Below are 59,251 nucleotides of genomic sequence, written 5' to 3'. Positions count from 1 at the left end.
GGTCCATCCCCTTTTGGAGTTTATGTTAGCAGTCATATTAAAGATTCTAGTTTTTGGAAGCAGAACAGCCCAAACAAAAAAAATATTACTTATTAAGACATTCTTTGCTGCCCCATGCCTACAGGACAGTTATCCAGGCCCTCCTAGTGCAACTATCAGGGATTTATAGTACTGGGGTCAGTTAGATGTGAATAGCAAATCTGCCGCATTTTAAGAAAATATATCTTGGGGATTTCTTTTAAGCAGAAGTTGTTTGGATCAGCCTACTGTCATATCAAATTACTGCTCAGAATAGATTGCCTTGGTTTTATTCTACTTTGTTCTGCAGAATAGCAATTTTACCCTGACTCTAGTCCTGTCAGACTTCATTAGTATGAGAGGTGGATGGCAGACTGTGGCACTAAGGAACACATGGACCAGGATGTGGCAACATTTTATGTCTTTCTGGTCATTCCTACTGGCAAGGCCACATGCCTTGTGATAGGCAAAATTCCAGGTAAGATATAAATCTGAATGTTTTTGTCTCCAGAACAATAGCCACATTTCAGACTGGATGACAGTATTTTGCCTCCATCTCCATGTCCTTTCAGCAGCTTGATATACACAGAGTTCTCCCTTTCAATCCTAGACAGCCGCAAAAGTTGACTCGTGCTTTTACATATTTGATGTGTTCTGATCTGTAACTGGCTGCATTTTAGTGTAAGGATTGACATAGCTGGAGTATGTAAACTACTTCAGATGAAAAAGATCATTTCTTATATCATTAAACTATTCATTCTTGTATTAAGGACTCACAGGAAATAACCAGCCTTCTCCAGTCACAGATGGGATAGAATGTTGTTGTTTTGGTATCTTATGGTCTAAAATGAGAGGCAGTTAATTTCTCCAATCAGTAAGCTATTTCTTTCCAGTAAAAAAGAAGTTCCAATCTGTGACCAGGAAAAAGCATTTTTCTGAAAGGGCTTTTTAATGTTCATAGCAGAAGAAGGATTTTTGAGGGACTTTTTTCTTTTTTTTCAGTAAGTTGACAGGTTTTCCACCTGTGAAAAATATGAGTCATAGCTCATGAAGGCATGAGCATTTTTTTCTTCTTATGTTACTGCTGTACAAGTTTTCGTTATGTCTCCCAAAGAGCTTTGGCTTCTGCTTGCAGATTGACAGCTCTGGCAATAGACTCTCTTTGTAAAAGCAGCAGCTGTAAAAGGAGGCTCTTCCTGATTTACCCAGCCCTCTCTGATGCTCCTCTAGTTGCAAGATGTCCATGAGTAAGTCCCTACAACCCAGACATTCACTAGAAATTCCACAGTGAAGTGTCAATGCATCGTCTGTGGTGTTTTGAGTGAGGTTCCTGTCCATACTGACACTTATACAATGGAGACGACTGTCTACAAGCTGCCAGAGAGTATACTAGACCTCTTGTTCATACCTTAATATTTTCATTGTGGATGCCAGAGTTAGAGATAGCCTGGAACCGCGTGGCCTTACAGCTGATTTCTGTGGTCAGTTGCTGGATGATTTTCTGCACCTCCTCCACTGCTTTGGAAACCAGAAAATGTCGCTGCTCCACCTGTCGGTTCCAAGAAAGACACTTCAGGGTACAGATAACTGCCGTCCTTGTCTCCAGCATAACACAGACAATTGACTTAAAAAGCATCCCGAAACATTTGTGCCTGTGCTACGCTGGAAATAAGATTGATCATTCCCTGTATGTTACAACCAACTTACCATGGAGCAGAACTCTTGCTTGTGAACACCAGAGGGCCAATACTCAAGGCTGCTGAGCATTAATTGATACTTCTATGACAATACCATAGGAGTTCATTTCATGGATAAATTTGCTATCAACCAGCTACAGACTCATTCTTTACCCATTTTGATGCAGAATACCCAGCTATTCTCCTGCATGGACTTGCCATTCTTAGAGCCAGGATAGGTTTCATTTGGAGAGCTGAAAAGACTTCAAGAATTACAGATACCCTGTGCATTAGCATTTAAATGCCTACATCATATGTTGAAAGTATCCATACTATCTTCATATCTGAAGTACAGATGAGAATCCATTCCCAGATGGTGAGAAGGTGTCTTTCCACAGGTAGTCCCACTGGGTACTAGGTAAAGGACTTGATGGATAGTCCTTCAATTGAAGCAGTAGTAGCATAATTACTTATTAAGAAGTATTTCAGTGGAAGGTCTGAATCTTGGAAGGTCTGAGATGAAGTATGGACAACTCAGGAAAAATACAGATGAACCTGAAGCTTCACATACTACTAAAAATGAATAGAGCATATGAGGATGGTCAAAATCTGAACAAGAAGATTCAATAGGAGGAACAAGGAGGAACCATGTTAGTAAAGGACATTTAAATATTTCACAAAGATCCTTACACATTTACCAAAGTAAGGAAGAGATTCAGCTACTGTTAATTATGTTCATCAAAATGTTTCTTATGACATATTAATCCAGAATTACCTATGCAGGCTGAGCTACAAAGACCATTTACTGTGCTTTTTTGCATACTAATGCTTTATCTCATTTGGTCGATGTTTTTGCTTTAATTTCTTCTTCGGTTTTGTTGTTTGTTGGTTTTTTTTCCTTTTTTTCCTCATCATATTCTACTAAATCTCATTGTTTGGAGGCAAGAACAAAATTCAGAAATAGATGAGAGGTCTGAAAAGACCAGGTCAGAAAATGAAAACCCACCTTAAGCTAGAACTAAAACCTTAGTTAGACTATTTGCAGGCATGAAACAAGATTGTTTAGATCATTAAAAGCTTGGTTAAAGTGAATGATCAAGCACAATTGCCACAGTCAAACATAACTGCTACAGTCTTTTGTTATTATCAAAGACCAAAGCAAAAGGAAGCAAAAGCATAAGGAAGGCATATTTTACAAAGAGGGTGGTGAGACACTGGAACAGGTTGCCCAGAGGAATTGCAGATGCCCCATCTCTGGGAGTGTTCAAAGTCAGATTGGATAGGGGTTTGAGCAATCTGACCTAGTGAAAGATGTCCCTGCCCACGGCAGAGAGGTTGGACTGGATGATCCTTAAAGGTCCCTTCCAACCCAAGCCATTCTGTGATTCTGTTCTAAAACTCCTGTGTCCTGCTTGCTTAGCATCTGCTTCAGCATTGAGGCAACTCTCTTCTCCCTTTTAGAAAACACCACTGACAAGCATGTCATTAGAAGTTCATTTAGACACCTTTATGGCAAATGCTGAACTGTCAGACAAAACACTCAAGTGTGTTGAAATGTGTCCGCAAGCCCTGGGAGGTAACAAATAACTGCACTTCTTCACAACCATGGACCATGCAATGGACTAAAAGGAACTAGTGCTTGTCTAAGATCAATTAACCAATGAAGAGCAACTGACTAACATTGAACTGGATGATAAGCAGTTTGAGTATCTCCCCCCTAGCCAACAAAGGTGATGGTATTTTTACTAAGCCTGAATAGTTTTTGCAAGTGGAAAACACATCAGACAACGGTATCATATTCCCTTTGGTGAACTCTCATCTACCATTTACATCCTGATTCTTTGCTGTTAACAGCACATAGTCCCTTATGTTTATATAATACTCTTTACTTTCCCTAGTAATTCACTCTCCTTCTCATTCCAATCCATCCTTGTTCTCTGAGATCAGTTTTAGCTGATGCACATGTACCTCCTTTTTTTTTTAAGAAAATTTATACTGAAAAAAATTAGCCTACATTCATTTTCACCTCCTCATCTCAGCTTTCACTTATGGCACTTCTCCAGCTGTAGCTATAGCTATTTTCTCTGCCACTTTTTTGATCATCCAGAAGAACTCCTTAAAGCAGTCCAATGAGCTTGACTTGCTCAACAAAACAAGCAAATGGTATGAGTGGTAGAGAAAGTTGTCCACCTGTAAGAGCTTTCAAGACACAAACCCCAGATTTTTTCCTGTTGAAAGTATACAATCACTGCAGGTCAGTTCAAACGGTGGTCTAAGAGTGCCCCTGTATGCATTGCTTATGCTGTGCTCTCTCTAAGGAGCACCTGCTAGAAACACTTTCTGCCATCTCCAATATCCTGGGAGAATCCATCCAACCCAGCCTGGCCTCATTTAATTGTGTCTTCATCACCTACTGGCTGGGCTACAGCTGTTGTCATGAAATCTTGAGGAAAGTATAGACTCTCAAAAAATGTATTAAGGGAGATACCACTAATCACCTCTTTCTGCATGTGCTCCTCATCACTGGGGCAGGGATAAAAAAGCAGAAGGCATGTGACAGGTAGTACTAACTGTTGCTAACCACAATTAGCTCCCTAATCATGATACTGGAAGATACAACCTTCCTATAGAAAGGAAGGCATAAAATCATAAGACAGAACATGAAAGAGTGAATTCACCTTCTGAAGAGAAAAGACATTTATCTAAGACATCTTTAGCACCAGCACCAACATGCTGGGAGAAGAGACAGAATAAGGTCTTTGTTGGACAGCCACTTCGAACCTCCTACTGGCACTCCCCTTACCAGCTCTTAACTTCAGAAATCATGACAGAACAAATGAATAAAACCAGAACAAAAAGGTCAATTAAGGCGTTATTATGGAGGAAGAAAGGAGGACTGGGATTTACTGGGGATTGTTAAGAACATTTGGATTTGTTCTTATTTACCCATTCACATCCACTCCACATGCACTTGAGTTTTCCCTTTGCTGAGTGGCGTAAGGAAGAAATCTTTGGTATCACAGAGGTTCATTGCACCAGGTGGTTTACCTGTTTTCAAAAACAATCAGCATTTGACAAGCAGAACTGGGGCTGCCTGAAGGTTCGGCAGCCTCACTTGGACCATAGACTCAGGAGCAGACAGAAACTAGGAATGCAGCCATGGAAGGCTGCTAGAAAACAGACTTTCAGTAGAACCTAAAATATTGGCAACTATAAGCCTCACTTAACTATGCTCAGCTTCTGTTCCTTGTACTTACGGCAGTCATATGAGCATCTTCCTGTGCCTGACTTCCCTCTGTTCCCTCCTTTGTAGCTCTGCTTTATAAATCTTCAGAGAAGTGTTCACTGTTATAGCTCACTGAACAGATTCTCATGGGATGATTTTCCAGTGCACAACACTGAAAATGAAAGTTCTCACAGAAATACACCTACTTGTCACCAAAACATTTCCATAGAGAAAACAAACCTTTCTTACCATCCCCTTCATGGTACTAGGATATTTCATCCTTCACAGAAAAGAAAGCTTTACAGTTTCCCATTTTGAAATTATTTTTCAGTTTGTTGGCTTGCATTTTGTTGGGGAAAGCAGACTATAAAATAGGAATTAGCTAAGTACTGTGATGAAACACGTCAGCTTTAAAACAAGTTATGGCTCACTTGGACTTACTTTTATTAAGCAGTATTGTTTCACTGACGATTTCATTCTGTTTTACTTCGTCTCATAATGGGGAAAAAAATTGCGTGCTGGAATATCTCATAAAATAGAAAATGTGGATCCAGCCTGCCTGTGTTAATTGGGCATGTTACTTTAATCATGGCATATGGAGAAGTATCCTTAGCTGAGGTGACAGACCAATGGGTGAATTCTAACACTATCTGTCTCTCTAGTTCCTACATGCATCTTTAATACAGGCAAATCCTGGTGTGGTTTTGGTCTTGTTTCTGTCAAGCCAAGACCACTGGAGAAGGAGAGAGGCAAAGAACCTTTCCTTAGATGAAATGTTGGCAATTACAGCTAGTCTCACATCTGCAATTCCAGGTCGGGAACAAAAATTCAGGACATCTGAAGAAGAGGAGAACATGTACTTTGAAAAATTAGGCTACCAGCTGAGATCCCTGATAACATTCTGCAACAGAAACCTAGAAATCTCATTAGAAATACAGTTCTCATGAAACTTCACCCAGTCTTGTCTCAGAAATGAAGACAGCAGGCAAGCAACTAACTGTCAGGTTTGGCAGCCTTCAGAATCAACACCTAGTGTGGGAGACAGAAAATCTGGACAGATAAAGCCTTACCTTGCTCTTGATGTAGATTTCTACATCTTCATCTGTGAATGGTTTCATGGCAAGATGCTCTTCTCTGCTCTCTAAAGTGTGAATTCACTCTTCGCTCGTTCACCTGCCTCTGAAAGTAGAGGGACACTCAGAGAAAGCTGCTCAGAGCTTTCTTGCCCTGTGAAGCTCAGGTCACCTAATTCATTTGTGGATGAAGAAGCAAGGAAGTATGCCTTTTTGGGAGGTTTGTTTGGTTTTTTTCCAAAGTCTGAGTTACAATGGTGACATCGAGCTGCTTTGGAAAACAAGCTCCAATTATTATTTTCTAAGTTCAATCATTATTATTCATCTTATTGCTTTTAAATGGTGGGTCTTGCATGCAGGCACACACAAAAATATCCCAGCTACTGTGCTGCCCTGTCTCAGGGCAGATCTGGACCTGCCTTTCAGATTGCGCTGCAGATTCAGCGTGCTCACACACAGCATTATTATCTCGTGAGCCACAAGTACCTCCTTGCCTTGCTAGCCCTCCACTAAACCATTTGTTAAACACTCTCAGCTATCCCTTGTTGACTTCAATCCATCCACTTGTCTGATACTGCATGGGTATTTTCACACTCAGATCATTCATTTGGGTTGCAGTCTGCAGATTCTGCTCCCCTCTCCTCCCCTCATATCTCTTCTCTCTCTGGCTGTATTGACAGTAAATATCCCGCAGCCTGTCCCCTCCTATAGCTTGCTTTGCTTTCTTTACAGTAAACAGGCAGAAAGCTGTCTCTCGTTTTCTGCCAACAGCTCAGCTAACAACCCCATATGGATAATTCAGAGGGGAAAAAATTGATCAGGCCTCATTGATCCAGTGAGGGTTGGTGGCTTTTAGAAAAAAAGGGTATACCAGCACATGGAAGGGAGTGACATAGTGTAGAGATGAGATCTCATGCTGTTAAGTGTCCCTTATTAAGGAAGACATACTCTGCTTTTGCGTAAAATCATTATTTCCTCCTGGAAATTGAACTTTGACATTCCTTGACTGATTTATTACCTCTTCAGCAGCTGGCAAATGGCAGCACTTGGGTAGGCACTGGGTGCTACCTCAGGGCAGGCACTGTCATCGCTAGTTATCCTTTATCATGTTCCTTATAACATTAATAAGTACATTAATGGGGTAAGTACATTAATGGAGTACCAATATCTGCAGGACATCTCATTCCTCAGGAGCTCCAAATCAAACCTTTCTCTGTGCCTCCCAGGCATCTGCCTTCATCTTTTTGCTGATGGACTTGAGGACTCCTTCACAAAAACATGTAGGCACTTACTTCCTGAATCAGCTTCCATGGGAGTTGGACACTGAAAAAGATGAGGCCCCCAGTTTTTAGAGAACTGTACCTCATCCTTGCTCACTTTAAGACTTATCTTTCACTTGAGGGACTAGCAGTGTGTATGAGCTCTGCTGGGGAAGCCAGACAAAAGGCAGGATCTGAAAGGTGAGTAGAACAACAGGTTAGGAAGGACTTGCAGGAGCAGGTTGGATGGGATTAAGTCCAGGCAGAGTGTGCAAGGGTGAAGAATGACCCTTTTAAAAGGTCAGATTCAGTTAAAAGTGTGTCCCTAATAGATTAACTCCCTTGTGCTCCCTCAGGCAGCTAGCTGTTCATACAGAAGACAACTTCCTTAACACTCCTTAAATCATACATTAATATCCAGAACCTCAGATATGTATTAGGAACCAAGGGGATTAAGGATCTCATTTTCTAGTACCTATAAGGTCTTTCCTCGTGACAGCTGTCCCAGAGTCACGGGTGCTGGCAGTCAGATTAAGAAGTTTTGGTAATCTTTCTTGTATACAATAACACACCTTATGTTTATAACCCTTCTCTATTGGGAAGCACTTCCCCAAGAGGGTATGTATGTCCCCAGTTCCTCCTCAAAGTGAGGGAAGGTGGCATAAAGTCCTGGACAAGGACTGTCTTTTTGTTTTATGTTCAAGCATATTTAAGTTCAAGTCCACGAATCTAGACAACAGTTCCTACATGCTCCTGCCATCTGAATCAAAGAAGTAATTCTCCCTTATCATCACTGTGAAGGAGGTACAAGGGGAGATGGCAGAGGAAAAAGCAACAAGAAATCCAGTATCAAAAGTAACATCAATCAAAGGCTTTTCTCAACCCTGAGAACTCTTTGCTCCAGCTGTAAGAATTTGCTGCTTCATAATGTCCTGGGACTTCAGTGAATCCGAAGAAAGAAAGAGAAGAACAGATACAGGACCTGGATGCAGGAGATCATAGCAGATGGACAACTTGCATTGAGTTAGTTGCACAGAGCACAGGGGGAAAGTAGAGGCAAACGCCCATGAGTGAGCAGGGAATCTGACTGTGGGAAAAACCTACATCAGAAGGGAAGAATACAGGGAAAGGGGAGTGCAGGGAGAGGAACATCTGGAGAGATAAAAGAGGACATAGAGCTAAAGTGGGAAGAATCCAGACTCCTCCAGTGAGATCTGCTGGGCTGATGTGGTGCTGTAGCAGCAAAACCTTCCTCTGACTTCAGCCAATAGTGATGTTTTTTGCAGCTCACCTCATTCAGCTATATTACATCCCCCCATTTGTTTTATTTCAGTGCCTACCACATAGCACCTTGTAATGGGATTCATTTTGTGGTTAATTTCTTTTGTACCTGTGTCTTCATTTCTTATCAGTGTTCTTCTAAGAGGATTTAGAGATTTCCTAGTACCTGCAAAAATACTGAATCTATGATGGATCAACTTCATCCATGCCTTTGGCAATATCCACAACCAAATAGGATTGTGGATCTGTGAAATCCACATGAAAGCATTCTGTGAATATATACCTTGAATGGTATTAGTTTGGCTCTTGTATCTTCTGAAGCTGCCAATTACCATTGCCTTCCATGCTTACCTGGCTTTCCTTTCTTCACTCTTCAGTTTCATAAATATGACAAATCAAAAATCATCTGAACTGTGAACTGTACAACAATTTAAAAAATCACCAACATCATGTGAGTAAGAGCAGGAGTATTAACTGTATGAGGAAGTCCAATATTGTGGCATTTTCTGTTTGGCAACTATTTAGAAAAACTACTCATTCAAAACAGTAAGCCTTTACTAAATCACACAAATGAGGCAGTCCCATGTACCACTTATGACTCACAGATGATCTGCAATGGCAACAAATAAGCCCAGTTGAAGATGCTGCCTTCCAGATGAAATAAAACCCTTAATTTGCAGTTGCAAATGATGACCCATCACTTCTTGCTCTAGTTACCAGAGGCATTAAGTCTGTTGGACTAGCTGAAGCATGTACTTGGGTCAAGAGAGACTACCAAAACAAATCATCCCGGTAGATTTAATAATCTCTGACAGTTCTCTTGCCTTCTTAAACTGTTGCCCCATTTCTCGCTATTAGTGGCTTAAGTGACTGTACAAAATGAGTAATTGTAGCTTGAATCCCCTATAACATTTAGGCTTCAACAGTCTTTAGCAGTGATGGTTCAGTACTGTTCATAGTCTCCATTCAGAGGATATGAGCATAACATAATCAGGCTTTTTTTAGGGCACAAGCTCTATGAATTTATTCAAGTTGTTTTCATTTTATCTTTTAACAAGTAGGTACGGGCAAAGGGGATGCTTCAATGACAAAAGCCTGGGATGGACTACAGGGAAAAGAAAGTGCTGCTAATTCGCTGTGACAGCATCAGAATCATATATGGATGCCAAATTGAAATGCTTCTCCACTCATTCCCACCCCTCACCGATCAATACTTGGCAGGCTCAAAAATGCTCCAAATGCTTATGCTGCTTGTTCTCACTGCCGCACATTCTCACATTAGCCTTGGGCCTGCACTTCATATCAAGTAAGTTAGAGGTTTATATCATTTCCAAACTAAGCATAGCATTGGATCAGGTCCAGCGGTTTATCAAGCCTGGTATCTTTTTTCCCATTCGTGGCCAGACCGGACATGTCACAAAAAGCAGACAGCTTTTGCTAGAAACGAGTTCTCTCAGCCTGGGAAGAGTTTTGAAATGCAAAATTATTTACAACCTAAATCTTTTCAGGCTGCAGTGTAGCATTTCCAAAGAAAGTGATCACTCAGGGATCACTAGCTGGGGATGCAGGCAATTCTGAAAACTGCTGAGATTATGATGCTGCTACCCACCATTGACCAGCGTCAACTCACAAATTCACAAGAATCCAGTCAGTTTTGCAGCTGTTATTAAGGAGCAAGTCACTGGGTAGCAAACATAAATCATATAGCAGGGCTTCTGATATTGCCAAGATCACTGGCACCCAGTGTAGTGAGCTGTTCAGAGAGTCTGGAAATTTCGAAGTTCATAATGGTCAGCTCAGAGGATGCAGGAATCTGGGAATCCCAGCTGCATCAGCTCTGAGGCTCCCAGGAGACTTGACTGAGATTTTGGGCAGGAAAACTGGCATTATGAGTTCTAAATCCACGTATTGTTCTCTGGAAGTTCACCAAAACAGTAAAAGTTCAGTGCATCATGTTTTAAATGTAAAATATTTCATTAGACCATTTCAAAGCATCTGTAAAGAGTATTTTTCCTCTATCACTATGTTTTATCTATCACTAAACTACAACCACTGACCTATTGCTTCAATCAGGATGTCTCACCATCTTGAAAAACTACTTGTGGCCAACATTCATAAAACCAGGAGCCTTCCAGCACTTTTCTTTATATGCCTAAGTAAATGGTCGCCTGAACGCCAAAAAGGAAATACTCAATACCAAGAAGTTCTCACTGATTTAAACATGTGGTTAGAAGAATGGCATCTGGAGAAAACATGATGCTTGGCAGAGCACAGTGCAAGTGGAAAAACATTTAGCACTGGAAGTCTTGGCAGGTGAGAAAAAGCTACCTCATTTTTTATCTCAGTATAGCTTTGCTTGGCTCTTGGTAGACTGATTATTTTCAGCTGTCAAGAAAAGGACTTTAAATCTAGAGGCATGATAACGCTGGGACAGACAGACCAAAGCCAACACTTACAAGAGCCAAAACAAGGAGGAAGCTTGCAGTGATGCTTTGTCTATACGGGGCTGAACCAGATTGGAGCACAGCATTTCCAGGAGCTGGTATTCTTCCTGGTGCTGCCCTCCAGGCCACAAACAATGTTGTTTTATTTTTACACTTTCCTGTTGTGTCCAAATTGTCCCAATTCAGAGTTTATTGCTTGAGTCTCTGGCAGTTTGAAGCAAATGGAATAAATCACCAGCACTAAGTGAGAACAGCCACCCCAGCACAAACTCACTTGGGAGAGAGAAGACTCAGACTGGCATCCCTGTTTATGCGCTTCATCCCGTGACTGGCCAGTTAAAAATGTACAAGCGTTCACTGGAGGCAGAACTAGAAACTAGATCTCATATCTCACAGGCCAATGACAGCTACACACCCATAAGATATATTGCTTTCTCTTTATGAAAATACAATTATTGCAGAGCAAACAGGTCAGGTTCAGCAAGCAGCTGAGAGGGACCTCCAGACCCGAAGAGCCTGGTCTTTGGGAGCTACTTCTGAGTGCTGGGAGATAATATTTATTTAGGAGGGTACTAAAGGAAGAATTTGCCAGTGTACCTGTAGGTGTCGCTTGAGGAAAGTACAGGGAAAGGGCCAGGCAACTGTTTTGGGTGAAAAGAAAGGAGGGGAGGAGAGAATCATTAAGAGGCTCTATAGTGCGAGGGCCCTGAGGGAAACAGTCACCATGAGGAGGAATTACAATACAGACAAGAATGAAAGCACCAGCAGAAGCAAGAAAAGGGATGCTCTTTATTAGAAGTATGATATACGTACCACAAAGCAGATCAAGAGATTCAGCAGACAAACCATAGTGAGAACCAGCCTTGTCTGAGAGGGAATCTCAACAGAGGCTTCAATCAAGTCTTTTCAGAGAACTTCTAGACAGATCAGATCACGACCTGCATTGCTACACACTCCAGCTTCAATCATTGGAAAATCAGCTAACAGCCTCCAGCTCAAGCTGTGTCTGGCAAATACATATGCTATTCGGCACTTCTAAAAACTTGTCATCATCAAGAGCAGGCAGCAAGAGAAAGGAGGAGGAATGCAACTGCATTCTTCAAGCAAACACTTCCTCCTCTATCTTAGACTATAAAACTATACAGCTTCAAGCTAATCCCTGTAATCAGCTGCCCAGCCCTTTCCCCTTTATTGGCTGTTTTGTGCAGTCAAAGCCAAATTGCCAAAGGGAGAGAGTAAATCGTTTGCACTGCATCTGCTCCAGGCAGTGACAGGACACAGGGTAGATATTTAGGGCTAGAACTAGTTAAATGCGGATTCAGGGCACTGAAAGCAGGAGTTGGGGAGGAAAAGCAATCCCCGAATAAAAGCACTGGGAATGTGCAGAACAAGGAGCTTGGCCGGGCAGGTGCACCTCCATGCTGAGTTTGGGTCAGAAGAGAAAACCAAGCAGAGAAGCATTCATAGGAGCGCAGGGTCATTCAGTCCAGTTCCTGCTATCAGGGACAACAGAGGTGTCATCTTCTGCTCCATTCCCTGCTCCCTAACAGACAAAAGCTGGCAGAGGAAAAAGACCAAAGGTGGCCACAGCTGTAATTCAAAATTTTAGAGAAGATCATGGACCCTTAATTCAAACAACCCAATATCGCTGAGACTCCACTGTCCAAGCATTGCTTTCTCCTACCCTTGTCTATACTGTTTCTGAAAGCCATGCCATCCCAAAAGCTCATCTTTCCTATGTACCATGCAAGGATCAAACATTAAAAATTAAAATTTCCTAGGAATTCTCAGTTTCTTTATGGTATCTTCACACCAACTTAAACAGAGATGTGCTCTGTCCAGCATCATTATAAACACTAATCGAACATAACCTGTGACCTGGCAAAATCACACTGGCTCCATTTTATAGGTAGAAATGGGGGTAGAGGAGTCAAGAAAGTAACAAACTTTGGTGAGAAAAAGTGACTTACCCAGAGTTGGTGCCAATTTTAGCTGTGGTACTCAAAGGTTCTGTCCTAATCACTATATTGGTAGTATATACACTGGCAGGACTTGCAGAGGCTCGAGAGGACTTTTCCCTACTTCTTTTAACGAGGTACAAATCAAACATTTCAAAGAGAGTATCAAACAAACCAGAAAAGAGCTTGACCTTAACAGAACACAGTCTGGACAAGTGCAAGACCCACTGCTATTTAACAACCCATATTAACTCATATTAATAACCCTATTTAATAATCCATATACAACAGGGTAGAAGTTGGTAGCAACTGCAAATGTATCCATGGGTCAGTATATGCAACACAACTGGTGAGGTGCCTTGATGCAGGTTTAAAACTGGAGGAAAAAACCCAAGTATGTGAAGTACAAGTAGCCACTTCCACTGCTACAGAAAAACAAGGGTGAGTGCAGAGCAGGAAACCAGCACCATAAAAAAATTAAAATTAATAGGGTAGTCTCTAGTATTTGGTGCACCCACCATTCAAAATGAGGTATAGGATTTCTACCAAATCCAAATGCTACTAATAGCTTTGAGAGGAGACAAAGCTTTGCAGGAGCTCTTGGAAGCAGCAGCAGTTCATCAAGAGAGGAATTACCCTACGAACGACTTCCTTTATCAGTAGTTTTCACTCGCACCAAGCACCTGCATGCTGCTTATTCTTGTTTCTCTGCTGACATTAGGCACTCCAACAGCTCCATCATGACGTTAGCACAGGCATCACCTGGCACGGCTGGTAAGCAGAGCAGCTGGAAGACAGGTTAGGGATCAGGAGTCTCATACTGCAAGACGCAGCATCTGAGAGCTAACAATCCCAAAAAATTAATAAATAACCCCCATTCACATTATAGCACTCCAGCTTTGGGATTTGGTCCATGGCTAAAACCATGGCTGAATCAAAATAAAGTTGAACTAGATTTTTAATTGTTTCTGAACTTGCAAACTTCCAAGGAATCCCATCACATGGATTAGTCAGCCTTCCCTTCAGTGAGTCCTCATGACATTCCCCACTGCAGTGCTGCCAGACTCCTGCATGGATTATACAAAGCGCAGAGAAACATACAAAATTGCCCACTTATAGCTACAGATCGAATAGCAGGATTGTTATACCTTAGCCACCTTTCAGTAGTATAAGATGGCAAGAATAAGTCACCCACAAACCACTTTTCCAAGTATAATACTATATTACCTGCTGTTTGCAAGTTAAAGCAGTAAGAAGGTGAAGTTTCCCCCCTCCTCCGTGCAGCATGAATTGTTCATTGAAGGTGCTCTTAAGTAATAGATCAGGATTAGAGATTCACCAAGACAGAGAGAATTTGACCACAGGTATTTGTCTGGGCTGTGTGTAACCAACGAGATGTAAGATGGCAGTGCTCAAAAAGGCAGAGCTGAGTCTCGTTCAGAAGCGAGAAAAAGTCTGCTTGGAAAAAGTCTGTGAGTGTAGTAAGGTAACTTTATTTAAATTTTAGTCTGGTGCAGTTTGGAAGAAATGAGTAATTTTGCTAGACAGCTGCTTGGCAGCTGGTAGGCAATGGTTACTACTGCAATCTCAAGACCAGTACTGGCTGTTACTGGCAAGGGACAAGCACATTTCTCAGTACGTCCCTGCTTTCAAGGGATGGCATGCCCATTTCACAGCTTCCAGAGGTGTCTTCCTGTTGTCAGTGTGAAAAAGTACTGACAGCAGAGACATCACAAACAAAACAAAGTTAGAGCTACACTCTCTAAGAATTATTATCAATAATAATTAAAAAATCTCACAGCCATGTGAACCATAGTCCTTCCCACATGTAATTTGTGGCCCCTACTCCCATTTTCAGTCTCTCATCCTGTTTTTCCTGATCTTGGCCCAACAAAGAGTACAATGCAACACCTTGGTAGTCAAACAGGCTCCAGTTACAGCAAGATACAGCCAGTTCCCAGACAGCACAGCACAGGCAAGCAAAGCTGCATTAAAGAACAGCCCAAGTTAACACTGTTTCAAAATAAAGGTGCAAAGAAAGGCACGTCAATGTAAATCAGCCCAGTATGATCTGCCACACCCAGTGGCTGCTCACAGCAGCACTCCTTATCCTCATGTAGATGGTATCAACCAAGCATTCTAGGCCAGTAGTTCCCTCCAGTATGTAGCCAAAACATATTAGAGAGGAGGGAACAAGAAGTTTGAATGGCTACGGGTGAAACTAGGCTGAGCACATCACTAGACACAGCTGAAAAACTGGGCCTTCAATCATCACCTCCATGCCAAAACAGCAGCAAAAGTGAATACTGAAGTAAAATCCCAAGTATCTGAAGTACCTGAAATAAAAGTAAGGCTCACAAGAGTCAGAAATAACAAAAAATGGCCTTTGGTAACTTCATATCAAGGGATGAACAATACAGGTGATTTCAAATGCTGATGTATAAAATCATAGAATGTGTTGGGTTGGAAAGGACCTTTAAAGCTCATCTGGTCCAACCCCCCTGCAGTGAGCAGGGACAATGTTACTAGATCAGGTTGCTCAGAGCCCCATCAAACCTGACCTTGAATATCTCCAGGGATGAGGCCTCCACCACCTCTCTGGGCAACCTGTTCCAGTGATCTACCACCCTCATATTGAAAAACTTTTTCCTAATATCCAACCTAAACCTACCCTTTTCTAGTTTAAAACCATTACACCTTGTCCTATCACTACACACTCTAGTGAACAGCTCTTCCCCAGCTTTCTTATAGGCACCTTTCAGGTATTGGAAGGTTGCTATAAGGTTCCCCTGAAGCCTTCTCTTCTCCAGGCTGAACAACCCCAACTCTCTCAGCCTGTCTTCGTAGGAGAGGTGCTCCATACATTCTATATGTGTATCCATACATTCTGTATGTGTATGCTTCATACATTCTAATTACTCATTCTAAAAAGGCTGCTGATGAAAACACTTGAAGTTCAAAAGACTTCAAGATACCTTGTTTAAAGCTTCAAGAGATTCTAGAAAATGTATAACAGATTAATCAGAAAAGATACTTAAGATGGCTGCATTTTGCTTTTGCATTGAGCAATACAAGGGCACAGGATGATTTTTGCAGTGGTCTGTGCCCAGGCAGTGCAAACAGGGAATCTGGCTGGATTGCTGTTCTTAGCTCTATCTAGAGGAAGAGTGAAACATAGCACAAAGTCTGGAATATTCTGTCACGTAGACCACCAGTCTTCCTCAGTACGTACACTTCAAAATGCTGATAGAGGAAGTGCTTTGGAATCTGGTCAAGGGACTAGCTATTTAAGGAGAACCTTTAAACTACTTATTATTTTTCTGAAGCTTATACAGAGGTATGAAAGCCTTGGTACCAAGCAGTTTAAAATAGAGCACTGAACCAGACTTCCCAGAGTCGCTTTTATTCAGCTTCAGACAGTATTTTCTTTTGTCACTGGGCAGAGGACAGGAAATGCAGTTCAAGCTATTTATCATCTCATTTCCAGGTAATGAATACAAATGTTCAAATTCTGCCCCTCCCCCGTCAAGATATTTAGGCATGTTTTTGTGTGTTTGCATAGCACTTTAAAGAAGGGGCATTAAAAGCCAACCAGGGTTTGTGGGCACTGCCCCAGCACAAATGTCAGTAACACCACCACAGACATTTTGCTATGCTAAACCCCCCAAAGTGTTTCCAGTCTTTCAACATCAATCAGTGCAACTGAAGCCAGTAGTAAATTGATTCTCGCATTCCACTGGTGCCGGTTTTTGTTAGAAATTATTTGTGATAGATATGGTGGAATATATTGATTAGTACTGACAGTCCCAGTTTCCCAGGCGCTTTGTAGCACTGCCATTCCAAAATGACCTGCTTTCCACCTTGTCAATTTTCTTCTGCAGAGTCTGTTATAAAAATCTATTCTATTCTCAGAGCTTCAGCCCCCTCCAGAAATCAAAAGGGTGAGGCAAGTAAAAATCAGTACAATAAAACAGGTTTTCAGTGTTGCAAAAGAGCTTGTTTTTATTGAGAGATTTTGTGTCAGGGGAAGAAAAGGCACAAAGTAAGTTACAAAGACATTATATTAATTTTATCAGTCAGAGGCAGTATCAAAGCTGTTACAAACCACCTAAGAGTTGGCTTACCAACATAGGTTAGCCTCTACAAAAAAATCTTAAAAGAAATAAAAAAGTTTTCCAAATAATCAAAATCATTTAGAAGTGAGAATGTAAAGACCACCAATATTAACTTTTGGCTAAATTCTCCTGGGCTTACCACCATCACCTTCTCTATCTTAGGTATCACTTGAAAATATGTAGTATTACACAGCTCTTTTTAAAACTCATTTACATTTTTAAAATTAAGAACCCAGTATTTACCTTTTGTACCTCCAGAAAAGTATAGTACATACAGGTAAGGCAGTATGCATAGGAAACACATTAAGAAAACAGAGCAGGCAAGTGCAATTTCTCTAAATATTTCAACACCTGTTATGGCCCCTCACCTATGGCAAAGAACATCTTAAAAAGATGGATCCAACGGCTGTTCACAGAACATATGAATGTATCACCATAAAAGGTCTACTGTGGAAAAGCTTATGCTGTCTTTAGTTGTGACTTCTCAGATCAAGTATTATAAAACCAGACTTTTCAGCAGTACAACTCTGAGTTAACAACAGCACATTAATACAGTTAAAGAAGAGAAAGTATTTCTGAAATATATCAGTCTTCATTTTAATGTGGGAAGGCTCATAACACTCAGTATTCAAGTAATCCAAATTACGTATTTAAAAATACACACACCAACTATATACAACTTGATTTTTATTTGAAGCAGTGAATCTATTCCCCCCCTATTCCCACTTTCCTGTAACTCAACCCTCAGCTGGCAAGGACTTTTGATTGTTGCTTCAATTTAAACTGACATGAGGAAACAATACCGAGTCTACATGATATAAAGACTACACAAATATTTATTTTCATGATGAGAAACTCTGAGCAGAGAGCGAGTAGTTTACCCCTTTGGGTGCTCCTCTGGTCAAGTGGAGATCTAAGCTTTGTCTTCTGAAATCAGCAGGGATGCAAACGTAACCAGACAGAACTTGGCTATATATGTCTGATTATATCCTTAGGAGTTTCATTTACTTGACCTAAGACAACAGTAACACATAAAGGGAATACAGTACCAACTACTACTCACAAAAAAATGGTCAGCCCAAACTGTAAGGGCGTGATTTGCAAGAAAACCCTGAGCATAACTGTCAGGGTTTTGGTAGTGAGGGGGCTGCAGGGTGTCTTGTGTGGGAAGAAGTCGGGGGCTGCCCTGTGCTGGTCCCAGCCAGCTCAGCGAGAGGCAGCACAGCAATGACAGAATGGTAGGGGTTAGAAGGGGCCTCTGCATGTCACCTAGTCCAACGCCCCTGCTTAAGGAGGGCCATCTCCTAAAGCAGGCTGCCTAGGACTATGTCCAGACAGCTTATGAACATCTCCATGCATGGAGACTCCACAACTTCTCCACGCAACCTGTGACAGTGCTCAGTCACCCTCACAGTAAACAAGTGCTTCCCCATGTTCAGATGGACCCTCCTGTGTTTCAGTCAGTGTCCACTGCCTCCTGGGCACAGTGGGCACTGACCACTCCAACACCATCAGAGGAGTTTCTGACACTTCTGCAAAGCATGCGTAAGAAAGGACAGTAAATGCCAAGAAAAAGAGATTACAGTGCTATAGCAGTAGAAGGCAAAAAGGATAAAACCATGCCAGTACAAGAGGAGCAGAAAAGAGAGACAGCTGAGCAGGAGAAATGCCAAAGGAAAATCACAGCCTGAGCAGAGGCTGAGAGTAGACTCCCAAGGAGCTGCAACTCTAAAGGGACTGTGGCTGGTGAAGAAACCCACAAGAGAGCAGTTGAGTAAGAAATAAGGGGCAGCGAAAGCACAGCAAGCACAAAACTGATCCCAGACTCCTGTGCTGCCTGGTGGCTTGCTGAAGGGATGAGCACAACACGCAGCCAAGCAACTGGGATGGTGTGGGGAGAGAGAGGAAAGTGTATCCAGAAGAAAGCAGAAGTGTTTTCCAATTTCTTTGGAAATTTCTTTCCAAATTTCGTATTTCTTTCAATAACAGTAACTAAAAGCTCTTTATTGGCAATAAATTAAATTGATTAAAACACCCCAACTCAAAACTTTTGATTGGCCCTGAAAAGTCATGTCCTCAATTTTATTATTATTAACCTCAACTTAGTATAAAATTAAGGGCTTTCTGGTCCTTCTAAAAGCAAACAGTACACACAGGAGAACCCATGTTCTAAGTGTGTAATTATCCTGCTCCTTCAAAAGCTTAAGTCTTTTAACTAAATTTAAAAGGCCTTTAAGGAAAACTTTAAACAGAAGGAAGACTTGTGGTCTTTAAGTAATGGATTCCCACATAAAATAAGAAAGGAAATATCTTATAGTTTCCTAAAAATCAATTAAATACAAAACTGACAAAAAAGCTCAACATTAAAGAGGTAGCTTAAAAAAAAATCAAAGTATTATTAGATTCAGGAAGGAAATGTAGTGCAATAAAAGTACCCATATGAAAAATATACTTCCAATGTCTACATCACTTACTCAAGTTTTAAACAAACAGAACAAAAATTTGGGTTGAACTTTGAGGAGTGACAAGGATCACCTTTTAGAGGCATACTTGAAATCACAGCAACCACAGTAATGTCTTTTATCACAAGTCACTCAGCAATTGTCTGCTCTAACAACTTTCATCAGTGTAACTGATTTTTTTTCCTACAAACTAACATCAGAAATGCCTGTCTCCCAGTCAGGTTTCCATCGTTTAAAAGCATTGAACAAAGATGTGCCACAAACCTCTCATGGGACATCTTTAAGTAAACAGAACTTTGAATATTGGCACACTTTTTGCCTGTCTCCTGCTAGAGCAGGTATTACATGAACACCTCGGATGTGTTGGTGGGAAGCAGTAACATGCAGGCTAAACACCCGTTTCGTCTACAAACCTTCTGTAAATGAGGGCACGGAAGTACTTATTTAAACATACCCCATTCTATAAGCTTGCTGTATACAAGAGGATCCTGACACCTCATGGTCCCGCTTCATTCTGATACACACTGAAGAAAGCAGATTCTTTCTTTTAAACCATTATTCTGGGGGCAGCCAGCTCTTGCGGCACAAACTTTTAGCTACCTGTCTATTTACTGGCAAACAAGTGGCCATGACAGAGCTGACTTGCAGTGAATTTTAGTTGCAATAGGGATTTAAATTCTAGACATTATTATTTAGTGATACCTCTCAAACAGACTGCATTTTACAAAAATCTGCTAGCCCCTGTAAAGCTAAGCTAATAGGCAAGCTGTTATTAGCAATGTTAATTTTTAAGGCTGATGAATGAACTAACAAATTCCAATGTGCAGTTTTTAACCAGGTTTTATCAGTCTTAGAGGAAGCTTTGATATTTGTGACTCAGAAGCAAACAGGCTCTGCAGATTTCTCTGTAATGGCTACATGGTATAAAGTCTGCATGTTTCACAAAACCTACTCTTTTTTCTTAAATCCTTCATTTAATTTCTTTGGTTTCTCAAAAACAAAAGCTACTTAAATGAACTGAGCAATCAGAGACAAGCAAACAAAGGTAAATCTCTTTCTGTCCCATAAAGCTCCTGAGATGCTTGTAAACACCAGTTTTAGGAGGCTGCATGGAAGAATTCCAAATGAACACAGCTAGAGCCAGTTTTGGACCATTGCTTTCAGCAAAAGCTGTCTTTGGCACTTATATAATCCAATTCTATGATGTTACTTTACACATGGTCCCATACCAAGTCGAATGAGGAAATTAAAGAAGACTTTTATAAAACAGGCACTTCAAATTAGAACAGAAAAATCTGCTCCCCATTAGGCAATATAGGAGCTTTTTTCAGAATGACAGAAACAGCAAGTAATACCAAAAATAAGATGAGAGAGTTCAGTAAATTCAGACTGTCAGGGTGAAAGTTTTACCCAGCTCTATTAGACTTAAATAACAGTAGCACCTGGAAAATCTGAAGGCGACCAACAGACTGGACAAGGCATAGACACCATGAAAAAATTCTGTGTAAGTTTGTTCACCTTCCAATTCTACACTTAGATCTATCACAAAGGATTTCTTATGCAGGTTTCTTCTTCCACTTAAAACATCTTGTAGTAAGATACAAGCATTGAGACCCAAAATATAGCTATGCCTTAAGTCTCCTGTTTGGTGAACAGCTGCATACAGACATTGTGACACAGGCATTAAGTGTGTCAGGCCAGACTAATTTTCACCATCAAATTACAGCACTGCTAGCTTTTCCAATGTATTCACTGCAAGGCTCACAACTTCCATGCACAGATGCCCAGATTCAGCTGTGCCAAAGAGCGTGCTCAAAGAAGCTCTAACAGGGTGGGCAAAGGTTTATACAGCACACCATCCTTCAGCTACACCAAAATAATACTAACCAAATCTGGGTTCAGTGATTGTGCAGAAGACTCAGGAACAAGAGTTTTACCTCAAGTGTTTCCATTAACACACTCCAGGAAAAGTAAGTTTGTTCCTCACTTTCTCCCTTTCCTCAGTACAACAAAAACATTCTCTTGAGAACTGCTTTTATATACTTAGGTAAAAGAAGCTGGAAAATGCTCAACTGCATTCCCTGTGGTTCTATACAAAGGATACTCTGCTCATCTCAGTACATCCATACAGCCTGGAAACCCTGTCATAGACTGCACATGGTGAGCAGAGGAGCATGTGGCCGCAATCCTTAAAGCCTGGACTGTAGCAAAGGTGGCAACTAGCTACAAACTGCTCCATGTGGATGAGGTGTCTCTGAAGAGACACGAACATGCTCTTCACTCAGCACCATGACCTGAACACAGAGAGACCTGTGGCCCTCCTTTATCAAAGGGCTTCTAAGTTGTGGTGTGCCAGGGAGTCTCTGAACAAAACTTTCCCAATGCCTAAACGGAGAGCACTAGCTTTATTTTCAAGGGATGTAGTTTAAAAAATAAACTTGTCAAATCACTTCCCTATTCTACTCTCTTCAGCCTATCAAAAATAACCAGGTAGCAAAATCCTTTTAAAAGACGTTAAGTATCACTTCTCAAAAAGCTGTGTGACAAAAATGCATCAAATAATTCTAGTCTTCCTGTCTTTCTAGAAAGGAAGCTGGCAAGTTAAACAATGACCAGCTATACAACGTTCTTCAAAAGAGGGCTTTACAAATTTTAATTGGTGACATGCCATTTCATAGAAAAGCTGAGTTCAAAAGAAAACTGAAGCATGCCACATTTTGTATTAATCAAAAAAAAATGTTTCAACACTAACGTAGTAGTGCTGAACAAAGCTGACATTAAAAAGGAAATGATGAAGCTGGTGCCCCTAATAGGGCATCCTGGAACCAATGCTAGCTCTGAAAGGAGAAGCTTCAAGTCAACACAAGCAGTAAGAAGGGTATTTCCACCCAATGGCTCCTATCTTGTGTTTTCACTTACCCTTGCCCTAAAGTGGTTCTGTTGAATCCTCTATTCTTACAACTCTCTCCAGCTAATTCTCCTCAATGTTGTCTCATGTGACCTGTCACTCTTCTTCATTTATAGCCGTATTCAAGTATCACTTGTGAGCTTCCCAGATAGCAGAATCCCAAACACACCTTGCCTAAGACAGTATTAAGATCTGACTAATCAGCACCACGGGAAAGCCTCTCTCATCTCTAGCATAAACCCACTAAGTCAACTGCCTGAAAAAAATTTACAAGCTGCAAAACCAAAGGAATCCAAGGAATAAATTGTCATCTTGGGGGCAGGTATCTTAGTGCCAGTTAACAGTGCAGGCTGCTTAGCATACTGAGCTACTCTAGCAAAAATGTGGGGTAAGCTTGTCATATTCTCTTAACTACAGCAAGGACACTGGGTATCAGACTTCTAGCATTACAATATGTCAAACTATGATATATCTAGTGCTGTATTAGCCTCTGCTCTCCAGTAGCTTCTCAGGGTAAACCTACTGCCCAAACACTGAGATTTCCTAGTCAGGCCTATGCAGACCACTTACATACAACTTCAAAGTTACAAGTTCTCTCTGACATTCTGACTTGGGCTTTCAAGTAACATCATTGTGAAACCCCTAACAGCAGGCACTGTTCAACTGAAGAACTTCTGCTTAGCAAGAATGTTTCATCTACCTACACAAAATGCTGACCACATAGGCTACAAAACACTGTGCAGCATCTCTCCCCAGTGAATGCTACATATAGCACAAGTATCTATATGATAAAGCATTACACTCTATGGGTAAGAAAAATGTGGTCCTACAGGTTTCTGAACCAGAAGGCCAGTTCTTATTAGAAAAACCTCTCTGAAAAGAAACTTAATGCACCTAACAAATTTGGACTTCAGAACACAAAGAGGGAGAGCAAGCAAATGTAAGCAGTTTGATAATACATTGCTGGCCTCTTCCTAGAGGGATTCTCCCCTGTAAGACTTCTGAACTACCTGGGCCAGGGAGAAGTAATGGGGAATTCCTGTGGTTGACAGCAAAAAAGATGCAGCCCTTTAAAATTCCAAAGGTGTAAACATGGGACAGATTTAAGATTAAAGAACAGCAACTTATATGAACAAAAATGCTGATGTTTACTTCACTTTATTTTTTTTCAACTTTACATATGTATATTTACGATATCAAAGTGCATGAGTTGAGAGGTAAATTTAGTAATAAGTTAAGGGCTGTGACAAAATCCAGCTCAGGTCCTGCAAAGTGCAATCTCTGCCACCTGAACCATTACAGCATCCTATTGTTGTAATGAAAATTATACTGAGGTGTCCCGTGGCATGACCAGGGTTGCCAGCAGAAGATAATGACAGTAAAACCACAGAGGAAGGCTAACAGTTCCTGCCTGCCTCTCAGGTGACTTACTCCATCTACTGTCCAAAGAGGGACAGAGGCAGCAAACAGTAGAACTGTTGGGTCTTGGCAGCATGTTAATACTGCCAGGTTTACCACCGTTTGCTTCTAAGTAAACACATTTTATTTATTTAGAAGCCATCAGCAACAAAAAGTAATTTTTTTAAGATGTCCATAATTCAAAATGTAAATGCAAAACTAAAAAAATTCTTTGAACAAATAGATTCAACTTTCCCAAGTACTTCTGAGTACCTTGTTTGAAACAATTTTCTTGCATTCAGAAGGGCCAAGTAAGACAGAAGGGCTATCCAGCTGGGTTTAAAAGTGTCCTGCCACATCTAGAACATCTGTTCCATCTGGAAAACACAAAGTGAAGACTGCAAGCTGGAATTCTTCTAGTGAAGCTCATAATAGGCAAAAATCACAGTAATACTGACACACTGTCCATAGAGACTGATGTCCCCAACTTTGCTCACAGTCGACACCTGGATCGAGTTCAGGCCAAGCAGGAGTATTGCCTGTGCGAACCTGCCATCTCTGGGCTGCCCTCTGCATCAAGCTGGGTAGCTGCACTTTGCTCAGCGCCACAGTTCCCATAGAACAAAGTTCAAGCAGCGTGCTGCAAACTTCAGATACTGTTTACTTTTACTTCCTTTCAGAGTAAAGAAGCTTCCCAGTTTAACCAGAAAATATTCAGCAGTCAGCTTTTTGATTTTCTTAATCCTTTCTAATGAGCCTGACAGTATGCTTGCTGTCATTGTGTAGTGCTTTCCTAGGAACTCCAAGTAATAAGACCAACAAGCAGTTTACAGAAATCAGTCTTAATAAATAAAAAGCCACAGGTTAGAGGCTGAAGATGACAGTGTAATCAAGAAAACTGAATCCTGAGTAAGGTCTCATCTTCGTAATTAGAACATTTAATGTGCTCATGTTTCATATTTCAGGATTCCATATCCCTCTAATGAAGTGCTTACAGAAAGTTCAGGGTAAACAGGAGAGTGAAATTGTCTTCCTCAACAAGGTCAAGTAACCACATGCTTGAGCAAGCACCTGGTTAAGAAACGACGTCAAGTAACCAAATACTGTCTCAAAGAGGTTTGCCTTTTTTTTTTTTTAAATGAGAGCTTTATCTACACACAAGAATTTTAAATAAATACTAGCAGTTTCCTGGCAATAATTTCCAAAATGTAACAGTAACCCATAGGTTCCTCTTACCACTTCAGAGTTAAGTTTCCTACAGAAATAAAGATGCAGATAGGTCCACAAAAATGAACTATATATTCTAACACACACCTCACACACAGAGTACATGATAAACACCTCATCTATGTCCCACCCATTAAATTATATCCTTTGCAGAATTAGTTCATTGCAGAGCGAAGTCATTGAGCTTCAAAATTTATGGCAAAGTGAGGACAAGGTAGGCAAAGCTATAAACAGCAGTGTTGACATGAGGGAAACGTGGCAAATGTATGCGTAAGACAGCCCAAGAAAATGCTTGGTGGATGAAAAGAAGAGGAAAAAAAAAAAGAGTAATGCCCTTTATATCTGCAGGTTTTATGGCTGCTCTTTTCTGTAGTCCTTCATTCCAGCCTTATATTATCACTAAGTTAATGCACAGCTCATTATTACCAGTTGCACACTAATGCTATACAGGTGTCTGTGTGCAGAGAGAAAAACCTTATGTTCATAGTTGTCTCTCCCTTGTTCAATATGCAGAAGCCATTTTAACACCAATGGGAACAAATTTCTGAAATTGTGAGTTGTACAGAGCACATTCTGTGACCACTTTCATTCTACAGAAAAAAAGACAATGGGTGTTCTTAAGTTTATCAATTTATACTGAAACAAAATCAACCACCTTGAAAATAAAACAAAAACACATGCATTGATGATCTGTCCAAATCTATCTAAGCCTAGGTAATTTCCTAGACCTCAGAAATACATGATCCCACCCTTGCTGTCTCATTTGGCTTCAAATGCAGTCCATACACTGTCATTCTGAACCACAAGACTTTGAACAGCTGTCTTGTGTGGAGAGCATCAGCGGTGTAACTAATCTGAAGAGTACTCAAATGCCTCTCCTAGTCAGGAAAAACACCAGCACTTGCCCAATTATTGGCATTCCTTGACAGGCAAGGTCCCCAGTACTTGTCTTGCAGCTGGACTGACTGGACAAGTGAGAACAGGCACAAAATAGGCCAGTGTTTCTTCTTTTCATTACTTGATCATATGAGTCTCTTCATCAGCATCATAAAACTCCTCATCTTCACTTCCACTTCCTGCAGAACTGTCTTTGTCTCCAGACTAGAAACAAAAATGAAGTAACTGATTAGTGCAGAAGCCACTAAATCAATCTCAAAATACATAAGCATCTGTCGGAATGCTGGTAGAGAAACAGTAAGAAAAGACAGGTCAAATCACTGTATTAAAACTTTATAAAAGACATTATATAAATTAATATTTGTGTCCTTAGTTCTTCAAAATCTCTTTAGAAGAGATGGACTTTTTCTGTTCCATTGGTACACTAGAGAATACATACAGGAGAGAGACCAGGTAAAATGGTTCTGAAGTTATAATCTACTCAGCTTTCTTAATTTAAGTCTGTGGTCTCTGTAGTGAGCTACTGGAAACAGAGGCTCAGAACACACAGATCACTTCATTCGGTAAAAGCTTCTCCATCCTGAATTATTATTTCTTCACGTGTAGCCTGAGCATGTTTCTATGAAAGTATTCTCCTGTGATACTAACTAAATATGTTACAGAAAAGGGAAAAAGCTTTACCACTTCATATGTTCAGAAAGTAAATGCAGTGTTATAGACTTATCTACTCCAGTCAGAGTCCTTTTGACAACATAATTTATATTATATACCCAGACTAAAAGTCAGCTATTACAGCTAATTTATTCTTATTTGGCCAGTGTAGCATTTTTCCACAGAACTGAAATTATTCCAGTTAAAAAGATTCTCTTGCTAATATAAACTCCATCTAGTTTAAGCATTTAGGATTTTTTTTTCTAGTATGCTTGCATCCACCCTAAAGACTTCTGCCTGCCTAGTCATATGTGAAGAAGGGTGAGAGGGTGAAAAATAGAGAAATGGAAATCATGTTCCTGACTGACAGTACCATGCAAGAAAAATCTGTAGCTTTTGATCTGTCTTCAGAGGAGTGTTGCTACAGCAATGTGTGTTAACTGCAAAGGAATTTCAAACAGTTTGAGCACTAAGACCTGTCAGAAGATATAAAGAGAATCATGTTACACTTTTTTCTGGATTTCTAAAATTATTTGAGCAAAGTCAGGCTACCACTGGATGCTGTCCAACTTGAATATCATTCATGTATGTTAACAGGGACAAAACCTCCATTCTGGGCAACTAGAACGCATGTTATCCGGGAAGCGTTACAAAAGGACAATGGGTTCCACAGGGGAAATTCAGGGTATGCCAAATAAATTCTACATCTTTCTTACAGCAGCTTCGTAAGACCTCTCCATGGCCTTGTCAAATAGGGTTAATGTTTAACAGCTTTCCATTTTATCAGTGCTTTCTTTGTGAGCTTTAAAATAAAGCCCTGATGTGTCACAGACATTCCAGATATAACTTCTCTGAAGTTACAGGATTACTTCAGGCCTGAACCAACAACTGTTTTTTCATTTGGATTCAATAATTTTAATCCATCTGGGGAAAAAAGTGTTCCTGAAGGACATTCTAATTTATTTTTTTTTTCCTTCTGTGGATCCTATTGAGGTTGGGATTTTTAAGAAGCCTGCAGAAGTGCAAGCAAGGAAGAATTAAACCTGAGAAGGTTGGTGTAAGTCAATCAAGTTGTGTAAACACTGACAGACAGATAATACTTGTCACCCCAAAGGGCAGTACTGACCTTACTTGGTTGGAAAGGAAAAGAAAATGTGACTTTCCACTCCTTTAAGTTGTTACACCTGTACTGTTTGCTAGATCTGTTTTTGGTGGTAAGCCATCTGCACAGTTAAGATGTAATAATAATGTAATTACCAAAATAACAGCTGGTGTAAACTAGATGGAAATGTGTAGGATGGATTTGTGCAGCCATCAAGAACATGGTACCACAACACAATATCCAGTATGGTTAAAAACCTTTATAAAATCTGCATATAAAGCAGCTAAAGTATAAAATTGTTACAGTGCCACCTCTTTCAAGCATTCTTCAACAGTGCTTTTGTCACTAAACTGTACTGTAGAGTCCTGTCAAGAATTACTACAGCTAAAATTGGTACACAAGGCAACACGTTGAAGCCTCTGAAAGGAAGCAACTCTTCTCACTCTAGAAATAAACGTTACTCTGCCTCTTGATTTCTGTGAAAATAAGTTTATGACTACCTATGAATCTCAGGCTGCCTGACCAAAAATTAATCAAATTAAAGTAAAAGGTGTTATGAGGATCCTGCTTCATCTCAGCCTAATGGGACGACTAACATTTTTTGTTATGAATTGCCCTTCAAGTCTTTGGACCACTTACCCAGATTTTATTAGTCCATCAATATTTAAAATTTTGAGACTAGGATTTAAACATTAAGACCTCGTCCAAATTTAAACACCCACTTCCAGCTCTCTAGCTACTTCTCTCTAATCCCACCCTATTTGCAGGGGAGCAGCTACGTAAAAAAGCCTCCACATGGCTAGAAGACGTACACACCTCAAGAAATGTCTACAAGTCTGACAAAAGGAAGCATAAAGGGATATGAAAAAAACAACATTCAAGGAAATCTCACTGAAAAACATTCTGCTGCAATATTTATTTATGCTTATGCCTGGGAGTTTTGTAGTTCCAATGAAGCTCATTTCCCAGAATCAACAGTGGTTGATCTCAGGGGTTAGTCCATCTTTAACCCATTTGAAGACTCTCTAGAACAGACCTAACAATTGACATTGCAGAGTAGCCAGTGCAGGTCAGGGCAGAAGCACAGTGTGCTGCTGCCTTTGAGAACAGGCTTCTGTTTTCTTTAACATCTAAGGCTTCTCATACTTCAATGACCAGCTTTCCATGAAGCATGCTGCAGCAATTCATCTTCGAGATTAGACAGGCACAGACACCACTGAGTCCTTTATCCCAAAGGAAAAGATTGCAAGCTTTTGGCCTTGAAGGGATGAATTAACCCAGCTATGTTTCAGCCTGCATTTCCAGATAACATTTCAGATGTGATGGTAAGGTTACTAAACTATCTTCTGTATCTCCTTGGGGCCTATGCTCCACAGGCCAAGAGTCACTATCCTAATCTATTCAGAGTGGCATATTCAAGCTGACAGATGAAATAAACACAACAGAAAAGTACTAGGAAAAAAATGAACATACCTGTGAGCCATCTAGGGCTTGCAATGACATGGCTTCATCACCCAGCCTCCAATATGAGCATACCTGCAGGTCTGAAATAGTTTCTAGCAAAGGGCTGTTTAAGGTCTCTGGCAGCAATAAACTTAAGAGCCCAGACAAAAGACCAGTTGCTCCAAACACGATGTAAGGCAGAGACCACTGAACAGATTTCTAGAAAAAAAGAACAGAGAGAATTAGGGTGAGATTGGTCCCCTGTAGCTCATACCACATATTAAAGCACTTAACCTTCACAACCATTCCATGTGGCAAGCGTGTGTGTGTGTGTTCATATTTAGCACAGAAGTCATCAATCCTACTTTTTTTTTTAACCAATATTATTAATTGTGTACTATTAATACTATTAGATCCACACAGATTTTGCGACAGATTTTAAAAGAAATGCCCACTGAATTTATACTCAATTCTTGTCCATAACATATGTACTTTTTAACAAACGCAACATCACTTCGTATTACAGAAGAAAATATCACAGAACCACAAACACACTGCTTGGAAAAGATCTCCTGAGGTCATCTAGGCCAATCACCTACCCTAAGCGTGACTACAGCCAACACTAGAGAAGGTCAATCATAGCTTTGTGTAACCAAGTATTGAAAAAAACTCCAAGCATGGAGATTCCTCCTCTGAGTAGACTGTTCCAAGGCAGCGTTAAGCCTTCTCAAAGATTTGTTTTCCAAATTTCCTAACGCCCAAGCCAAAACTTGTGGCCACTGATCCTTGTTGAACTGTTCCATGCTGCTGTGAAGATCAAAGGTGCAATATTCCCTCAAGCTTTCCTCTGAAGCCTTGTAATCTAGGCCCCTGACCATCTTGATTACCCCCCCACTGGACCCTCCCCAGATTTTCAACATTCCTCTACAACTGGGAGGGAACATAATCTGTGGGCCACACAGTGAATTGGGCCTGATGTAGCTTAGTGTGAAGTCTGCCTGTTTGTGATGAGAGGACACTGCTGGCTCCCATTTAACTTGTCATCTGTTGTCATACTTGGGTCTCTTCCAGCAAGGCTGCTACTCAGCCAGTTGGTTCCCAGCCTGTACTGACCATGTCATTAGTCCACACCAGAAACAGAATTTTATTCTTCTGTTGGCCTCCATGGTATTTCTGTTGGCCCAAAAGGTCCTACTGGACTCAAGATTTACCTTTTTGTGTGTCAATCACTCCTCCTTATTTTGCATCCTCTAAAAAGATGTATTCTGTTTTATCTGGCTTGTCACCAGCCACAAAATACTGAGCCTATCACTACCCCTTTGAGCCTGGTGGTCCACGCAACATACAAATCTAGTACTCCTTTCAAGCAGGACACACTCCCTCAGCTTCCAAACAAGCCTGTGAGACAGTGCCAGAAGCTTTATAAAAGCCTTTCCTGCTTTCCTCCCTTTCCTCATTCATATTACCTTCTATGATGAAAAGGCTGACTATCAAATCAAACTAGCTCAGAATTAATTGTTCTTAGTAAATCCACGTTCACCGAACCTGATTACCTTCTTGGCCTTCACATGCTCAGAAACAGACTCTGAGAGGTCATGTCCCATGATCTTCCTAAAGACTGAGTTTGAGCTGCTCAGCTTGTAACTCTCTGGGTCCATTTTCTGATCTTAAAGACACACGTAGCATTAGCTTTTCTTTGCTCAGTTATCAGTGACCTTTCTCTACAACAATGGTTTATCACAGATGATGGACACTTGCTTCACTACCACAGCCAGTTCTTGCATCACCTCCTAGGGAATTCTATCCTGTGGAGTGGAAAGCTTTGCCCTTTAAGTGTTCTTGTACCTATTGCTCCTCTACTGTTTGCTGGCCTTCTGCTTCAGCTGTGCTGATATGCAGTGTTTTGGGGCCATGCTTTGCCTACAAAGACTAACACAAAAGCGTTAATTATTTCAGTTTATTCCATCTCATCCACCAACAAAACATCCATCCCATTCAGCAACAAGCTAAACATTTTCTCTAAATCTCCTTTAACTGATAGAATCCATATTTATACTCCTTGCTAGTTTTAGCCTCAATTGAGATTTGGCCTTCCTGTCATCACCCCAACAGCCTATGCAGTGTTTATACTTATCCGCTGATGCATGTCCTTGTTTTCACATGGCCTGTTACAAGCAAAACTACACTAGGGAAACGTGTGCAAAAATATGAGTCATCTGCAATATAGCTCCAAAATATACATTCACTTTCAGACAACCAGTAAAGCAGGCTCATTTAAAAAAAGGCAAATGTTTAGCTGTTTGTTCAAAAAAACCCCTCACTTTGTTTAGCAAAAAGCAATTCTAAATTGAGAAAATAACAGGCTGTGATCAAATACAAGAGCAACATTTTCTCTCTTATCTCAGCAATTAATTTCTCCCATTCCCACCCTTTTTGTAAGATGCCCAGACAAAAGATACTGAAAATGTATTAAAATGGTTGAAGAAATTCCAAAACACAAAAATACTTAATCCTTTCCTCAAATCAACACTCATTTGTTATTTAAGCAGAGCTACTGTCACTTTCAGGGGACCCCCGCAAATATGATGATCCAAGATTTGTGTCTCCTGCAGTGTCAAGTCTCTGCTAGATACAACATAATGGATCCCCCAACTGCTACATAAAAGCTGTCTATTAAATCCACCTGGGAAACCCGCACCAGTCTTGGCTTTGCCAGCTGTACCCTGGAGGTGCTCACACTCTCACCTACCCAGTGTTTCATTCCACAGATTAAAAGGCTCTCTGTGCTCATCTGTCCTTTTGCCAGCCCTCTGCCTGACTTACCAAGATGGCAAATGGCAGAGAGGAAAGTTATTCCAGATTAAATCTGTCACATTAAAGGAACTTGGCCTCAGCAAGCATTTAGTGTGAAAGAAACTGGCACATTATTTCACCTGCCTACATACAGGATTATGAACACAGAGGAAAACAACAGTGTCATCCCCACGTTTCATTCTTCAGAATTTTACTTTGCTTTGACAAGCTGCTGTGAAGTTTGTGCTCAAAAGGCTTGCCAGTATCTCAGGTTTCGTTTATTGAAAGATAGGCTGCTTTGCTCAATTATAGTCCATGGATATCTGGTGCAGTGCACTGAAAGTAAAACTAATTTCTTCTTAGAAATATGAGTTATTGCATCCTTATGCTTTATTCTGATGCAGTAGATATTTTAACTATGTGATTTTTTTTGCTATTGCTCAGGGTTTAAAATTGGGTATCAGTGTCTTGGTATTCTAAAATTACTACAATGCTAATGTCCACTAGCTAAGCCTCAAAATTCTTACGGAGCTAAAACATCTTCTGAAGTAAATAATGTTCAGGTTTTGTCTATAGATATCACAATTCCTCTGGCATACCACAATACTGTAAGAACATCCAATTTACATATCTTAGCTTATATACATAACTTATCCAAAATAATTCCACCTATGTAAGCCTCCGATACATCAGAGTCACAAAACAAAAATATACGTAACAGTGAGAAGGTCAGACAAACCAATGAAGGGACGAAGGGAGCAATGATTCCACCAACACGGGAAAACATGGAGCAGGCACCCATTCCAACATTCCTAAAAAGAAAACAAAAATCATTAATCAGTGACATTTGCATAGGAAAAATTACAACTTTTGAAAAATGCCACTGAGCAAGGGGTGGGAGGGGTTGGGGGGGGGGAAGTCTCAATCATGACCCTGACCACATTAACTGGCAAAGAATAGTCAAATGCAACTGAAAGCATCCCAAGACAGGAATTAAAACATACACTTTGTGCTTAAAGAGAATCAAAAGTCCACTGCACATTCAGAATTCTAACATACATACACAAAAAAGTACAATTTCAGTTAATGCATCTTGTCTCTGCCTGAAACTTTGGCTAAATTCCTTTATCCATATCATATTTATCAGCAGATTTGCCCATGCATGAGAAACATCATAGTATAGTTGAACTGGTAGGTGATGATCAACAATAATACCTGGTTAAAATATCTATTAAAAATTGCACCCATATGGTAGATGCTCTTGTCTACCCTGTCAGCACAAGGTACTTCTGCCTCTAGTGAGTGAAAACTGACTGCTACTTACATATGGCCTGTGAAGCATCAAGTTACTTTTACAAAGCTTATTGACCAATCATCTTCAGTGTGGCTGGTTAAGTATAATTCTTTAATAGTTGTCTGGTTTATAAAGCACTGAAAAATCTACTTTCATTAAGAAATATCAGCAATACTATTGCTATTCTCATTAGTGGCGAGAGTGCTGTGAGCACACCAAGCAGCCAAAGGACTATTTTACTGTTCTATAAAGAATATAGTTAGATGAGACCACTGTAAATTTGAGGGAAAAGGAAGTGAGAAGAGGATAAAGGAAGAAATTTCTCATATAAAACTACACATAACCATTACACGTAACTGAAAATCTCAAATGAAAATGTATAGTTAATAGAAAAAAGTAATACAGAAGTAAAAGCTGATCACGTAAGAGAACCAGAAAAATGAAAACCTTAGAATTAACTTGTGTTACCTGATCACTGTGGGATAAAGTTCTGATGTGTAGATGTAGACAATGTTAAATGCAGCACTGATTGTCAGTTTCCCCAGCAAAGACAGATAGCGACTGTTCACCACTGCAAACAGTCCCGTATCTGATAGACAAAATGTAATAAGGTTTTTGAGCACTCAAATACATCTCTGTAATAATTTCAATCACACAACAGTATGGAGCAAAAGGGAATCTACCTAAGAATTTGTTATAACAGCCAAACACTTTTCTATTGAAAGACAGTATTTGTCAGAGGTCAGGAGGACTCTCAAAACTCAAGAGAATCCAAGGAGCCTTCTTTTAGGCAGCAATGGCAGAACTCATTCAACACAATTTATATTCTCTGCCTACAGATTTACTACTTTATCCATGCAATCAAATTTGTAGAAAGAGGAAAACTCTCCATGTAACACACTATGAAAAAATAACAGAAAAAAATACAATAAATTCATGGCAGACTTCCTACTAGCCCAAAATTGCTTCCATTCTATTAAATACAATCCAATAGAAAATGATGGGGTTAAATAACTGAACAGTCATTTATTACTGACTTTGGCAGTTCAGCACACAGTTGATTTCCTGGGTTCTCACAATTCTATCCTCTGAAAAATCTCTCTTTTCACATGCTATCCTTAGACTGATATGCAAAAACTACTTGATGACTGATACCAGTCTAACCAGAACATCTGAATGTCCAGGCTCTAGCATCTGGAATACCTCTAGAAACTTAAGTTGCACCCTTTTAGAAAAAACAAACCAAACCAAAATGTTTTACCTATTTAGATTCATTGCCATCTAAAGCAACTTATGCAGTCTCTCACCATAAATGTTTAATCCTTTTGAATTGTACTTCAAATGTTTGAAGCATTTTCTCTCCTTATGACAGCTGTTACATGTGCCCAAATCTTACATTAGTGTGTCTGTACAAAAAGGACATTTCATTTCACATTTCTTAAAGACTCCTTGCTTCAGAAGATTTTCAGAAAGCTCTCTGACCTGCAAGTTAAGTGGCCATTACTAATACCACAATCATACCAGTCTTGAAGATTACAGAGCAGTGAGGAAAAAATGGAAACTTGGTCAAAATTTAATTCTAGGATCTTTTTACACTGGCCTTTCACTTGTAGATACATACAAGTTGCATGGGTACTTCATACACTGACATATTGTTTGGCTAATGGAGATATCCCAAGACACATCATTCTTTGGGATTAAGTCAGAAACACTGGAAAGGAGTGACTGATGTGATCAGAAGTAAAGGGCAGAATCCAAAGACAAAAGTACAAATCCAAACCTTTCTAACAAGGTCTCCTTAAGGTCTTAGGAAGTTTGCTGCTTATCCTTTTTGCGAGTTACCTTCTCTGGCTTCAAAAATTGAAACCTGTATGTGGTATGAGCCTAATCTACTGGCAACTATCAAATTCTTAGGCTGTAGGATGCTGCGTTTACCAATTCTTATCACATACTCCAGAAACAAAAGGCAATATTTACCTTTCTTTTTAGGAAGAAACATGACAATAAGAGAAGCCAGTCCTCCCAGGAACAGAAATGTACTCAATGTTCGCTTCCGACCAAACCTGATGTGAAGGATAACAAAACTTTATTCTGCATTAGATCTGCAGTTTGCAGAGCAATGAGTCCTCTACATTCACGTTGTCTCTTTATTTGAAGTTGGAAATTCTGAATGCCATCTCCCACAAACACTTCCTCTCACACTGTTTTTAAACAAGCTTCTACTGCACTTTTAAAACGAGCACCAAGAAGTCTTTATGCAGTGGCTGACAATTTCTAGGATTTTGATTTTCTTCCCACTGTGTGTGCACATTTGTTAAGCTCCTCAGGAGACATGTAGAGAAGAGATTGGGAGGTGAACTCTATAAAAAGTGAAAGACATTGTCCAGAGTATCACGGCTCAGGAAAAGGCTAAATATCTGATTCAACAACTTTGGTCACACACGAGCATGCACAGCAACTATTACACGAAACCACACAACAGCTTCAGTTTAGTTGCAACAGCTTTGATTGAACAGAGAGAATGCGGATTACGAGACAGAGGTGGGAAGAACACCGTCTTGTGTTAGCACAGAGTCAGCACAGCGAGGTTCGACTGATCTAGATCAGCCTCATCTCCAAGCCAAATTTAGATGGCTCATTAATGAGCAAGCTACTGAGAACAAGTTAAACCATTGTTTGAAATAAAGATACATTAATAGTACTTTCAAATTGAAGCAGGAAGCCCCAGACAACAGCTGTAAGCAAGGAGATGCAATATACAGGAAACCTATCTGAGAAAAATTTTAACAAAACAAAACTCTGAATGGGTTAGTAAGTTTCATACTTACCATTTTTGGTTAATCAAGTAAATACAGATTGGGTATGCTGGGATTTCTATCAATCCTGAAAGGGCTAAATTGGCATATATACTTCCACCTAAGTCACCCACATTAAGGGTAAGACCATAGTAAACTAAGCTGCACACAAACCTGCAAAAGACAGAAAAATAGTAAAATCAGAGCTGCTGCTTTAGCTGCCAAATCAAACCACTGGTCTGGCACAATACAGTAAACTATACTTAGTGTTTTCGAAGATAGGTCTAAAAATGTTTCTCTACAAGTATATGATCTTTCTAGGTCAAGAAACCATTTTGTCTCTGCACAGACCCAACTCCTGACTTATTACACAGTTAAACTTAAGACGGAAACATAAGAAGAAAACATAAGAAGAATGTGCATAACCCAGAATAAAGTTAAAATATAATCATGATTACTTGACTTGAAAAATTATGTCTTTGTCCTTTTTGTTTTCATCATGTTTCACTTTTCCAACTATGCACATATCCTTCCTCAAACAGTTCAGATGACGCTTCCGCCTTCTTTTAATTTCTGTACCCTGATCCAGTTTTAGTTGTTCTCCAATTCCGATTTTTACTTTTCTTTTGTAACCCTGACTGGCTGTCATCTTTACAGAAAGGAAAGGAACGGAACAAGTCACTAATTCATTCTGCAGGAAATCACCAATCATAATTTACAGAACAGAAAAATCAACTATTCTGCAGTAAGCATTTGGAAAAGCAACAGGAAAATAGCTCTATGTTTTCTGTTGACTAAATAATGTCTTTTTTTGTTTCTTATTAAATACATCTTCCCCAAATATATGCATTAGAAAAGCAACTTATATCAACAGTAATGCCAGAGGACCATACCATGACATACATGAGGTTTACTTCAAAGTAGCAGCGAAAGACCTCCGGGCTAGCAGAGCTATCTGAAACAACAGGTGCTTTCAGAGTTAAATTTCTGCTAGTGACTAGAGGTAGCATCATGGGTTCCTGCTCCTTACCACAACTGCTAGCACTGGCAGCACTTTCTCTTAAGAAAATAAACACACTCATTAGATGAGGTAGGCCACCCACATGCTAATAGGCTCCTTACACAGAAACCAAAGAATCATCCATGTAACTGAAAGTACTGACACAGCACTGCACCAAAGAGGAGGACAGAATGACTCATCTCAGCAGCACCTGAAGGTCAGAAAGGAAGAGGTAGGTCTCAACTATTTTGAGACTCAAAAAAGCATGACAGAAATGCCAAGATAAAACACCTCAGAACTAGATTGTAAAAACGGCTTCATGTTAGAAATGCACTAAGGAAATACTATAGTACAAGGATCTATTTTAGGTACAGTGTCCCTAACAATACAGGCTGACACCAAGTACAGGCTGCAAGACAAACCAATTCTTAGCAATGTGTTCTCTCAAAGACTAAGAGAGGCAACAGTAGCACAGCTGGGCCTACAAAGTATATCAAGTACCAAGTAAACATCATGATCAAGGTGCGTCCCAAGAGAATCTTATATCGAAACAAATCCAAGAAGCTGCCAGCCTCCCTGGAGCTCCTCTCCGCTGGGAGTTTTAATGAAAAAGTGCACTTCTGTTTGCGGTTCCTCTTCGCAATGAGGTAGAGGGCATCTTCTGCTTCATTCAGCCGGCCTTGTGAATAGAGCCAGCGGGGGGACTCTGGAATGAATCTGAAACACACATACAAACACAGACAGCTTTAGGGCTTTTCTTTTGTAGGAGGTTGGACTTGTCTATGGAAATAAGACTGAAATACATTTTAGTATAACAAAGAATTTTTCAAGTGCTTCAGGTATAAAATTCACTTATTCAAACAGAGCAAAACATGTTGAAAGGAATGGGAACATACATCACATGTTATTTAGATACCAAGAAATTACGTTGAGTATATGCATATATACACACATACATATATGCACAATACTGCAAGTCACATTATCATAGAATCATTATGGTTGGAAAAAACTTAAGATAATCAAGTCCAACCATTATTTAACTCTACCATGCCCACTTCTAAACCATGTCCCTAAGCACCATATCTAGAACAGCTTTTAAATACATCCCAGGATGGTGACTCAACCACTTCCCTGAGCAGCCTGTTCCAGTCTTTGATAACCCTTTCGGTGTAGAAGTTTTTCCTAATGTTTAATCTAAACCTCCCTGGCATAACCTGAAGTCATTTCCTATTGTCCTATCAGTTGTAACTTATGAGAGGAGACCCACACCCACCTCAGGTAGTTGTAGAGAGCAATAAGGTCTCCCCCCAGTCTTCATTTCTTCAGACTGAACAACCCCAAGTCCCTCAGCCACTCCTCATAAGACTTGTGCTCTAAACCCTTCACCAGCTTTGCTGCCCTTCTTTGGGCCCACTCCAGCTCCTCAATGTCTCTCTTATACTTCTGTGCCCAAAATTCAACACAGTACTTAATGTGCAGTCTCAGCAGTGCAGAGTACAGAAGGATCTCTTCCCTACTCCTGCTGGCCACACTATTCCTGATGCAGGCCAGGATGGTGGCCTTCTTGGCCACCTGGACACACTGCTGGCTCACGTTCAGCTGGCTGTCGATCTACACAGCAAGGTCCCTTTCTGCCTGGCAGCCCTCCAGCCACAATTCCCCAAGTCTGTAGCACTGTATTGAGTTGTTGTGACTCAAGTGCAGGACCCGGCACTTGGCCTTGTTGAAGCTCATGCAATTGGCCTCGGCTCATCAATCCAGCCTGTCCAGATCCCTCTGAAGTGCCTTCCTACCCTCAAGCAGATCAACAATTCCAGTCCATCTTTCGGGATGTGGAGATGTTCCTGCACCTTTAAGACTTCCTTCTTGAAGAGTGTCCAGCCTTCCTGGACTCTGTTGCCCTGCAGCACAGCCTCCCAGAGGACTCTGCCAATCAGTCTCCTGAACAAGCCAAATTAGGACCCTGTCTTCAGGGAGTTCGTAATTAAAGAGGCACCACAGTGCTACAAGTGACACAAGATGTTTTTGTAACACCAACTAGATGTATTTAATTTCTCATTTTCCACCTTCTTCCTAAATTCTCTCTTGTAGACAGGAAGGCACAGGCTGTGCAAAGGTCATGCTCTTGCTCCCTATGTGCACTGTTCACTTGATAGGTCCACTTGATAACTCCAAGACAGAAGATTTGCTTTGTATGCTATTACTTTCAGATTCCCAGAACTAATTTAAACTTTATTTTTTTGCCAGAAGCTTTTTAAGATTTTTTTGCCTCTGACCAGAAATGAAATTTTTCTTTCAATTTACACGAAAATGATTCTGTGCTTTTATAAAAGAAAAGAGCTTAGAAAGGAACATGTTTTCTTCCCCATGATAAAAAAAAATCCGGTAGTGTTTTCTGTGCAACGTAATTTTTAAGCAATGTGGGAGAGAGGCAGTGTCAAACTTAGAATTAAAGAATCCTCTTTTACAATAGGACAGGCCTCTAAGCACAGCTCTGAAGTCCTAAGTGTAAAGCACTTCAAAAAATTGTACAATCCAAAAGCTTGTTTGTTTACCGAAGGTCCTAAACACCACTAAATTTTGAAATATCAGAAATGTCATCTCTGCATTTCACCTCATAAACAGCCTCTAAGACCTTTCCCAGAGTTCTGATACTTCCTATGAAAGGGTACATTGACTCTTTAGCAAAGAGCTCTATTCAGAAAGTTAGTTACTGAAATTGAATAGATATTGGAAGAAAAACAGTGTTAAGTTTAAACAGCGGCTAAAGTTATTTTCTTCTTTCAGTTATTGAGATTTTGTTGTCAGGGAGTATATAAGAAAAGAAAAGCACACCACATCATATAGCTTCAGTGCTGAAGCCCACAAACACAAACCCCTTACTGTAATAAAGCAGCCTTCTTCCTATTCTTTCCTAATCACATTTGAAAGACACAAAGGAAGCTGCCCATTTTTTCTTCTGCATGTCACCTTTAAGACTGCAATTCTGATGTTGCTTCTTCTGCATAAGCACAACTATTAGGGAAACATCATGTTATTACTTAACATTTCTGTATCTTTTAACATGCATGTCTTGCAGCATATCAGACAAGAGTTCAGATCATCTGCATATACCAGTTAAATAGGATGTGCTTCTACACCACTCTAGAGACTGTTCCCATTTACAATAATAATACATATACAATACAACGAACGCTTACATTGTCAAATACTGCAGCACTGCTATTTAAAGAAAGCACAGAATATGGAGTGGAAGAGGTTGAGAGAAATTCCTTAGTTACACAATTTTATGCCACCCTAGAAAGGCACCTTGATTTAGTTGTTTTGTTTGTTGGGTTTTTTTGTTTATTTTTCTTATTTTTGACATCTTTCTTGATGAAACAGTTTGAAAAATAACTTACAGAGAGAGAAGAAAGACAACCGTTCCTTCCAGGTTAACCACAACAGCCAGAGTCCTCCAGGAACGAATGAAGTACCCCAATAAAGCATACTGGGCAATTCCCACAGCAAAGAACAAGCCACCAATAGATCCTAATATACAATTAAAACCAAAACATTATTACTTCTTTAAGGAACATTACTAAATCTCAACACACAGGATCAGACAGAAGCTAACACTTCAGAAAAATTCACTCAGCAATACAGGCAAAAGCACAGCTATTTGACCAAAGAATATTCTGTCCTTCACCCATGCAGGGCAAAAGCACTGCATAATTGCAAAGATCAATACAAGTGCAAAAAGCATTGTTCTACATCCTCCTCACTCAACAAAGCCTCATAAACAATTAAGTCTCGTAATTCCAAATATAACTATGTTTCATCTTTCTATATGTAAAAATAAATAGTAAAAACCACTGGAAAACTGGTATTTTTAGGAATATATAGTACTCATTTGTAGCTCTCATGACTTGTAAGATATACTTTTAAAACAGTCTCAGCACAGCACTTTTTCGGCACTTGTCACAGACTGGGTAAATCAGGCCTCTGAGCTGTAACAGTACAATTGATGCATATCATATCTGAAGGACAGCTTCAACACTAAAACCCAAGACAGTTAAAGATGTCTATATCTTCTGTTCTAAATACTAAGGCTAACACATGAGACAACATTTTTTTTTAAATATATAAACAACAGTTGTCTCATCTTCCCATTATATATAAATGTTGTTGATTTCTCTGAGAACTGCAAGGAATAAAAGTATTAATATCTAGCATACAACCACTAAGCTCTGTTTAGCAGAGTCCAAAATTCTGATGGACAGAGCTCAGCTATCACAAACCTTGGGTGAGCATTCAGCTATTTAACATTCACAGGGGATGTTTTAACTGGACTTTTATCAACTTGAGTGATGTAGAAATCTGAATGGCCTCAAGACAACTACTATGCTTGTCTAAGGTAGATTATTAAACAAAGCAGGGCTTGAAAACTGTGGCCATACAGATGCTCAAGTAGAGTTTATTTCACAGCTCCTATGGTGTGAGCTTTGGTGCATCTCAAGTGCTGCGTGAGAACGAAATCTATAAATTCTGACAGTAAAGACACTGGCACTCAAACTTTACCTGCTAATGCCCAGTAGGCAGTACCCACACACTCATTCAGTAGAACAAAGGCCACAAGTGACATCCCACCGTTCATCATTCCTACCAAGAAGCGAGAGGTGGCAAAGAATTCATATGAGGGTGAGAATCCATTTGCAATGGCAAACAAGATGTCCAGAGCAAAACCTGGAAAACAAGGCAAAAGGTTTCATTTTAGAAGAGTACATAAAGAAAAACAGAAGCATTTATTAATATCTTTACTTGATGTTCAGTGGCACCTGCCCTAAGTCATCACAGTCAACAACTACAACACAGGTTTGGGCAGAAATTAAAGTACCCAAAGTCAATAACAAAAAAGGAGGGGACACAAAAGGAGGGGTTTCTGATATATAATTTGCAGTACCAAATCTTCAAATTCAGTTCAAAGCAGACCATTTTCTCATATACCCACAACTACTGTCTGGCTCCAGTTAAGATGGCTTGATATTTATTTCCATACAGAAGCCACAGATTAAATATATGGCCAAATATCTCCTCTCATTCTTGGAAAGTAGTCTATACAAACTAGAGAAGAGAAACATTACCAGGGGACAATATGGGGAGTCTATACTGCATAGCAGGCCAACCTTTATCTGCTTTGAATGAGGTGGTTCCTTTAAAAAAAAAATTTCATTTTTTTAATTCTACATGCTCATCCATTGACATACACCTTTATGAATACACACACAAAACATGAAGTTCCGAATGTTGTTTGATCTAGGGACAGTAAAAAAAAAAGCATGAGGATCACAAATACATAAAAAATAAATCATGCAGACAGGATGAAAGGTGCAACAAATTCCTAGCTGGTTATACACACAAGAACACTGCTAACAAATTACTAGAGATATTAACTGCTATCCGTGGAGATCCCATGAGCATGACGTGCATGAGTGTAAGCCGTTATGGTATAATTCCTAAATCCAGAACACCTGACAGATATTCAGATGGTGATTGAATAGTCAAATATTAATTTCTTGTCCCTATTTATATTTCTGAAGTATACTGGAAAGACAAAACAAAACAAAACAAAAATATCACAGCACATGATTCACTGCTGCATATCAAGCTCTGAGCAGAAACTGAGCTCTTGCCACCAATCTTCAGAGACACAATGCCTCGATTTCACGCATTTTGTTAGGTGGCAGTGCTTACCTGTGAGATAGACTTTCTTCCTCCCAAAGCGATCCGAGAGCTGGCCAAAGGAGATGGCTCCAAGAAACACACCACTAAAGTAGAAAGAACTGGCAGCACTGACTTTGTAAGATGTGCTTCCAATTAAAAACCACTGGATGGAGGAAAAAACAAACAAACAGGAGAATTAACCAGAATCCAAGCAGTTCAACAGTTCACAAGCAGCTAATAACTGGAGGGGGACGACACAAACTTTAAGGAAGATCAAACTTTGCATAAATCTCCTAAGCATCACATTCAGTCATCATTGGTACTAACCAATTTCACATTTCCCCTAAATCATGTGCAGTCTTTGATTCTGAAATCAAGGACAGATCCCTCATAGAACATTGTGATTTTCTGCAGACTCCTTCCACTTTCCCTTTTATTGCCTTTTCTTACATAAATGCACTAGCTTAAATAGACTCAGTCTTACCTCTTGACATATGTCACCGCAATGTGAAGGCACACTATGAAGAAATCAAAACTGTGGTTTATGTCGAAAGATAATCCTGCATGTGCTCCTCTTTATGAACTGTTTTGTCACTGAGAAACACTTTGGTAGTGTTAGACAGGTTTTCTAGTATTGCAAATACTCATCTTTTTTACAGCATGCTTTGTCACTTCCAGTTCTTCTCAATCCCAAATACAAACCTGACCTTCATATGTTTGATTGTTAAATACTTAATGTCTTGGGTTAAGCCTGACAAGAAATTCTTTCCCCCACAAAACTGTAGAAAACATGCCATGCTCTCACTGTTCAAAAGTTATTTCCTTTTGTATTCTAAAAACTCCACATCTTGTGTTTGTTGCTTTTTCTGCTCCTCTTGCATCTTGAGATAATGTTTCCTTTTAGTGACAACCAACTTTTCTTCCTGTGCTGGTAAGCTGGTGATTATGTCATTATCCCTGCAATAACACACTAATCTTCTCCTCATAATCTTCTCTTCCTCTACTAAAATCCCATTAGATATCCTTTCTAGCAAAGCTCGTATTATTTCAAGCTCCGTTATAAACCACCTCACCATGAGAACAGAGTCATGCAATTAAGCCTCACCAAGATTAGGAAGCTAACAAAACGAAACCATTCAGAAGCTCCAAGAAAATAACTTGCTTACTCTCAGTATATGCTTCATTTTGAATTGTCATTTTAATGGTGAGGTGTTTACTGATAGAGTAGGTAATGTGTCCATAAAACGTCAAGATTGACAAAATTCAATTCTAAAACTAAGCATGTGACCACAAAACCGCTTTTGAAGCTTCTCTAGATTTAAAAAAAATTCCCTGAAAAATAAATTCGTATAACAATAGCATATGAGATTAATTTTATCTTGAAATAACATGGTCAGTTTATTTTATAAGGCTACAAGAATTATGCCCTAACTTTTGATATAAAAATTAAAAAACTGCCATCACTGAAACTCAGTGACACTAGATGACTTCTGAATCATTCAAGGATTAAGAGATAATTTGGTTGTGAAGCAAAATTTGTTCTGCAAATTAATCTCAACAGCTAGGAAGCCCTTCAAATGGCTCAAGGCTTTTCTCGTCTACATAAAGCGTGTTAAATATATATGCTCATATTCACAAATCAAGCTACTTACATCAGAATATTTTTCAGTGTAAATTTGCAATAGTCATGTTATTAGTAAGTGATGTCAGAAGATAAGCATTTAAAACATTCTCCTCACATGTAGAAAAAGCTTCTTTACACATCACTAATGAAATTAGATATTGATAAGATACCCCCCAAGTAAGTGCAATCTCACTAAAAATCTTCATCTTAAGCATATAACTCAACTTCCAAACATACCACACATTCAGCTAACAGATTTTGGAAAAAAAATTAAAATATTTTAACAGTGGGAAACAGGAAAGGTAACAAGATTTTATACACATGGTCCTTTACTGAGAAGTATGTTAAAGAACTACAAAGCAAAATCTACAAGAGTTGCCTTGGGATTTCTTTTTTGAAACTCGCATCTTTTCCTGCATTTCTTATTTATGCAACTAAAATGCGTAAGAATCTTTACAAAATTTATGTCCTACAACACTGCTAGGCTCTACAAACATGTCTGACTTGTCAAGTTTAAAGATAATAAAAGATTCTTGGATAAATTAAAAAGTAAAAAAGAAAAAAGTCCAGAGAAAGCTTGAAAACCTTACTGAGCTTTAAATAATGCTTTAAAAAAATCCACCATCCATTAGGATTTTAATTAAAGTGGCAAAATTACTCATATCCTCTTTATTACTATAATAATAAGCAACGGCCGTTGTACACAACTGTTTGGTACTATTCCAGAGCCAAGAGTTTTTATTATTGTGCTTATAACCAGTAAACTAAACAGAACTAATTTCGATAGCATTACTGCCTCTGGACAATAGCCATGAATTCTCCAGTGCTACTACACTTGACTCAACTGTACAGCTCTGAATTCAGGTCCTGCAACAGATGCACTCAGACGGGGCTCTTGTACAGAACAATTTGACATTAACAGATGCTGAAAGCCCCAGCAAGGCTGGGGCACACATCAGTGCAGAGTTTGGAATAATTTCTGTAGGGACTGTGGCTAGACCACGAAAGAAGACACAAAACAGAGGTCAGACCAATAAAGCTTAAACTTGTTTCAGGATAGAATGAGGGGGAGTTGCTTTGTCCACCTGATTCCCCACTGCCCATGTCTTCCCTCATATCTGGAGATGCAAAGACTGCAGAAGCCACTTCCTCCTCAGTTCCTCCACTGCTTGCTTACTGCATGACGGCTGCACCTCATGCATTCGACCTTTGCAAGGGAATCATGAGAGGTGGTCGGAAAGAGCTTAGGGTCCATAAAGGATTTTAAGCACATTACTACAATGAATAACACGATTCCAGCTCAGTTGTGGTACCAGGCTACAGGATCCAACATGTAACTTCCACATGGAAAAGGCGGGAAGTTTTAGAGCAGAACTTTGGTCAAGATCTGCATAGCAAAATAAAGCTAGTTTTTGCTGCTAGTAAATATATGAGTAGATTACCTGTTCTCTCCACCTGTTTCATTTGCTTATCAAAACATGCATTAGTACGGAAGAAAGCAGCAGCACAACCAGCCCCTTGCAACTGGCCCAATGAGATTTACATACGAGGCAGCAAAACACATTTCAGACTTACCTCAGAGACTATTGATGTGAAGCTGCTGCTGAAGTGTACGTGCTTATGCACCTCACTGCTATTGGCGGTCAGAAGCCATTCCCCAAAAGCTCCCTGCTCACTACTGGCTGACTGGTTGCTATGGCTGTGATTAGCAGAGAGCTCTTGGAGATCCCAGTGGTAGGGAGGAGTTGCTCCCACCAATGCGATGAGGATGGCTTCAGTGGCCACATAGAGCTGACATGAAAGAAAAAATATCAAAAATGTTAAACATACATCCAAGCAATGTTGCCTCTGCAGCTGGATCAAATCGGTATTAAAAAATATTCCTATGTTATATTTGCCATCTGTTATCACAAGATGACACATAACCCCCTCCTCTACCAAATATCACACAGTAAAGAACCACAATTTCAACACGGTGGTTCTTGCACTTTTTATCTGTTGATTATTTGAGAAGTTCTCCTGAAATCCTTCCTTCAGTCAGAGGCCCCTCCAACTCCCACACACAGCAAGTACATCTCCTGCATGCATGAAGAGTTGTTAGCAGTACTAAGGAGACAAATTAAAACTATTCTTTTATGCAAGTATTACTCTATTGTAGCCTCTCCTTCCACCTATGTTGCTCATTCCTCTAATCTGGTAACTGGAATAGGTCTCCTCCTCACTGTTTCATATCCAATCTTTCCCAGTTTTTACCAAAATTAATTATTTCATATTTTTTAATCTGCTGCGATCCTGTTTTACTCTTAAAGGAGAGACTGAGCTACACATATGAACACATATATGCATTTTTTATATATCTACGCATTTATACAGACACACGAGGTCTAAAAACAGTGATTAACAGCTACCTTATTTTAGAGAAGAATAAATAAAACTGCTGGAAACCCAGACACTTCAAGCCTGGTCTAGAGGTGGGTCACTGATTCTTGCTCAGAAGATCATTCACAGGCCACTGCTTTAACAGGCTACATTACAAATCCATCCTAAACCATAGTTTTTTTAGACCTGTTGGAACACAGAAGTGCCTTGAGTTCTGCAACAGAAGACAGATGATAAAAGTCTTCTGAGACAAAAGCAGTTGCTGGTAACAACACATACATACACACACACACACACACACACTCTCTCTCTCTCTCTCTCTAAATAAAACTGCCTTTTGTCTCAGGCTCTCATCAAGGAACAGTAACTCAGCACAATAGCTCATGACAAAAAAAAAAAATCCTGTTTATTTTCTTGTCTACTACTTCCTCCATAAAAAACCCCCTTCAGCCATTCCTCAAACCCCACACTTCAGCCACCTCCTGCATACAGTCCTTGCTCTGCTCCCAGCATCTCCTCAGTGTGTTCTTGGGAAGAACATACCTGCAGAAAGTGCGTTCTCTCAAAGGGCTGAAAATAATTCTTAAAACTGGGAAGACCATAGATAGGAACAAAAAAAGAAGTTTGAGGACCTCTGAATTCTGATGCAAGTAACACCAGGCAATCCTATTCTGTTCTGTACAACAGCTGAGCAGCCAGAGTTACATCCAGATCTAAATGATAATTACTACTAAATTAAAGAGAGACCCCGAGTTATTACCTGAAAGCATTTTATTTCTGTAACCTCCTTTTTGTATTCTACAGGATAAACTGTTACTGTAGTGACAAATGAATACTTAAAAAAGTAATTCTCTTTGCATTTTTAAGACAAAATTATTGAATATCAAAAGAAATTTGAAAGAAAGCCATAATCTGCTAACTACATTATTATTTAAGCTAAAGAACAACTTTTAGATAGACAATGATACAGTAAGAGACCTCATCTGGGAAAAAAGGCAATGACTAAGATTACATGGGGAAAGAGGTGTTAAACAGCTGAGTGGCCATGTTGCTAGGGATGTGTGAATATGGTTACTCTCAAGAACAGTTTGAAATTACTGAGAAATAAGAATTACGGGTCATGATCTGTCATGCATCCCTGTACTCTGACTCACTCAGACAATTCTGTGTCAGGACTATGTGAAAACATCCTTGCTTTTGTCTTGTGAAATAAACATATTTTTGAAGTAGTTCAGGAAACTAAATACTCAAGGCATTTGGTTTGGAGAAAGAAAGGATAATGCTTTTCATTTTTGCTCTAGGTGAAACCCACCCCAGCTACAGAACACCAAATCAAAAAATAAGTGATTGCAAGCATACAAAGAAACACTACAGATATTTTTTCAATTAAAAAAAAAAGCAGCCTTAAGTGTCCTAGTGGTTGCAGCAAGGAAGGATATAACAAAGATAGAAACACTTCCAATTGATCTGTTGGATCAGAAAAATATATTATGATGGAGACATGTTTTGATATTAACAAATAGTATTGTTCTATATTTGAGTTCACTGGAGTCACTGCTGACACAAGACAGTTTTTCCTAGGGATCACCTGCTTCATACTTTGGATAACAGATATGGTAAGTCCTCTTCACTTCATTGCAAAAACAAAGCAAAAACAAAACCCACAAAACACCCCCCAAAATTTAGTTACAATTCTGAAGATAAGAAACATTTTTTTAGACGTTGTCTTAAAACCATGATGAAGCAAACTTTAAACTTAAAGAAAATAAAAATACAGTTTTTATCATTCAAGTAAAAGGCAGGAGTTTGTGTTAATGAATGTGTAAAATTCTTAAGGGGGGAAATTTCAATGCTTGCACTTCGCAGTAACATAGTTGTGTAGAGTAGTGATCAATATAAAATGCTATCAAATCAAATAGACATATTATACAACAAGGTATAAAATGGCTACTAGATATGCAGTGGCAAACAAAGCCCTTCATTTTTCATTTGTTCTATGACCCAAGTCAAATTTATGTCATTTAATGTATACCTTTTATTCATAAAGCATTTTAATTGGCTCTATGTGGATGCTAATGGCTCCCTACCGAATTCTCTGCACTGATCTGTATTAATCAACATGAATACCAAGTGCAGGGGGAGAAGGCAGCAGCTCATAGTAACCATGATGAAATGCTCAGAGTTTTGTTAGTTTGCTTTAAGCGTCCCCTGTTTGCTTATATTCTCTGTAGGTTAAAATTTTATAGTCTGACTAAATTATAAGTCTATGGTGTAAGGAGATGTAATAAATGGCAACACCTTAATAACCTGTAAACTTTCACTTTCTCTGCAAGGTAGAATACCCATTTACAGCTATTTCATTAACAGGTTTTGAAATTAACTTAAAATTAACATTTTGAAATTATTAATAAAAATACCTGAGATGTCTTGACCAGCTTTCTTGGTGCTCATTTTCATAATAAATTACTACCAAGATATATGCAGAATCTCTAATAAGTCTAGCAAGGGAGGGGGAGGAAGAACTTTCTCCTGTTTCATCTGTGTATAATGAAAACATACACAAAAGTAATTTGAGAAACTCTTTTAGACCTCATAATTTACCCATTACAAAGCACAAATGAAAAGCAAAGTAGAATTTAAGTCTTGCTTAAAAATTGCTTTCAACCTTTTTAATCAGCAATTCACAACCAGCCTGGTCATTCCAGACAAGTATCAGCTGAAGCATTCAGTGCTGAACAAAATAACGACTACATCACTAACTTCTGACCTTTCAAATACAGAAACATTAAAACTGCATCTTGAGGAAAAACAGAAGTTAAGAACAAAGAATGACCTTGCTCTGGAAGAAGCCTATGATGAAGAGATGGTTACATTTTAGGGTTAGAGTCATTTTTCCTGAACCTGCGACAAGCAACTGAAAAGCTGGAAAGCCACCTTATTTCTGAAAGTCTGATGACATCATCTGCTCTACTTCAAAGTGTGATTTGCCTTTAAATTCACATGACTTTTTTCTTTCTTCCTCAATAACTTTTGTGTGGAAAAGCCCTAAAACATCCTGCTGCAAAATTTTTATCTGCTGTGACAATATACTCTTCTACCAAAGTATCTTCCCCCTCTTGGTAGCACAATAGAAGAGAGAACCCCATAAGACAGAAGGAAAGGCTGTTGTAGTTACAGAGCAGGGAATCACCACATAGAGAAATACACACTTCAGACACTTAACAACCTGGAAGCTTAACAACCTGCAAGCTGGAACATAGGAGGCGCAAGCTGGAACATAGGAGGTTCCATGTGAACATGAGGAAAAACTTTTTCACTGTGAGGGTGACAGAGCACTGGAACAGGCTGCCCAGAGAGGTTGTGGAGTCTCCTTCTCTGGAGACATTCAAGGACAACCTTGACGTGTTCCTGTGTGACCTGGTCCAGGTGATCCTGTTCTGGCAGGGGGGTTGGACTGGATGATCTTTCAAGGTCCCTTCCAACTCCTGAGATTCTGTGAACTCCAACCCCGCTCTGACAGGAAATACTCCCCATGAAGAATGTAACCACTCTTGATTATTGCCTGTGCCAACGACAGAGTCAACACACAGTTTGAAAGAACTTAAGAGTTTCTGTAGAGAAACTGAGAAAACCTACCCCATTTTGACTTTTTCAACCTTAAAATGTAGGCCCCCAGAATCCACAGAAAAAAATCCAATGCCCATCCAAACCCATACATAACTTTATCCCAGAAATTCTTTGACATCTACACTGGAATTTAACACTGTACAGCGAATCACAACTCTCAGAGCCTCATTTCCTACAGGTTTGTGGAAAATGTCCCCTCAGCTTTCCCTTCTCCTCTGTTCCAAACATCCAAACCCACACATCTCACCTCTGCATCATTTTGGTGGCCAATGGCAGCAGTAGGGGTTTGGTGCCCATTACTCAGGTGACTGCTGCCACCAAGCAGCACAGGCACAGCAGACAAGGCCTGCTTTACCTCCCATCAGCACAGGCACATGCTTGAATCTCAAAAGCAGAGAGCTTTGCTTTACAAGTTTTCTGCAAAGACAGTCCAAGTGGCAGCCAACTCCTGCACACATATCTTTGCCTGACAGGGCCATGGGAACACAGCACACACCATGTGCCTGTACTCCTGCCTATCTAGTGATGACAAAACCAGTTACAGCATTGGTGATGGGACTGAGGATCCATACATAGGCTTTCAACTCCTCAGCTCAAGTTGCTTCAGTGAGTATTTCATACAAGAAAATGATTCTACCTTTTTTCTGCCAACATGCAGAAGCGATCTTTACCAGCAAAATATAGTGAAGTACTTTCAGCTCTGCACTTTTTTCACTAGTGCCATCCTAGAGATCCAGTATTTCTAGGTAAACTGATACCATTTGAGATTTCTAAGTTATTATCAACCAACCCAAGACAGAAGGTATGTCAAAGTCTGCTTATAACTAGAGAGCAAAACTGAGTGGAATGCAGATGGTGACAAAGGAAAGTCAAAACAAAGTTCCACAAGGGGTTCTCCAAGAACAAAACAATATTCTTCACATAACAAGGTCACATGAGTGACTTTAACTCTGAATATGCATATTTCATTAAACTGTACCAATAGCATCAGATTATTCTACCTCTTCCACCACTCCAGTCTCCCAAACACCTGATCAAATAAGAAAACTTACCAACAAGAGATAGGTTGCTATTACCTCCTGCAAGCTGGATTTCTCCACAGTGCTACAAATACAGATAATGAGTTTGCTGTTAAGAAGTCAGCTGTCAGTCTTGTACTGAAGCAAAATCTTGCAAGACAATTATCTATAGGATTTGCTCTGGGTCAGATGAATCAACTTAATTGAAAAGATCTTAATAAGATTCCTCTACTGTGGTATACCAGTCTCTCAATAAAAATAACACCTAGTGTGCTACAGACCACAGAAACATTAAAAATTACCATTTGAAATAACATCAGAAGTACAGGCAGTGCATATGATCCTAACAAACCATGGAATTCGCTTGAGACCTAGAATGGAGAAGAAAGTGACAATGCTTCTGGCGTGTCACAAAGTACATCACCCTGAAAAAAACCTCACAGCCTTGCCCTACAAGGCATCAAGTTCAGTGACAGAAATTAACAAAAGTTGTACTACATGTTTAAACAGCTAGCACAGCAGCCAGCTGCATGCTGGCAGACTGAAAACATGAGTGAGTCCAGAATGGCTTCAGGCAGCAGAGCCTGAAGTATTTGCATTTTCATTGTATGCTGGACTGCACGCAACAGCACTTAAGAAAGGCAAACATACTAATCTAGCATGGACTCATACACTGCATCCTAAAGGGCTGGCACAGGATTTGCCACTGCTATGACTGGATCACCCTGAGCAAGGGAAATAAAGTCACCTTCATATAACAGGTTGACAGGTCTCTTAGCATGAATAAGGAAGCTGGAAGTATTCTTATTCTGCCTTTAAAAACAAAAGGCAGAAAGCAAGTTTAAGCGCCTTATGAAAATATCTCCACATAAACTTCCACTTCCTCTGCCAAAAATGCTCACATCTTATTAAGCTAGAGCATCAAGCCAATAAAAAAGAACCAAAATTACAAAAAGCACTATAAATACTACCTCTGCTTGAACAGGAATATTCAAGAAAGTTAAATTACATCAATGTGCAATCAAGTGCCAAGACTCAGCTGACCAGCAGTTGTACAGTTTCATCAATATCACATCAGAAGTGCCACTCCACTCTTCCTGTGTGAAGGAGGACTTAAAGGAGAAGAAAAGAAAAGGTGCCAGAAGTTCTTATTCTGACATATGAATGTACTACACACCAGCCCAGGACTGAGCCGTCTCAATGGCATTATAGGATAATATGAAGAAAAAAGTCAGCAACTCCTGGTGAAAAAAAAAGCAGGAATTGTGGGCTGACAAGTGTCAGGCAGAGTTTAGTCCTGCTTCCACAAGCACAATGATTCTTCTGTCTGCATTTCATCTTTGTCCCTCTTTCTTCTTCACATTTTCCAGCCTGCTTTGGCTATCAACATATCTGAGTCAGTATCCTAAGAGATCAATGTCCACACCTTAGAGTGCTGGTCTGGGACACAGCCAAAGAATTTTGGGTGAGCATCTTGGTGTCACAGAGGGAGCTCTGCCAAGACTATGAGAATGAGAACATTTTGGCTGTGCCTGGACCTCCTCGCTACCAAGTGACTAAAGCATTTAACTTGGTAAAAAGACACAATAAAAGCATACCCTGATTGCTTCAGAAGATTCTGCTATTTAAGCATCCAGACTAAAAGACATTGCTGACATTTGTATAAGCTGCTTCCATTCACTGAATTTTAAGGACTTGCTTGAGGATAAGCAATTGGATCTACTTATGTTTTGTTGTCTGGGTTTGTTGGTTTTTTTTTAATTAAATAAAGTCTTGGGTTTGCTGCTATTTTAGAGCAACATGATGTTCCAGAACTGAAAGAAGAGTTTTTTTTCCAGTTTAATGGTGGAACTTGCTAAACCAGTGATTTTCAACTTGCAGCCTACAGGCCTCAGCAGTTCCTGAATTACTTCTTAAAGTTCTGGAGAAAATAATTAAGAAACACAAAGCTGTCAGGAGTCTTAAAATTACTGTACAAGGATTTAACATCTTCAGTGGGAAATCTGCAGTGGGTCTGCAAATTGAAAGAGATTGAAGAGCCTTAGTCTTTCTCTATATACTTTTAAGACACCAGTAACTTAAGAGAATACTATAAAGAGAATGTTGGAATAAGCTATATATACAACTCTTAAGCTTTCCTTACCTGAAATCTCAAAAGCTTCATTGTGCCTTCTAAGGAAAATTCATGACATCCTTTCCACCCAAGCCCACCAGGATTAGGAAAATGACCAGGTGAACACAAATACAATGTTCAACCAGGTTAAGTCCCAAACTTAGTCAGAGATCACACTGTAAACAGACAAGACCTAGGAAACAGGTGCTATTGCTCCAGAGGGGCTCTAGTCCCATGGGGCTGGTACTTGCAAAAAGCAAGCAGAGGTTTTACTTAATGCAAACAATGCATATGAAGCACTACATTACCTATAAATAGAAGTATTTGTAGTTATATTAACTACTCCAGTTAAAAAAATAAATAAATGAGAGCACAATACTTTATCTGGGTCAGAAATAAAGAGCAACAATCACGTGCAAGTTGGAAACAATTATCTGGAGCTTAATTACACCTCTATCATTTATATCATCTGAGAGGAAAGGGGATTTAAGTCTCTAAAATAGAAGACGTGTCAGTGAGAAGAGCCTTGATGATGTGGCTTGCTAGTGGAAAAAAACAGGTAATTTATTGCCTACAAAACATGGGAAGTTAGAGACTGTGTGTACACATGGGCAGGAAAGAAGAAAGGGAGATAATGTGGCATAATACAAATAGTTTTAATGCCTGGACTTTGCTATACAGTAGAATTACACCTGTTAGCTCCCAAGCTCATCTTCTGAGGTGCTCAGAGGACAGACTGGCTAGATGGATTGTTTCAGAGTTTGCCAGGCTGAAAGCCATCTTGATTAATAGCAGAAAATTGGATTGCTTCAGCTCCCACTGAATCCAAATACCATCCTATTGCACAAAATATTCTATGTAACAATAACCTTATTGTTAATAATCTGAAAACATCTCCCCATATATTTTACCCACACTCCACATGGAGATGCCAATCATCAGACAGGATTGGTCTTCACTTAGAAGTTCTACCAACTTTCAGGCAGAAATATTCATAGCTAAATGAGTAGCAGCATTTATTTCTGTATTATTAGTTTACATATGCACGCCCCACCTAGTTTATTTTTCTTCCCAAACAGGAATAGGCTATACCAGAATAAGGAATTATACTGAGCAATGCAACTACTCTAAAAGTTGTCATTACTTCTACAAGGAAAGCAACTCCATTCTATAGAACAAGCACATTCTGAGTAAGATACAATGCATGAAAAGACATGGGAATAAGACGCTTAGCTCAAAATAAGAATTTGGGCCCCTACTTTTTATGTTTGTATTCATGCCACATTTGAAACCACCCATCCATGTAAAAGGCTGCACATGTTTGGCACACATTCTGCAAATGTTTTCTTAAGAAACAGACTTAAAACTCTTACTTCTCCCACAGACAAAGAAAAAAGACAATCAATGAGGTAATCAAAGTGAAGAAGGTTACACTGCAATTCCATAAATCCTTTTTATATCTGCCACTTTGCTTATAGATAATTATAGTTTAACTATGTCTAGGTTACAGTGCAAGTAACTGTGTAAACAGCATACCTGTCATGAAGCCCCTGGAACTCCTTCAGTACTCTATACTAGCAATTGTAACGCAATTTGCATAACACCCATTTATTTCCTTCAATTTAAATTGCTTGTTATATTTCAGATTTCTTTGACATTTTCTATTCAGATGAAGTCCTAACACTATACCTCATCAAGGACTGGAAGTAAGCTGTCCAATCTACAATCAATTCTGGCTAGTTCAAAGAACAGCTTAATAGACTCGATTAAACATAAATAGTAAGAGAAGATTCACTGACAAACGTATTTCACTACTGTCATTACAGCTACAGAGAGATGTCTCACACCATTAAAGAGCTAGAATGTGTACAGAGTGGGTAGATAAGAAATGTCAAGAAACAGACTTAAACATGGCTATGTATGGGATCACATCTGTAGACAGATAGGCACTACTTCTTTTGAATTATTTCTAAAGATTTGGGATGAGCTCACCTTACTTAAGCCACAGGTCCCAGAATCTGCTTTCCCTCACAACATTTCTGCAGATGGGCTGATTAAAGAGCACCTTTCTGCACTGGGATATTGTAATGAGGTCTCTGCCAACAGCTAAGAGATGTTAGTAGTACCACTCATTACAGATGCACTGCATCAAGAATGCCTTGGCCATAAAACAAACTACTAATCAAGGAACTTGATGTTACTATCTTAACTGTTTTTCCAAGTTACCTTCAGTTAGTAACAAGCCCCAAAGACAGAGGGGAAACACCATCCTTGGTAATTATTCATACTGATATACAATGCACATTATCCAACTTTAGGCAAAACCTTTTTCAGCTGTGCAGACAAACCTCCCTTTTAAACTCTAATATGTTTTTAAAAGCCTTCTAATAGAGATATAGTAGGAACACACTTCCATTCTTAGACTTCTGCAAGTTCAGTTTGGACTTGTGCAATCCTGTAGCTCAGATTCAGTGGCAAAGGCAAACCTATTTCAACTGCATATGTTGAGTCACAGGACACCAAGAAACTTTTTTTTTTTAATATGCTTGTATACTCTTAAGCATCTGATCAAGATGTGACATTTCGTCTAATGTTGCTACACACACACAACAAACACCAAAAGGCACCATTCTTTAATAATACTTCAATATGTATCATAATATTGTATTATGTATTCAATATGCAACGTAATGGGCACCTTTCAAGCAATCAATAGGTATCAAGAAATTACTTTTAGTTCAAAGTAAAACCCCAAGTATTTCTAGAGTTATCACCTCCCTTTATTCCTCCCTCACTCAAAGATACACAGGAAATGCAAGACTAACCCAGCATCAAATTCACCTTATTAGTCTATCCCCATATTCTTCAGATAAATTCAGTCTTTGGGTAATTCCACGCATTTTGGAAATCCACATTAGCTGTTGTCACTCCATTACAAAGTTAGCAACCACCACTGCTGAACATACCTAAAAATCTTTCAGAGTCCTATTACAAAGTTAGCAACCACCACTGCTGAACATAATAGGACTCTGAAAGATTTTTAGGTAAGTTGGTAGCAAATAAGCCAGTCATACCTTAATACAGTAACAGCTCAACAAGTTAATGAATAACAGCAGCAGATAGGAGAGGAATAATACAGGTCAGTGAACAAGTGAAATCAAGTACCTTGCAAAGATGAAAGAAGACTTACACTTAATCTAGTTTTACACTGATTACATACATAAACACTCTTTAAACTACAAGCAAACTGAAGGTTTTTTACTGGTGTCAGTAAGCTCAGTTCCACAGGTCAGGTATTACTTCACTCAAGGCCACAAGAAAATTGACTATTGCATGGGAAATCTCACCCATACAGACATGCTTGGTACAGTGTGCCTCAAAGAACTTCTGTGAGCTAAACTATGTTTGTAATTAGAATTCAGAGATCAGACACATTGGCACATCAGTAAGGCTACATGGTAAAGATAATTTACTGTTGAAATTTATATGGGAAGAGAAACACATGCAGAGATGAAAAAAGCACAGAAGCCTACAAGGAAAGCAAGACCATCTGCTAGGAATCTTACAAGGCAGGGAAACCAAAAAGCTTAAGCCCAGTGTATTAGAATCAGAGACAAAGGGACTTGACACAGCTGAGAGAAAAACAGCTTTCACCCCTGTGGTATTCTTATCTTTAAGAATATAGAAATATTTTTTATACCAATAGGCCAGTGTGAAAATACAAGTCAACAGAAGAAGTGCATGGGAAGGGACAGGGAAACAAGCAATAAATTGGAATGATCAGTCCATGGCAAAGCCAGTGACACAGACTAGCAGAAGTTCTCATTCTGCAGCCAGATGTTGCCTCTAACCCACTGACGGAGCCCACGATTACCTGAATCCACGTCACACAGCCCAGATACATTATTTACCTTTGGGTCCATCCTCTAAACACTGACAATAAACTGGACAAAAGCCTAACACCGGGCGTGGAACTTGCCTCCAGTCTTGCTCTCGCACATGTTATGTAACTTGGCACCAGTAAAGGAACACAGAAAGCAATCAGCCACCCAAGCAGGAACCAGTTGTGTAAGTCCAAGCCCAGTCACAGACTGAAAGACAACACGCTTCACATCTAAATCCCCTACAAACTCCTGCGTCTGCATGACCTAAAGCAAAGAAAACATATCAGTCAAGGGATGATCTCCATTGGTAAAGTTCAAGAACTAAAGATAACATGAGAAGAGAAGACAGACCTGCAAATCTGCTATCTTTTTTCTTTAGTTGTTCTGAACTAGTTTCAGGATTTGTAAAGATATTTCTGTTTACTTCTCCCATGAGAAATGCAAGTTAATCCATTGAAAAGAAAACAAACAAAAGCATTACAGAACAGCTGACCCATAACTACTTAAAACTCTGGGAATACAGAGCACTTGTAATGGTTGCAGTTCGTTCCAGAACACCACCAGCACTGGAAGAAAAAATAACTATTGCTAGTTTTCAGTGAGCATACAAATTTTCTAGCCAGTCATTCAGGAGAATAAGCTGTAAGCAATGACTAATTTTAAAGGATTAATTAGCTAAATCAGTTTTAAAAAGACAGAAACAGTACAAAGAAATAAAAACCTACAAAGCTTTTGCTGTTCATCATCATAACTTTGCAATGAAGTACAGAGTTCCCATCTGACAGAACTGGGCAACTGAATTTTCTTTGGTGGTCTTATAAAGCTTCGTAATACTTCTGTCAGACTCCTAGCTGCCACAAGAAGACATCTTCAGTCTCACAGCTCATGACTGGAAGTTCTTGATTACTACAAAATACTGGTCAACACAGGCAGGAGGACACTTAAATGCCCCTTTTCCCTCCTGCAGCTGTTAAGTTTCCACAGTGGCAGTAACCCAGAACTGCCAGCCTAGTAGAACTCACTACAATTAAGTTTTAGAAGAGTTAACATGGAGCAAACCAAACTTCTGTCAGATTCAAACTCTACTTTATGGCTAGGCCTCACTGCGAAGGTCTCCTCATCTTTCCAACCTCCATAAGAATGGGCACAACGATGAAGCAAAGCTGGAAGTAAAGACCTGGTTGCAGAGCACATCACTTGGCCGTGCAGTCTCTGAATGATATTATACCGCTTCGCTGTTACTTTGGACTCCATTTTTATTAGGAAACTTAAGAGATTTCCAGTTTTGTATCTCACAAAATACAAACCTGACTATCCAAAATGTAGAGCCTTGTCCAAATACTTAACAGAAAGACACAGCCCCTACATTTTAAGGGTTAAGGCAAAGCAAATCAAAGAACCACAACAGTCACAGCTGATCAACGGATGAGATAAGAGCTTCTGCACACAGAGGCATCAGTGATCACCTGTAGCTTCTTAAACATTTCCACCACAAAAAAGCCAAAGGCAACCTAGAAGTCACTAGTACAGGCCACAGTCTGTGACAGAAGTTGTCATCTTCCAGTCCAGCTCACAGAAATCTCAGTTTCACTACACTTCAACCAGCCCTTTGCCTGACAAACTGCATACTCCCAATTTGCTCACCTAGTTACACAAGGCATAACTCCTCAGGCAATGCAGCACAGATAGCATCAGCCATTTGTCCCAAATTCACTCCACGGAAGTTCACTCTGCCTTTGGACAGGTCACCTTTGCCCCAGGAGCAGAGCAAACTGCTACAGGCTAAATCCAGAGCAGGCGACCAGTTACTGCCATCTGCAGCCCTCAGCAGAAGACCTCCACCGGCAACCTTCACACCAGCCAGCACTCGCCACAGCCA

At 39.7% G+C, this 59,251-nt stretch overlaps 1 protein-coding gene across 1 annotated transcript; it reads right to left on the bottom strand.

Moving 5' to 3' along the window:
• Nucleotides 1-26,053: 26,053 nt before the first annotated feature.
• Nucleotides 26,054-46,273, bottom strand: SLC22A15 (solute carrier family 22, member 15). The gene is made up of 11 exons (XM_010186269.1): nucleotides 45,926-46,273; nucleotides 42,757-42,889; nucleotides 41,584-41,748; nucleotides 40,425-40,554; nucleotides 37,522-37,737; nucleotides 36,054-36,194; nucleotides 35,203-35,288; nucleotides 33,694-33,814; nucleotides 32,671-32,743; nucleotides 29,169-29,357; nucleotides 26,054-26,146 (listed from the first exon to the last, which is right to left on the bottom strand). Exons 1-11 carry the CDS (start codon nucleotides 46,271-46,273, stop codon nucleotides 26,060-26,062), a joined length of 1,689 nt encoding a protein of 562 aa, XP_010184571.1. The 3' UTR covers nucleotides 26,054-26,059.
• Nucleotides 46,274-59,251: the final 12,978 nt, after the last annotated feature.

Source organism: Mesitornis unicolor, unplaced genomic scaffold (genome assembly GCF_000695765.1).
Source record: "Mesitornis unicolor isolate BGI_N332 unplaced genomic scaffold, ASM69576v1 scaffold24610, whole genome shotgun sequence".
Classification (NCBI taxonomy): domain Eukaryota; kingdom Metazoa; phylum Chordata; class Aves; order Mesitornithiformes; family Mesitornithidae; genus Mesitornis; species Mesitornis unicolor.
The sequence above is the reverse complement of the archived record's forward strand: the minus strand, read 5'-3'. Positions and strand labels throughout refer to the sequence as shown.

Excerpts from the sequence above, each read along its gene's own strand:
- SLC22A15 (XM_010186269.1), bottom strand. The coding sequence starts at position 46,273 with ATGTGTCATCTTGTGATAACAGATGGCAAATATAACATAGGAATATTT. Across the intron at positions 42,890-45,925 it reads TCACATCAATAGTCTCTGAG|TGGTTTTTAATTGGAAGCAC; the intron begins GTAAGTCTGAAA and ends TCCTCCATCCAG. Across the intron at positions 37,738-40,424 it reads GTTGTCTTTCTTCTCTCTCT|ATTCATTCCAGAGTCCCCCC; the intron begins GTAAGTTATTTT and ends TGTGTGTTTCAG.